We start from the raw sequence: 72,089 nt of genomic DNA, 5'->3' as shown, positions 1-72,089 counted from the left end.
CGAGGACGAGGACGCGGTCGAGTTCAGCAGGGGGACGCAGAGTCCACCAACGACGACATGTCGCCAGGAAAAGTCATCGACGTCTCATCTCACACCGGCGATGCATAGGCCGGCATGGCGGCGGATTTGATAAAATTATGTGTGCTTAGGCTTTGTTTTCAATACTGGTCTTTTGTTAGAGCAGTGTTTAGGTCAATTGGCTCTGTTTAATTACTAAAATTACTCGATTCAGTAAGTGTGGTATGTCTGCTGTACGCTCTTTTGTGTGCCCAGATTAGCAAGCTATGTTAACTTATGCAATGACATATCCGGGGAAATTTCCACTAAAATTTGAATTATCAAACTCATCCCATGCGCATAAAGCAGAAGAAGCGTTTGCGATGCACACAATCATTCAAAGTGAATGGTCCGGCGGCACTACGCGCAAAGTTTCCTTCCACATTTACAAAGTTTTGGCCTACCGCAAAAATATATACCCCCTCCCCACTTCCCCACCCCCTTTTCTCCCCGACCACAAGTCACATCTCCATTATTTCCTCCTTCCTTCCTTCCTTCCTAAGCTATAGCCGCTTCCTCGCTCTCGCCGTCCCCCATCCTACCGCCGGGGTCGCCATAGTCTTCTTCAAAGACCTCTCCAACGGTTCCTCCTCCGGCGATGACTCCTTCACCACCCGGGTATGCCTCTCTTCTCTCTCTCTCTCGGGCTATGACTTTGAATGAAGGATTTTTACCCGGTGATCAATTTGAGTCATTTCTTCCTCTTGTAGCTCCTTAGGACCATTAATTGCAATGAATGGAGCGGGGTGGCCGAAGATCTATCTGCTCTTTGTCACCATCAGTCTCCATGCGTGAAGCTAGTTGCGTTTGAATCCGTGGATAGTGGGAGTAAGTTTCTGGCATGTGCAGGGAAGGTTAGATCCTCTTTCACTGTTACAAATCATTTGTTAGATGTGATTCAGACACTATCACGGTCCCAACCCATTCATACCACACCTTCAACCAAACGCATCCTAAGACAGTGTCACAACTTGTACCTAGTATCTTAAATTGTTGCCATCTTATCAGCGGTGCCATTAGAAAATTATTTGGCACCGCTTCAGCAGTTTTTGTGCAGCCAACTTTGGTCCACACATCGGAGCAGCCAAACAGTAAAATACTAAATCTTTATGGCACGAAGGAACTGCGCATCGGAGCAACTATGTGCTCCAGAATTTGGGTCCCTGATTTTTTTTCGCTGCATCGGTGCGAGCTGTAGCAACAGTTGTCCTTACCCCAGTTTTGGCATACATAGTGGATGGCCTTAGTGCTAATAGTTCTATGTCACTAAATTTGTGCATGTACACACCTGTTAGTATCAATTTCCTGTCATCCAAACACTATCGCTATGTTGTTGGAGTTATATTTACCTTCTCATAAAATGTTCAATTTTTTATTTATTGTACGTGAGTAAGAACTTGTAGTGTTGTTGTAGTTAATTATAGCTTGTGAAGTTCCAGCATTTGGTTGTTGTCTCGACAACAATTAAATCATTTGCACATTGATCTTTTTAAGAAGATAAGTCATAATTAACATGTTTCTTCAGTTTTTCAAAATAAGCATTGGTGATTTTCTATGTTGCTATAAACCCATTTCCCCTACAATTGTTACTAATCTAGTTTTAAATATTTTAGGATGAACAGAAGTGTTCTTACTTGGCGTGGGTTGATCAAGAATGGCCACAATCTTTGAAGATGTGCCCAGCGAAGCTCTGGAGCATGTATGAGGAAGAGAACAGACTTATGTAGCGACCCGACCTCAGACGGTCAAGTCTCTGTGCTTCAGTGTCATCCCTGGCTCGGTTATGCTGACACACGCAGTACTCGAATGGATTTATAACAGAGTAGCAATCACACACTTATTACATCGATAGTCTCAAGAGAGAACTTAATACAATAAATATGGCTTAAGGCCATCTAATTAAGATAACCGCGGAATGCTTGGAAGATAAGGTGAGTCCATCAACTCCAACGGCATAGCTGAGTGCATGAAAACGACCTAGCGCACCTTACTCCTCATCTGAAAAGTCTGCAACATGATATGTTGCAGCCCAAAACGGGTCAGCACATGGAATATGCTGGCAATATAACACAGTAGAGCAATGAACAGATAAATGCTATCACTACATGCGTATATGGCTGGTGGAGGCTCTATGGTTATATTGTTTTGTGAAAAGCCAATTTTTCATTACAACAAAGGAATAGATTTTATTTAACTATCTTGGTGGTTGAAACATCATTGAGAAGGTTCCTACAACTCAATCCCAATTAAAGTAATCATTAACATCCCAACAAATGAATTTTAGAGTGATGAGATCCAATCAATAATTCAAGTACCAGATACTCAAATGTCCATAACCGGGGACACGGCTAACCATGATTAGTTTGTACATTCTGCAGAGGTTTGCGCACTTTTCCCCACAAGACTCGATCTCCTCCGTTGAATTTCTCGCACTACATGACGTTTGAGAAACGGATGATCGAGACACGGTCTTTCAGAAGCATTAAGTCATTATTCTAGGTAGACAATTACACCTACTTTCCCCTACATCTGCTAGCCTACCACTGAAAGAGGTCACACAACATAATCAACTATGCTAGAGCCCATAATAGCTTCTGGCTGCACACGGAAGTTTCTAGCATGAAGAATCTCTTGATCCCTTTGAGCCTAGGTGCCGGACCGTAGGATGATCACACTGGTACTCCGGAATATCCTAGGACAACACTGGATTCTCCAGGTACCCACAAGCAATCCAACCAGATGTGTATTGAAGTTGCCACCTTAAGTTGAACCATTAATTAACAAACTCACATCTGTCATGGATCCACTCAAACACAAACCACGTCTACGAGCATAGCACAGCAATATAAGCATAACGTAGAAGTAACTCACAAGGGTTTGATAGTAAAAGAGGTAATAGGTTCTACCTCATCATCTACTTCCCAGACCCACATGTTAAGAGATCCTACTCATGCATTGTGTGAGGGTTGAAACTAATGCATAAAAACTGGGTAATAAAGCGGTGCACTTGAAACAAGTAATGTGACTTAGATCCTTCTTGGCGGGTGTTGCTGGGTTAGAGCGGTTCTGATTGCTGCCTGCTCCATTCCCGTTTCCATTCTTGGGGCCACTGTGGTTATGCGAACTTCTTCCATTGTGAGTATGGCCTCCATGGTTATGGGTAAATCCTCCCGAGTTCGGGGTGAAACGGGGCTTCTGCTGAGCTCCAGAATTGTACTTCCCTTGTCCATACTTTCTTTTGTGCCTCTCTATCTATTGTTGCTTCCCTTCAATCATAAGAGCCTTGTCTACCAGCTCCTGGTAGTTTTTAAATGTTGCCACCATCAACTGCATGCTCATCTCATCATTCAGCCGTTACATAAACTAATCCTGCTTCGCGGCATCTGTGGCCACATCATCAGGGGAATAACGAGATAGCTTACTAAACTCATCTACATATTGAGCCATAGTATGATTTCCCTGGCGCAAGTTGCGAAACTCGTGCTTCTTCATGCTCATAGCTCCAGTTGAGACATGGGCTGTGCGGAATGCTTGCTGAAACTGATCCCAAGTGATATTGGTTATAGGGAAAGTGGCTGTATAATTCGCCCACCATGAGACTGCTGGTCCATCCAATTGATGTGCGGCGAAACGCACCTTCTCAGCATCGGTGCAACCTGCGGTGGTGAACTCCCTTCCAATCTTGTGTAGCCAGTCATTGGCAACTATTCGCTCGGTGCTACTGGAAAACACCGGTGGCTGCAACCTCAGAAAACGGGCTAAGTTATCTACTGGTGGTGGTGGCGGAGGGTGTTGTTGTTGTTGCCTTGGTTCTGAACTAATATCTGCATCAAGGCATTCTGCTGCTGGATCAACTAGGTGATCTTCGGTGGGAAGACAAATTCAGTATCATGTCTCGGAGGCATCTGATGGGTTTAGAGGGAGAGATTAGAATAAAATGAGGTCTAGTGAGAAAACACTACCCATATGCACATGAGACAAACACAATCATATCACACCAAAACAATTCAAGCAAGGGCATACAATCGGTCTAGAACTATCGTTACAAAAGTGCTCGGACTATTACTATATACATGGGGGGAACTACTATTCATATGTTGGTCATCTAGAAATTGTGATCGGTGGAAGACTCCATGATATCCGCTCCAGCTTCGTCTTCATACTCATCATCACTACCATCTGGATAAGTGTCCGTGTCATCTATGACGATGTAGTCTTCAGAACGAATTTCCTTAGGTCCGTCGTCTTCTCCTCCTGGCACGGGGTCTCCCATGAAAACTCCTAGCTTCCTCGTCAGGTCGTCAATCTTCTCCACAAGTATCGCGATTTCCTCCTCATATCCATCGCATGTAGACTTAAGTTCCTCTTCTAGCTTTGTGGTCCTGGTCATTGCCTTCTTCAGATCTATCATGCCTGCGCACATCTGGTTCTCCTGGCGACGAATGTGATGGTTTAGCTCTTGGATGAAAGCTGCAATGGACCTGTCCTTCCTGGTGCTGATCATCTCCCAATGCTCATCTCGGCACCCACATATCTGGTAGATAGTGTCCTTAAGATCCTTGCTATAGACTTCGTCGATGCGTCCCATGACGATGTGGGCTGACATGCTCTTTCCTAGACTCCAGGTTGGTGCATTAAAGGAAAACTCTATGGGCTACGTAACTGGTGTGAATGTCCTTCGTGGAACTTGAACTCGAATCATCCAATGCTCCTCTTCTGGTAAAGTGGCGGCGTAGGTCCCGGTGAAGCTGGGTATTCCGATGTTCAGGTACCTAGTGACTTCCTTCAAGTGTCGTCCAAAGGGTGTGTCTTCATCCGGTTGAGCAAACTTGTTCCTTAAGTTGGCCATCCTAAAGAGTAGAAAATGGAGAGGAGTCAGAAATGAGTAGAGAAGAGTGACCTATGGCTCATCTTAGTGATCGTGTCCTACATTCAGCATGTGCTCTGATACCATCTTGTAGCGACCCGACCTCAGATGGTCAAGTCTCTGTGCTTTAGTGTCATCCCTGGATCGGTAATGCTGACACACACAGTACTTGAATGGATTTATAATAGAGTAGCAATCACACACTTATTACATCGATAGTCTCAAGAGAGAACTTAATACAACAAATATGGCTTAAGGCCATCTAATTAAGATAACAGCGGAAGGCCTGGAAGATAAAGCGAGTCCATCAACTCCAACGGCATAGATGAGTGCATGACAACGACCTAGCGCACCTTACTCCTCGTCTGAAAAGTCTGCAACATGACATGTTGCAGCCCGAAATGGGTCGGCACATGGAATATGCTGGCAATATAACACAGTAGATCAATGAACAGATAAATTCTATCACTACATGCATATATGGCTGGTGGAGGCTCTATGGTTATATTGTTTTGCAAAAAGCCATTTTTTCCCTACAACAAAGGAATAGATTTTATTTAACTATCATGGTGGTTGAAACATCATTGAGAAGGTTCCTCCACCTCAATCCCAATTAAAGTAATCATTAACATCCCAACAAATTAATTTTAGAGTGATGAGATCCAATCAATAATTCAAGTACCAGATACTCAAGATGTCCATAACCGGGCACACGGCTAACCATGATTAGTTTGTACACTCTACAGAGGTTTGCGCACTTTTCCCCACAAGACTCGATCTCCTCCGTTGAATTTCTCGCACTACATGATGTTTGAGAAACAGATGATCGAGACACAGTCTTTCAGAAGCATTAACTCTTTACTATGGGTAGACAGTTACACCTACTTTCCCCTACATTTTCTAGCCTGCCACTTAAAGAGGTCACACAACATACTCAACTATGCCAGAGCCCGTAATGGCTTGTGGCGGACCGTAGGATGATCACACGGGTACTCCGGGCTATCCTAGGACAACACTGGATTCTCCAGGTGCTCACAAGCAATCCACCCAGATGTGTATTAAATTTGCCACCTTAAGTTGAACCATTAATTAAGAAACTCACATATGTCATGGATCCACTCAAACCCAAACCACCTCTACGAGGATAGCATAGCAATATAAGCATAACATAGAAGTAACTCCCAAGGGTTTGATAGGAAAATAGGTAATAGGTTCTACCTCGTCATCTACTTCCCAGACCTACATGTTAAGAGATCCTACTCATGCATTGTGTGAGGGTTGAAACTAATGCATAAAAACTGGGTAATAAAGGGGTATGATCAATGTGTTACTTGCCTTGCTGATGATCTGCAAATCCTAGAGACTCGTAGTAGCACGCTTCACACTCTGGGGATTCTATTGCAAACAAACAATAGCATACATAAGCAATCAAGCGAAGATGCACGAGTAAAACTCAAATAAGAAGATCGAATTTGAAAACTCAACCAAAGAGATTCGATCTGCGAAAAGAATCAAATCAAACGGAGCAACGAAGCTCAAACTACGAAAGAAACAAGATCCGTTTACTAATCTGGACTAAAGTCAAATTTTACAGTACCAAAATCTTGTTCAAGTTGGTTAAACAGAAAGAGGGCTTCGAGACAAAGATCTGGGCGCTTGTTTCACCTGATTTGGATAAAAGAGCGAAAAGATAAACTAAAATGAAGATTAGGGCAGAAATCACGATCGAAAATAATCGCGGAGAAACCCTGGATAATAAAACGAGATGAACAGGCTAACGAACGAACATTCGCTGTCTGTGGCTAACTGACGAACAACGTTTGTTAAACCGAACGTACGGACGAACGTCCGCTAAATAATAAACCGACAAAAAACCGAACTGAACCAAAATCTAAAAAAACGAATCTAGGGTTTACTAGAAAAAACTGACCGGTTTTTTCCCGAGAAAAACCGGACGGCGGCGGAGGTGGGCGGCGGCGGGGCGACGGGGTCGACAGGGGTGGGCGGCGGTGTCGCGGCAGCGGCGCGGGTTGGCGGCGGCGATGGCTAGGGTTTGGGGCGGTGGGGCTGACGGCTAGGCTGGCGGCGGGGTCGGGCCGTGGCTTATAAAGCCTGGCCGGGCAGTGTCCGGATCGGGCACGGCCCGGTTAGGTCGGTGCACTTTTAAAAAAATACCGACTCAGAAAAACAAATAAAAGAAATACTAAACAGAGTCCAAAAATCCTGAAATAAATTTTTGCGGTCCTCTAATAATATTGCGGACAAAGTGAACATTTATTTGGGCCTCTAATGCAATTCTAAAAAACACATATTTTTCCTAATTCAAATAAAATAGCAATAAAAATCCAAAAAAATATTTATTTGATTTTAATATTTTTCCTCCTATATTCCCTTTATTTTGGAGAAGTCATATTATCTCCTCTCATATATTTTAATATGAAATATTTTCGAAGAGAAAACTAATTAAAACCAAAGTGGTCCTTGTTTCGATATTTGATAAAATTCAAATATGAAAAAGGTGAAATCCCCAACTCTCTCCGTGGGTCCTTGAGTTGCTTAGAATTTCGAGGATCGCAAAGCAAAAAATGCAGTAAAATATGATATGCATGAATGACCTATGTATGACATTCCAAATTGAAAATTTGGGATGTTACAAACCTACCCCCCTTAAGATGAATCTTGTCCTCGAGATTCGGGTTGGCTAGAAAATAGGTGTGGGTGGTCTCTACGTAGATCATCCTCTCGTTCCCAGGTGGCTTCATCCTCGGTATGGTGGCTCCATTGAACTTTGCAAAACTTGATAACCTTGCTGCGTGTAACTCGGCTGGCAAACTCGAGAATCTTGACTGGTTTCTCCTCATGGGTTAAATCACTATCCAACTGAATTTCTTCCAGGGGCACTGTATCTCTCATAGGAATACCGGCCATCTCTGCATGGCACTCCTTCAACTGGGAAATGTGAAACACATCATGAACTCCTGACAGTCCCTTGGGGAACTCCAACTTGTAGGCAACCTCTCCTATGTGTTCCAAACCACGGTACGGTCCTACAAATCTCGGGGCTAACTTTCCCTTAACTCCAAAAAGTTTAACTCCTCACAGTGGTGACACATGGAGATATGCTCTTTCTCCGGTTTCATAGACTACCTCCTTGCATTGAGTCTGCATAGCTCTTCTGTCTGGACTGAGCTACCTTCAGTCTATCTCAAATCAGCTTAACCTTCTCCTGATATAACATGTCCAAGAAATCCAACTTCCTTCAACCAAAACTCACATTTGCAAAACTTGGCATATAACTGATGTTCCCTGAGCTTCTCAAGAACCAAACACAAATGCTCCTTGTGTTCCTCCACATTCTTCGAGTATACCAAGATATCATCAATGAACACCACGACAAACTTATCCCAGAACTCCATGAATACCTTGTTCATCATAGTCATGAAATAGGCAGGGGCGTTAGTCAATCCAAATGACATAACCGTATACTCATATAACCCGTACATTGTGGTGAAAGCTGTTTTTGGTATATCCTTTTCTTGTATCTTCAGCTGGTGATATCCTGATCGCAGGTTGATCTTCGAAAACACCTTAGCTCCTTGCAACTGGTCAAACAAATCATTGATCATCGGCAGCGGGTACTTGTTCTTGATCGTCACTTCATTCAACGCACGATAATCAACAACCATTCTTAATGATCCATCCTTCTTCTCAACCAAGAGCAATGGGGCTCCACATGGTGATGAACTTCGTCGAATGTAACCTTTCTCCAATAACTCCTTAATCTGCTTCTTGATCTCTTCCAGATCATTTGCGGGCATCCGGTATGGTCTCTTCGATATCGGTCTGGTACCTGGCAATAGTTCTATCAAAAACTCGATGTCTCGATTTGGCGGCATGCTTGGTAGCACCTCTGGAAATACATATGGGTAATCCTTCACTACAGGCACTTCCTCCTGAACAACTCCCGAGAGAGAATTTACTTGAGTCCTCCTAGGCACATTCCTAGATACATACTTGATCCTTTTTCCCTCCGAAGTGGTGAGTAAAATCGACTTACTGGTGCAATCGATGTTTCCCCCATACATCGATAGACAATCCATGCCTAGTATCACATCCAATCCTTGTGACTCCAAAATTATCAGGTCTGAGGGGAAAACATGGCTTCCAATGGTCAATGGTATCTGAAAACATCCTTGACATGCCATATACTCCGCTCCTGGTGAGCTTACTAACATAGGTGTTCTAAGTACTTTAGTGGGCAACTTTTATTTATCCACAAATCCCCTTGAAATGTATGAATGTGATGCACTAGTATCAAAAAGAACAATTGCAGTAAATGACTTAACCAAAAACTTACCGACAACTGCATTAGGCTGCTCTTCAACCTCGTCCACGTTCACATGCTTCACTTGTCCCCTATTGAAAGGGTTGGGCTTCTTCCCAAAGCTTCCATTGCCATTCCCATTCATTGATTCAGGGCACTCAGTGGCATAGTGTCCAGTCTTCCCGCACTTGAAACAAGTAATGTGACTTAGATCCTTCTTGGTGGGTGTTGCTGGGTTAGAGCGGTTCTGATTACTGCTTGATCCATTCCCGTTTCCATTCTTGGGGCCACTTTGGTTATGCGAACTTCCTCCATTGTGAGTATGGCCTCCATGGTTATGGGTAAATCCTCCCGAGTTCGAGGTGAAATGGGGCTTCTGCTGAGATCTAGAATTGTACTTCCCTTGTCCATACTTCCTTTTGCGGCTCTCTATCTGTTGTTGCTTCCCTTCAATCATAAGAGCCTTGTCTACCAGCTCCTGGTAGTTGTCAAATGTTGCCACCATCAACTGCATGCTCATCTCATCATTCAGCCCTTCCATAAACTTGTCCTGCTTCGCGGCATTTGTGGCCACATCATCAGGGGCATAACAAGATAGCTTACTAAACTCATCTACGTACTGAACCACAATACGATTTCCCTGGCGCAAGTTGCGAAACTCGTGCTTCTTCATGCCCATAGCTCCAGTTGAGACATGGGATGTGCGGAATACATTTGAAACTAATCCCAAGTGATATTGGCTATAGGGAAAGTGGCTGTATAATTCTCCCAGCATGAGGCTGCTGGTCCATCCAATTGATGTGTGGCAAAACGCACCTTCTCAGCATCGGTGCAACCTGCTGTGGTCAACGCCCTTCCAATCTTGTGTAGCCAGTCATCGGCAACTATTGGCTCGGTGCTACTGGAAAACACCGGCGGCTGCAACCTCAAAAAACGGGCTAAGTTATCAACTTGTGGTGGTGGCGGAGGGTTGTTGTTGTTGTTGCGTTGGTTCTGGACTAATATCTGTATCAAGGCATTCTGTTGCTGGATCAATTGGGTGATCTCCGATGGGAAGACAAATCCGGTATCACGTCTCGGAGGCATCTAATGGGTTTAGAGGGGAGAGATTAGAATAGAATGAGGTCTAGTGAGAAAACACTACCCATATGCATATGAGACAAACACAATCATATCACACCAAAACAATTCAAGCAAGGGCATACAATCGGTCTAGAACTATCATTACAAAAGTGCTAGGACTACTACTATATACATGGGGGGAACTACTATTCATATGGTGGTCATCTAGAAATTTTGATCGGTGGAAGAGTCCACGATATCCGCTCCAGCTTCGTCTTAATAGTCATCATCACTACCATCAGGATCGGAGTCGGTGTCGTCTATGATGATGTAGTCTTCAGAATGAATTTCCTTGGGTTTGTCATCTTCTCCTCCTGGCACGAGGTCTCCCATCACTACAAAAAAAGACACATCCATGACATTTTGGTCCGAACGAAAAAAATTTGGTCGTAGATGTGGTGGGCTCCTACTTCTATGACAAAAAATCATGACAGAAAATGGGCTTTTTGTCCTGGGCGGGCTGGAGACGCAGGTGCATGACATTCTTTGGGCCGTCCATGACGGAAAAAACCATGGTAGAAGCGAGGGTGAGTAAAATTTTGGGGAGTTCCCGGTTACGGTGGGAGGTCGGGGGCTGAGCGATGCGCGTTTCTCTCATACACGTACGCGCGCGTGTCCGAGGAGTTGGCTCTAACTGAACCAGAGCGAGGCGTTGGGCTCTAACTGAACCCGTGCGATTGTACTGAAGGCTACGCATTACTGAACCTGAGCGATTGATCGATGGCTGTTAACTGAATCCGATCAAGCGATTCCTTCGCTACTGCTGCTAACTGAAGCCGATTGATTGGATGAACAGTGAGCGTTGCGGGGGGGGGGGGGGGGGGGTTGGATGAACAGTGAGCGGTGGAGTTGCCTCTGGATGAACAGGACCCCGTGGTGTGGAGGGCTGGATGAACAGTATACGGTGGAGGGTTGCCCGTGGAGGGGTGGTTGAACAGGACCCCGTGGTGTGGAGGGCTGGATGAATAGTAGACGATGGAGGGGTGGTTGAACAGTAGCCGGTGGAGTACCGTGCGGTGGAGGCTAGATGAACAGGAGCCCGTGGAGGCTGGAGGAGGTCGAAGGTAGCCCGTGGAGGCTGGAGGAGGTCGACGGTGGAGATGAACAATATCCCGTGGAGTCTCATTTTGCGGTACACCACACCCCTCCCGATGAACAGGACCCCCGTTTCGACCGTAGGAGGTCCGTTTCGTCCGTTTTGCGGTACGCCACACCCCTCCCGATCAACAGGACCCCCGTTTCGACCGTAGGAGGTCCGTTTCGTCCGTTTTGCGGTACGCCACACCCCTCCCGATCAACAGGACCCCCGTTTCGACCGTCGAAGGTCCGTTTCATCCATTTTGCGGTACGCCACACCCCTCCCGATCAACAGGACCCCTGCTTCGACCGTAGGAGGTCCGTTTCCTCCGTTTTGCGGTACGCCACACTCCTCCCGATCAATAGGACCCCCTTTTGGACCGCAGGAGGTCCGTTTCCTCTGTTTTGCGGTACGCCACACCCCTCCCCATGAACACGACGCATTCCGTTGCTTCCCCATGAACACAACGACGACGATGTTTCTCCGTCCCGACCCAGCCATGTAAACTAGCCCTCACCGTACGTATGCGCGAGTAGCCGTTCGAGACCCTGCCCGTATGTACGTACGTGGCCGTATTTTCTTTCTTGCACCCTGGCTGCTGTACGTACGTGTACATGCTACGTGCGCACCTCTACTATGACACGTACGCGCCTCTACTATGACACATGCGCGCCTCTACATCAACCAGTATATATGTACGTACACATTCGCGACCAGAATGACAACGCTACGTATGCTTCGACAAGGTGGGTCCTGATTGTCAGGCACTTCCTTGCCTGCGAAGATGTAGCTGGTGGGTCCCAGCAGTCAAGGGGTGAATCGTTTTGGTTTTTTTTGCCCGGACGCACTTCCTTGCGTGCCAAGATGTAGCTGGTGGGTCCCAGCTGTCAGGGGGGCAACTCGTTTTTTTCGGACGCACTTCCTTGCATGCGAAGGTGTAGCTGATGGGTCCCAGCAGTCAGGGGGGAAACATTTTTTTCGCGAAATACGGAGGCCCATTCGGTGGGTCCCTGCTGTCAGGTGGAGGAATCATTATTTTACGCGTAATAAGGAGGCACTTCCTTGCTGCCGTCGTGGACCCAGCTGTCAGCCTCTCCACGTACAGTCCACGTCCGATGGAAGTCGTTCCATGACCAGGTTGACCACGCCACGCCGATAGCACCAGGGCGGTGGACGACGGCGAGGCCTAGGAAGGGGACGACACGGAGCCGGTGAAGACGCGGCAGTGGATGCCCTCGCGGAGAGGAGTATGAGGGTTCACTCGTTCGGCTGTGGTGTGAGGCTGCCGTCGCCGCAGGGCCTGGCCAGCGGTGGGAATAGTAGGGGCTGTGAGGCCTCCGCGGCAGCACAGCCGACCATGGGAGGTAGGAGCAGGCGGCACGACCGGCGCTGCTTTGGGCGGCTGGAGCAAGAAGACCAGAGGTTGAAGAAGCACTACGGTTGTTAGATGGACATCGTACGGTCACTGGAGCTAGAATCGTTCATATTGACTAAGTTGACAAGGCCATCCGTCCCCGTCAACTTAGTAGGCCCACAAGTCAGCCTCCCACCAAGGTGGGTCCCAGCTAGCAGGGGGAGTATTCATTTTTTTGTGCGTAATAAGGAGGCACTTCCAGTGGGTCCGAGCTGACAGCGGGGGGAACGTTTTTTTCGTGAAATACGGTGGCCCGTCCGATGGGTCCCAGCAGTCAGGGGGGAAACTTTTTTTCGCGAAATAAGGCTGCCTGTCTGGTGAGTCCCCGCTGTCAGGTGGAGGAATAATTATTTTGCGCCTAATAAGGAGACACTTCCTTGCGGCCGCCATGGACCCAGCTGTCAGCCTCTCCACGTATAGTACTCTTCCGATGGAAGTCGGTCGTTGACCACGCCGTACCGAGAGCACCAGGGCGGTGGACGACGGCGAGGCCTAGGAAGGGGACAATGCGAAGTCGGGGAAGACGCAGCAGCGGAAGCCCGCGCGGAGAGGAGTACGAGGGTTCACTAGTTCGGCTGCGGTGTGAGGTTGTCGTCGCCGCAAAATAACAGGGGGGTGTGGGTGAGTGGAGGGATGGCCTGGCCAGCGGTGGGAGTAGTATGGGGGCGGTGAGGCCTCCGCGGCAGCAAAGCGGGCCACGGGAGGCTGGAGCAGGCGGCACGACCGGCGCTGCTTTGTGTGGCTGGACCAAGAAGACCAGAGGTTGAAGAAGTACTATGGTTGTTGGATGGTGTAGCGACCAGACCTCAACCAGTCTGATCTCTGTGCATCAGTGTCATCCCTGGATCGGTAATGCTGACACACACAGTACTTGAAGGATTTATAACAGAGTAGCAATCACACACTTATTACATCGAATGTCTCAAAAGAGAACTTATTACAATAAATGTGTCTTAAGGCCATCTAATAACGATAACAGCGGAAGGCTTGGAAGATAAGTGAGTCCATCAACTCCAACGGAGTCACTGAGTATAGAACCATGACCTAAAGGCACCTTACTCGTCGTCTGAAAAGTCTGCAACATGAACGTTGCAGCCCGAAACGGGTCAGCACATGGAATATGCTGGCAAAGTAACACATAGAGAGTAATGAAATAATAAGGCTATACTACATGCATACTTGGCTGGTGGAAAGCTCTATGGTTATAGTTTTGCGTAAAGCCAATTTTTCCCTACTGCAAAGGAATACATTTTGTTTAACTATCATGGTAGTTGTTAAACATTGAGACTATAGACACCCTCTCAATCCCAATTAAGCATCATCATTAAAAACGCAACAAAATTAATTCAAGTACTAGATACTCAAATTGTCCATAACCGGGGACACGACTAACCATGATTAGTTTATACACTCTGCAGAGGTTTGCGCACTTTTCCCCACAATACTCAATCTCCTTTGTTGGGATTCTCGCACTACATGGTGTTTGAGAAACGGATGATCGAGATATAGTCTTTCAGAAGTGCTAGTACCTTACGAACGGGTAGACCGTTACACCTACTTTCCCCTACATCTACTATTCTACCACTGTAAGAGTTTGCACGACTTAATCAACTATGCTAGAGCCCATAGTAGCTTGTGGCTGCACACGGAAGTTTCTAGTATGAATAATCTCATGATCCCTTTGAGCCTGGGTGGCGCTCCATAAAGAAAAACAGGCAATCGCTGGAATACCCAGGTGCCTTAATCCACCCAGATGTGTGTTTAAGTTTCCACCTTAAATAAACCATTAATTTAATAATCTCACATCTGTCATGGATACACTCACCCAATCCACGTCTACTAGCATAGCATGGCAATATAAGCAAACGTAGAAGTAACTCCCAAGGGTTTGATAATAAAACAGGTAATAGGTACTACCTCATCTACTTCCCAAAACCCACAATTTAATTAGATCCTATTCTTGCAATGTTTGAGAGTTGATCTAATGCAATAAAACTGGGTAGTAGGAGGTATGATCAAAGTGTTACTTGCCTTGCTGATGATCCGTGAAACCTAGCGATTCAAAGTAGCAAGCGGCGCACTCCGGGTACTCTATCGAAAACAAACAAGCATACAATAAGTACTCATCTAATGCACGGGCAAAACTCAAATAAGAGAACTAACTAGAAAGTTCAACTTAAGAACTCCGGTTTGCAAAAAGAATCAAATCGAACGAAGCAACGAAAGTCAAACGGCGAAAGAAAAAGCTTCGTTTACTAATCTGGATCTAGGTCTAATTTTACAGAAGCAAAAACTTGTTTGATTTGGTTAAACGGAAAGAGGGTTTCGAGACGAAACTCCAGGCGCTTGAATCACCTGATTCCGATAAACGAGCGAAAAGTTATACTAGAACGAAAATCGGATCAGAAATCACGATCCGAATAATCGTGGAAAATCCGAAAAAAAGAAAAAATGACGAACAGATTAACGAATGAACGTTCGTTTTCTGGAACTAAACGGTGAACGTGTTCGTTAAAACGAACGAACGAGCGAACGCTCGCTAAATAAACTAAACCGGAAATAAACCGATCTAAATAAAAAACGGATTAAAAAAACCGATGAAAAACCGAACGGTTTTCCGGGGAAAACCGGTGGGAGCGGCGGGGTCCGGCGATGTCGGGCGGCGGCGGCGGGAAGGCGGTGGGGCGGCTCCGGGCGGCGGCGCGGGGCGGTGGTGCGGTGGCGCGGGGCGGCGGGGTCCGGCGGCTGCAGCGGCGCCCCGCGGCGGCGGCAGCGGTTGGCTAGGGTTAGGTGGCGCGGGCGGCTGGGGCTTAACGGGCTCGGGCGGCGCTATATAAAGGCCGGCCCGAAGAGTTCGGCCCGAAACCGGCTCTAAGTCGGTTGCGCGTTTTTTTAAATAATTACGCGCAGAAAAACAAATAAAAGAAATACTAAACGGTCTTCAAAAATCCCGAAATAAATTTTCCCCGACTTCTAAAATCAAGCCGAACAGGTTGAACATTTATTTGGGGCCTAAATGCAATTTAGAAAAACGCGCATTTTTCCTAACTTCAAATAAAATAGCAAATAACTCCAAAATAAAATCTTATTTGATTTTATTATTAAATCCTCAATATTTCTTTAGTTTGGGAAAGTCATTTTATTCCCTCTCTCATATTTTTATAATAGAAATAATTTAAGATAAAATAAATAAAATCAAATGATCCTATTTTCAAAATTTGAGAAAACTCAAATATGAAAATAACGAAATCCCCCAACTATCTCGAGGGTCCTTGAGTTGCGTAAAATTTCTAGGATCAAACCGAAAGCAAATAAAATGTGATATGCAGTGATGATCTAATGTATAATATTCCAAATTAAAAATTTGGGATGTTACAAACCTACCCCCCTTAAGATGAATCTCGCCCTCGAGATTCGGGTTGGCTAGAAAATAGGTGAGGGTGGTCCTTTAGCAGTTCGTCCTCTCGCTCCCAGGTGGCCTCATCCTCCGTGTGGTGGCTCCACTGAACTTTGCAAAACTTGATAACCTTGCTGCAGGTGACTCAGCTGGCATACTCAAGAATCTTTACTGGTTTCTCCTCATAGGTCAAATCACTGTCCAACTGAATTGCTTCCGGCGACACTGTATCTCTCAGCGGTATATCAGCCATCTCTGCGTGGCACTTCTTCAACTAGGAAACGTGGAATACATCGTGAACTCCAGACAATTCTTCGGGCAATTCCAACTTGTAGGCTACTTCTCCCATACGCTCCAAAACCTTGTATGGTCCTACAAAACGTGGCGCTAACTTTCCCTTAACTCCAAAACGCTTAACTCCTCGAAGTGGAGATACTCGAAGATAAACTCGGTCTCCGACTTCGTAAACTGTCTCCTTGCGTTTAGAATCTGCGTAGCTCTTCTGCCTAGACTGGGCTACCTTGAGCCTATCGCGAATCAATTTCACCTTCTATTCAGACTCCTTAATCAAATCCGATCCAAACAACTGGCGGTCTCCAACTTCATCCCACGACAAGGGGGTCCTGTACCTCCTTCTGTACAAGGCTTCGAAAGGGGCCATCTTCAAACTGGATTGATAACTGTTGTTGTAAGAGAATTCTGCATATGGCAAATTGTTGTCCCAACTAGATCCATAGTCTAGCGCACAAGCTCTCAGCATATCCTCCAGAATCTGGTTGACTCTCTCGGTCTGTCCATCTGTCTGCAGATGAAAAGCTGTACTGAACTCTAGCCTAGTACCCAACGTTTCGTGCAACTGATTCCAGAACTTTGAGGTAAACTGGGTTCCTCTATCTGACACAATGCTCCTCAGAACTCCATGCAGACATACTATCCTAGTCATGTATATCTTTGCCAACTTTGCACTGGTGTAGGTAGTCTTCACTGGGATGAAATGAGCTACCTTTGTCAAATGATCGACTACAACCCAAATAGAGTCATAGCCTGAACGAGTTCTGGGCAATCCCGTAATAAAATCCATGCCTAGCTTATGCCACTTCCATTCGGGTATTGGCAATGGCTGTAGCAGTCCTGCTGGCTTCTGATGCTCTGCCTTTACTCTCTGACATACATCACAAACTGCTACATACTCCGCAATATCCTTCTTCATTCTAGTCCACCAGAAAATATCCTTCAAATCCAAATACATCTTGGTATTTCCTGGGTGAACCGAATATGGTGAATCATGGGCTTCCTGCAGAATTAACTTCCTGGTCTCCGGGTCATTGGGCACATAAACACGGTCTTCAAACCATAGGGTATCATGTTCATCCTCACGAAATCCTTTAACTTTTCCTTTGCTCATCTTCTCCTTTATAGAGGCAATCTCCTTGTCAGTCTCCTGAGCTTCTTTGATCTTATCCATCAAAGTAGACCGAATCTCCAATGCTGCTACATAGCCTCTCGGAACTATCTCCAAACATAGGTCACGAAGGTCCTCGGCTAACTCCTTCGTTAAATCTCCCGTCATTAGTGTGTTGACATGGCTTTTACGGCTCAGCACATTGGCTACTACGTTAGCCTTTCCGGGATGATAATGCAATCTCATGTCATAATCCTTGATGAGCTCTAACCATCTTCTTTGCCTGAGATTTAGCTCCTTCTGTGTGAAAATGTACTTCAAACTCTTGTGATCCGTGTACACTTCACAATGGTTTCCAATGAGAAAATGTCTCCAAGTCTTTAATGCATGCACTACGGCTGCTAACTCCGAATCGTGCATGGCATAATTCAACTCATGAGGCTTAAGCTGTCGTGAGGCATATGAAACAACTCTTCCCTCCTGCATAAGCACTGCTCCAAGTCCTCGACGTGAAGCGTCGCAATACACCTCATAATCCCTATTCCGATCTGGCAAAATCAACACTGGTGATGTAACCAAACGTTTCTTCACCTCCTGGAAACTGGCCTCACATTCCTCGGTCCATTTGAACAGGGTATTCTTCTTCAACAACTCCGTCATAGGTTTTGCCATCTTCGAGAAATTTTCAAGGAATCTCCGGTAGTATCCTGCAAGTCCAAGAAAACTCCGGATTTCTCCAACTGTTGTTGGTGCTTCCCAATTTGTCACAGTGTCAACCTTGGTGGGATCTACTGCTATACCTTCTCCGGATATAACGTGTCCAAGGAATCCAACTTCCTTCAACCAAAACTCACATTTGCTAAACTTGGCATATAACTGATGTTCTCTGAGCTTCCCAAGTACCAAACGCAAATGCTCCTTATGCTCCCCTTCATTCTTCGAGTAAACCAGAATATCATCAATGAACACTACGATGAACTTATCCAAAAACTCCATAAACACTTTGTTCATCATGTTCATAAAATAGGCATGTGCGTTAGTTAGACCAAATGACATAGCGGTATACTCGTACAGCTCATACTTGGTGGTAAAAGCCGTCTTAGGTATATCCTGTTCTTGAATCTTCAACTGATGGTATCCTGATCACAGATCAATCTTGGAAAATACCTTAGCTCCTTGCAATCGATCAAACAGATCATTGATCATCGGTAGTGGGTACTTGTTCTTGATTGTTACTTCATTCAATCCTCGATAATGAACAACCATCCTTAACGATCCATCCTTCTTTTCCACTAGAAGTACTGGCGATCCCCAAGGCGAAGAACTTGGGCGAATATAACCTTTATCCAGCAACTCCTTAATCTGCTTCTTAATCTCCTCTAAATCCTTTGCGGGCATCCTATATGGTCTCTTAGATATTGGCCCTGTGCCTGGCGAAAGCTCAATCAAAAACTCAATGTCTCTATCCAGTGGCATGCATGGCAACTCCTCTGGAAATACATCAGGAAAATCCTTTACCACCGGTACTTCCTCCTGTACAACTCCTGTTAGGGAATTTACTTGAGTCCTCTTAGGCACATGTCGGGATACATACTTGATCGTTCTTCCTTCTGGGGTGGTAAGCAAAATCGACTTACTAGCGCAATCGATGTTTCCTCCATACATCGACAGCCAATCCATACCCAGAATTACATCCAAACCTTGTGATTCCAAAATGATCAAATCTGAGGGAAACACATGCCTACCTATACTCAATGGCACTTGAAAACACCCTCGGCTAGCCATATACTCCGCTCCTGGTGAGCTTACTAGCATAGGTGTTCTAAGAACCTTAGTGGGCAGGTTATACTTATCAACAAATCCTCGTGAGATGTATGAATGCGATGCACCAGTATCAAAAAGAATGATTGCAGTAAAAGACTTAACCAAAAACTTACCGATTACTGCATCCGGCTGCTCTTCAACCTCCTCCACGTTAACGTGGTTCACTTGTCCCCTATTGAAAGGGTTCGGCTTCTTCCCAGAGCTTCCATTGCCATTTCCATTCTGGGATTCAGGACATTCATTGGCATAATGTCCGGTATTCTGGCACTTAAAGCAAGTGACTTGGCTCAGATCTCTCTTGGCTGGGGTTGATGGGTTTGTACGGTTCTGGCCGTTGCTTCCTCCATTCCCATTACCATTCTTGGGGCCATTATGATTATGCGAACTTCCTCCTCCATGAGTATGCTGAAAAGGTCCTCCTGGTTTAGGGGTAAAACGTGGCTTCTGTTGTGCTCCAGAATTGTACTTCCCTTGTGCATACTTCCTCTTGCGGTTCTCAATCTGCTGCTGCTTCCCTTCAATCATAAGAGGGCGATCTACCAACTCCTGGTAGTTGTTGAAGCTTGCTACCATCAACTGCATGCTCAACTCATCATTCAGTCCTTCCAGAAACTTCTCCTGCTTAGCTGCATCCGTAGCAACATCATCTGGGGCATAACGTGCTAGCTTACTTAAGTCATCCACATACTGGCCCACTGTCCGTCCTCCTTGGCGCAAGTTGCGAAACTCACGCTTCTTCATGGCCATAGCTCCTGCTGAAACATGGGCAGTACGGAAAGCCTGCTGAAACTGGTCCCATGTGACAGTGTCGATAGGGTAAGTAGCTGTGAAATTCTCCCACCATGATGCTGCCAGTCCATCCAACTGATTTGCGGCAAATTTCACCTTTTCCGCATCTGTGCACCCTACCATGGTCAACTCCCTTGCTGTCTTGCGGAGCCAATCATCTGCTACTATAGGCTCGGTGCTACTAGAGAACACCGGCGGATTCAGCCTTAGAAAACGGGTTAAGTGATCAACAGGTGGTGGTGGTGGTGGATTATTGTTGTTGTTCCCCTGATTCTGATTCTGGACTAGCAACTACATCAACGTATTCTGCTGCTGGATCAACTGAGTGAGCTCCGGTGGGAAGGTAAATCCAGGGTCACGTCTCGGAGGCATCTGATGGGTTTAGAAAAGATGAGATTTAAGAATAGAGAGAGGTCTAGAGAGAAAACACTACCCATATGCACATGAGGCAAATGCAAACAATTCACTTCATTCAATCAAATAAGGGCATACAATCGGTCTAACTATCCCAAAAGTGCTCGGACTACTCTATTTACATGGGGGAATACTACTACTGATGGGGTGGTCTACTAGAAATATTCTTCGGTTGTAGACTCCATGATATCTGCTCCAGCTTCATCAACATAGTCATCATCACTATCGTCTGGGTCCGAGTCGGTGTCGTCGATGATGATGTAGTCTTCCAGGCGAATCTCCTTGGGTTCTTCGTATTCTTCTACTGGTGCAGGGTCTACCATGAATATTCCAATCTTCTTGATCAGGTCGTCATTCTTCTCCACTAATACTTCGATTTCCTCCATATAATCTTCACGTGTAGCCTTGAGTTCTTCTTCCAGCTCCGTGATTCTTGTCCTCGCCTTCTTCAGATCTATCATGTCTGCGCACATCTGGTTCTCCTGATGTCGAATGTGCTGGTTTAACTCCTGGATAAAAGCTGTGATTGATCTATCATTCTTGGTGCTGATCATCTCCCAGTGCTCATCTCGGCGCCCACAAATCTGGTAGATAGTATCCTTGAGATAATTGTGGTAGACTTCTCTAATACGTCCCATGGCGATGTGAGCTGCCATGCTCTTTCCTAGACTCCAGGTTGGTGCATCAAAGGAAAACTCTATGGGCTCAGTGACTGGCATGAACGTCCTTCCTGGAACTTGAACTTGAATCATCCAGCGCTCCTATTCCGGTAAAGTGGCGTTGTAGGTTCCGGTGAAGCTTGGTACTCCGATGTTCAGGTATCTAGTGACTTCCTTCAAGTGACGTCCAAAGGGTGTATCTTCCTCCGGTTGCGTAAACTTGTTCCTTGCATCCGCCATCCTAAAAGAGTAGAAAAGATGATGAGTCAGAAATGAGAAGAGTGAGTAGTGATCTAGGGCTTTAGCTTAGTGGTCGTGTCCTATAGTCAGTGTGTGCTCTGATACCATCTTGTAGCGACCAGACCTCAACTAGTCTGATCTCTGTGCATCAGTGTCATCCCTGGATCGGTAATGCTGACACACACATTACTTGAAGGATTTATAACAGAGTAGCAATCACACACTTATTACATCGAATGTCTCAAGAGAGAACTTATTACAATAAATATGGCTTAAGGCCATCTAATAACGATAACAACGGAAGGCTTGGAGGATTAGTGAGTCCATCAACTCCAACGACATCACTGAGTATAGAACCACGACCGAAAGGCACCTTACTCGTCGTCTGAAAAGTCTTCAACATGAACGTTGCAGCCCGAAATGGGTCAGCACATGGAATATGCTGGCAAAGTAACACATAGAGAGTAATGAAAGAATAAGGCTATACTATATGCATATTTGGCTGGAGGAAAGCTCTATGGTTATAGTTTTGCGTAAAGCCAATTTTTCCCTACGGCAAATGAATAAATTTTATTTAACTATCATGGTAGTTGTTACACATTGAGAGTGTAGACACCCTTGCAATCCCAATTAAGCATCATCATTAAAAACCCAACAAAATTAATTAGAGTAACATGATGAGATTCACATGATAATCCAAGTACTAGATACTCAAGTTGTCCATAACTGGGGAGACGGCTAACCATGATTAGTTTATACACTCTGCAGAGGTTTGCACACTTTTCCCCACAAGACTCGATCTCCTCCATTGGGATTCTCGCACTGCATGGTGGTTGAGAAACGGATGACCGAGACATAGTCTTTCAGAAGTGCTAGCACCTTACGAACGGGTAGACCGTTACACCTACTTTCCCCTACATCTTCTAATCTACCACTGTCAGAGTTCACATGACTTAGTCAACTATGCTAGAGCCCATAGTAGTTTGTGGCTGCACACAGAAGTTTCTAGTATGAATAATCTCATGATCCCTTTGAGTTTGGGTGGCGGTCCATAAAGAAAAACAGGCAATCGCTGGAATACCCAGGTGCCTCAATCCACCCAGATGTGTGTTTAAGTTGCCACCTTAAATAAACCATTAATTTAATAATCTCACATCTGTCATGGATACACTCACCCAATCCACGTCTACTAGCATAGCATGGCAATATAAGCAAACGTAGAAGTAACTCCCAAGGGTTTGATAATAAAACAGGTAATAGGTACCACCTCATCTACTTCCCAAAACCCATAATTTAATTAGATCCTATTCATGCAATGTTTGAGGATTGATCTAATGCAATAAAACTGGGTAGTAGGAGGTATGATCAAAGTGTTACTTGCCTTGCTGATGATCCGCGAAACCTAGCGATTCAAAGTAGCAAGCGGCGCACTCCGGGTACTCTATCGCAAACAAACAAGCATACAATAAGTACTCATCTAATGCACGGGTAAAACTCAAATAAGAGAACTAACCAGAAAGTTCAACTTAAGAACTCCGGTTTGCAAAAAGAATCAAATCGAACGAAGCAACGAAAGTCAAACGGCGAAAGAAACAAGCTTCGTTTACTATTCTGGATCTAGGTCAAATTTTACAGAAGAAAAAACTTGTTTGAGTTGGTTAAACGCAAAGAGGGTTTCGAGAAGAAACTCCAGGTGCTTGACTCGCCTGATTCCGATAAACAAGCGAAAAGTTATACTAGAACGAAAATCGGATCAGAAATCACGATCAGAAATAATCGCGGAAAATCCGAAAAAATGAAAAAACTGACGAACAGATTAAGGAACAAACGTTCGTTTTTTGGAACTAAATGGTGAACTCGTTCGTTAAAATGAACGAACGAGCGAACGGTCGCTAAATAAACTAAACCGGAAATAAACTGATCTAAATAAAAAACGGATTTAAAAAAACCGACGAAAAACCGAATGGAAAACCGAACGGTTTTCCGGGCAAAACCGGCAGGGTCAACCTCGGCGGCGGCGGCGGCGGGGTCCGGCAGCGTCGGGCGGCGGCGGCGGGGCGGCTCCGGGCGGTGTCGGCGGTGGCCTGGGGCGGTGGTGCGGCGAAGCGGGGCGGCGGGGTCCGGCGGCTGCGGCGGCGGCGGCGCGCCGCGGCGGCGGCGGCGGCTGGCTAGGGTTAGGGTTAGGTGGCACAGGCGGCTGGGGCTTAACGGGCTCGGGGCGGCGCTATATAAAGGCCGGCCCGAAGAGTCCGAGCCGAAACTGGCTCTAAGTCGGTTGCGCATTTTTTTAAATAATTACGCGCAAAAAAACAAATAAAAGAAATACTAAAAGGACTCCAAAAATCCCAAAATAAATTTTCTCCGACTTCTAAAATCAAGCCGAACAGGATGAACATTTATTTGGGGCCCAAATGCAGTTTTGAAAAATGCGCATTTTTCCTAACTTCAAATAAAATAGCAAATAACTCCAAAATAAAATATTATTTTATTTTATTATTAAATCCTCAATATTTCTTTATTTTGGGAAAGTCATTTTATTCCCTCTCTCGTATTTTTATAATAAAATAAATAAAATCAAATGATCCTATTTTCAAAATTTGAGAAAACTCAAATATGAAAATAACGAAATCCCCCAACTCTCTCAGAGGGTCCTTGAGTTGCGTAAAATTTCTAGGATCAAACCAAAAGCAAATAATATATGATATTTAGTGATGATCTAATGTATAACAATCCAAATTGAAAATTTGGGATGTTACAGATGGACATCATACGGTCACTGAAGCTAGAATCGTTTATATTGACTAAGTTGACAAAGCCCTTGGTACGCTCCAACTTAGTAGGCCCACGGGTCGGCCTCCGAAATGGTGCGCCCCAGATGTCAGGGGGAGGAATCATTTTTTTGGCGGCCGAAGCTAAGAATATCTGAGATTGAAGAAGAAGCACGACATCCATTGGATAGACATCCAACGGCCACTGCTGCTAGAACCGTGTGTTGACTATAATAAGTTGACAAAGCGTTGCATACGCATCAACTTATTTTTTTAGGGGACACGTCACTTAGTAGGCCCACAAGTGTGTGGCAGAGAACTTATAGCTCATTTGCGTTTTGTAAGAATGTACAGCCCATTTTTGAATTCTAATGGAATTTACAACAGCCCATTTACAGTTTGTTAAAAGTACAACCCATTTTCTAGCTAGGACAACAATTAATAATTTCAACCAACCATTGAAGACAAAATTCAATAAAATTTCCCACATTTTGATGGGATCCGAAATATTTTTATCCCAAAATTTCTAGACAGATTAAATATAAATTTGTATTACGTAAAAATCCAACGAAACATTGCGCGCGCAACAATGAAAATTTAAGATTTTCAAAATCCATAAATAATATTTTATAAACTAATTTCGTGTTTCGTGCATTTTTTATAGTTACTGCCCAGTTTTTATAATTACATCCCATTTATTATTTTTAAAGCTCATTTTCCTGTTAAGCCTAATGCATTGCTCCTAGGAAAGATTTGCAGCCCAGCGGGGCGGAGAATAACAAGTTGACCTTGCCTGGGTATTCCTCAAAAAGACGTATAGCTGGGCTAGCCATTTTCATCTTGAAAAAATTAGTATCTGTGCTGGATATCTTGCCTGGGCTAGACGGGCCCCAGCCCGCCCAGTTAATACCCTGCTCTCCTCTGAACAACAGCAATCATCGCCAAGAAAAACTCTGCAGTGCTCACGCCTCAAAAACACAAATACTGCTCGAGCTTATTGGTCCCAACTATCGGCCGCACCTTGTGCAATTCTCTTGTTTATATTGACTACATAGGATGACAATGGTGTGGGGCCGTGATGTCCGGAAATCAGGAGAAAGCAAAAAAAATATAGTTGTACATAATAAGGAGGCACTTGCGTACGTACGGCTATGGCGCTAGTGGGTCCCTAGTGTCATCCAGTCAAAATAAACTCATCTCCTGAATCCTCATGTTCGTTGACGATGTTAACAACGCTCGGCGCCATGGTGAGCGCAACAACTCGAAGGACAACGGAGAGGGCCTCCCGGGCCCTACGGATGGTCTGATACAGCGCCCGCTGCTTATTCAGGAAGCCGGGATCATCGGACACCTATGAGCACCTTCGAGAAACTGAGACGGCATGAAATGGTAAGGCCGCGCTTGGGAGCTCTGGTTTATTTCAAACATGTATTAACATACAAGTGTAATTTACTCATCATCGGAAACAACGCGTAAAATACAGGCGTAATGAAACCGAGGGCCCGAGGTCTGTAAGTAAAACCAGCGGGTTACACGTGTAATTTGAGAGACCAGTGTATATTTTACGAGCACTGCTATATGGACGACATTACCAGACGATACATGCACGACGTGCGTATCATGACATCCATGGGCAAGGCTGAAACAACAGCTAATGGCTGGATTCGCAATCGTCCGAGTGTCGTTCAGCGTTTTTATCGTGTGTGAAGTACTTCCGATATTTTATTAGTCGAAATCGACCAACCAAGCACCTTCGCCCAAGACCATCTGCTTTAATTTACAAGCGTCAGTTTTACAAGCGGTTTTGGTTGGAAAATGACGATCTAATCACGGCCTAATATCATGAGTTTGTCGGAAGATCATATGGTTTCACGTCTAACCTACCCGACTTGTCGTATAGGCTATGAATGAAACATCAGACGATGAACTTCTTAAGCACGGAAACAATAGAAGAGGATGATCTTCTTAACAAGCAAATCACTGGCATTAGATCGACATGCAAAACAATACGAAGCATTATTCTCAGGAGGCACGGTGAACAACTCATGATGCCGCATGCCACAACATTCCAAGCTCAACTTTGCAATCAAACACAAGGTCTGACATTACATATACCATATTCAGAACAAACACTTAACACAGGAATATCTCAGCAGAGTAACTATTTACTTCTAAACTGAACACAGGAATAGGAAAAAACACTTGACGCTGCTCACAGCAAGGGCGTCCCACTCAAAACTATCAAATGCATGTCTTCTGGCTAACATCAATGAGCAAATTTTGACAAGGTTTTCCAATTCCAATATATTAAACTAACATCTTCTTGCTAACATCAATGATTAAACTTTGACAAGCTTTTCCCATTCAAAATATGTAATGCCTATGATCGTGGAGTCCTGTCGTAGCTTCTTGTACTTGTTTGGGCACTTTTTGCCCAGGGCACTCCACGTGTTGTTAAATTGGCAATGGTCTCTATAGACTAGTCATGTCACCGGTGTCTAATAATACTCTGTAAAGTTTCTCAGTCATTCCTTCTATAATGTAGCATAAACAGTGACTGCTTCTTTCTACAAAGTGGAACGACCAACTGGACCCGGTAATGTAGCAATTTGCCTGACACATTGGATCCTTTTGTGCAGTTCAACTAAAATCGAAGTCGGAATAAAACCGAGCTTTAATTTTGATATCCCTATAAGCAACAATAGGTATAAGGGAAACAATTACTGAGAAATAATTGTTGATGACTTGTACTCCCGAAGAAAAGCATCTACTGATCTACTTTATCTTAATGGGAAACAAAGCAGGAGAGTAGCATTCTCCATCAGTGTGATTCATTCATATTGACTGAGACATTATCTTAACAATGCCTTGTTTTAACATGTATAAAGAACGACAAAGCAGAAAAGTACCTTTCCTAATACAATGCAACTGATTCATTTTAACAGAGACATTATCTTAACAATACCTTGGTTAAACCTGTAGAAAGAACTACAAAGCAGGATAGTACCATTCCTAACAAGTGTTGCAGTTTTGAACTAAGATTTAGTAGTTAATTAATTCTGAGAGTGGCATTGATTAATTTTACCAGCGACATTAGATTAACGAAAAGCATAAATAGTTCCAGGGGAGAGTGGGCGCAACAACAGTATGTGCTTCCATCTACTTATAAAGGGGGTGATGCAGAGTTTGTTGTAACAAAGCAACAAGCATCATGTCTGGGTTGGTCCCCTTTTTGTTCACTACTTAATGGGAAAAGACTGCAATACAATAGCTTCAATTCAATATTTATTTAAACCAGTACCAATACAAGTAGCACAACATCTCAAAGCACACTGCACAATCATGTGGATGAAGGCCTGTACTGACCTTTCAAGAGACGAACAAGATAAAATATGAATCTGCCAACACGAATAGGAAATCCAATCTCGTTTTGTGCAGTTGCACTGAAATCAAGCAAAGTGTTTCACGTAGCGAAGCAAAATATCGCAATAGCAACAAGTTGAATAGATATCCCTATTTAAACAGAGGCAAAAAAGGAATCAATTACTGGCTAATAAAGGAGGATGAAACATGCGGCCACAAAAATGGTAATCCCGCCAATCCCTAACAAGTATTGCAGTTTTGAAATAAGATTCTGTAGTTAATTCTGAGAGTGGCATCAATTACTGGCTTATAAAGGGGGTGATGCTGAATTTGTTGTAAAAAAGCAACAAGCATCATGTCTGGGTTGGTCCCATTTTTGTTCACTACTTAATGGGAAAAGACAGCAATACAATAACTTCAATTCAACATTTATTTAAAATAGTACCAAAACAAGTAGCACAACATCTCAAAGCACAACGCACATCATGTGGTTGAGACCACGATTTGAAACAACTCGCCATGAAGACTGGAAACAAATCTCGATCTCCTTTTGTGCAGTTCCACCAAAATTAAGCAAAGTCACGGGTGTGACATTCAAGTTGAACTGCACAAAACACTCTTAAAACATAAGTGTTTCGAGTAGCGAAGAAAAATGTCACAATAGCAACAAGTTGAATCGATACCCCTGTTTTAATAGAGGCAAAAAAGGAAAAAAATTACTTGCCGATAAAGGAGGATGAAACAAATGGTGACAGAAAGAAGCATCTAACTTATCTTGGACGGAAAACAAAGTAGGACAGTAACATTTCTAAAACGGTTGCATTGATTCATATTAACAGAGACATTCTCTTGAAACAGCATTCGTTAAAAAATGTAATTTACTTTTAACAGTGGCGTTGCTTCAATTTTCCGGCGGCATTCTTAGATTAACAACAGCAAAATAGCTGTATGGGACATGCCAGCACCATTTGCGTCCACACGTATAAATGGGTGATGCAGAGTATGTAGCCAAGCATCATATATGCGCTGGTCCCATATTTGTTCTCTTTGAACCTTCTTCCTATGTGAGGGCAGCAAATCTAGTCCTACACAAACTACCCGACCACCCAGTTTCTTTCCCTTTTCAACAAAGAGATCGGTTCCTTAAAGATGTGTGTACTGGGTTACCCCCCTTTTCCCTTTTGGACCTACAAAGCGGCTGGATAGCCAGTCTATACTACTTTCCGCCCCTCCTTTCCTCATTGAACCACGTCCTAGATTCTTGCTCCTGCCCACCGCACCCTTCTTTCCTCTTTGAACCAAGACCTAGATTCGACTACAGATCAAAAAGGATCCACATGCAGCTAGAGCAACGACGGTTTCAAAGAAACTTATACCTTAGGGTCATTGGGATGTGGCAAGGCGTGTGGCGGGAGGCCGGATCTGCCCACACTATGTACGGCAGCAAGGAAGAAGGGGTCGGTGGCCCTCCCACACAGGCACTGGGTGAAAGAGAACAACGCAGCTGGCAGTGGATTGCCTCCCTCGCGGAAGGCGATAGAGTGAACGCTGCACCTCCTCCCCTTCCCGGTGCGACGGGATACGGATGCCTCCTTCACCAGCTGTGAGCGGGGAGAGAGAGACAAGAGCCCAACGCAGTCTTGTTTAGATCTGGTGAAGAGAGGGTGAGAGACTGTGAATATAGCAAACCCTAGCAAATGAACACTGAGCCTCCAGCGTGTAACATATATGTAGTGCGGCGAGCGTGTGGAGAGTGCAAACCCTAGCGAACAAGCGCTGAGGCTCCCGCTTATATATATACTACTGTAGTACAGACTGAGCTCCAGCGCCTTCACTACACCTGCTTTTGGCTATATGACAGGTGAGCCAGCCACATTTTGGGCCCACCTGTCATAAATCCAAAGGCAGGTGCACTAAGTCAATGAAGCTGCGTCCATATAGTACTCTCGTGTATACGATTAATATATAGTGGAGTGGTTTTCTTATTCTCTACATAACAATCGTTTTAAATTGTGTAAGTACGAAACTGAACTCTTTATTTAATGTAAAGTGAAGAAAACTAGTACTACTTTCAATGAACTAACGATCCACGCCCACGCGTCCTGGTCGCACTTCCTGTCCTTCACGTGTGGTACACTACCCTCTCTTAAGTGAACAACCACACATGCCCCAAATTATTGGAAACGTGTGAGAGTGTGTACAAATAAAGAATTTTAATTTCAATTATCGGAAAGGTTTGAGAGTATTACAAAGTTTGACTGCAGGCAAATCTAATATGCGGAGTAAATAAAAATGGAGGGCTACTACGTCCATCCGGGTTTTTTGTCCACACCATTTTTAAATCGAAGTTAAAAGCTGGACAAATAAAATTACAGGGGAGCTGGAGACAAAGTTGTGAGAAGGCTTAGAAATCAATACAGAACTTATGCTCTTAGTACCAACGTCGATCCTTCTTCAAGGAAACATTTGGTTCATAGCCAATTGTGTGATAAAATTGCACCAACGTGAAAGACGACTGCGTCTCCAACGCAACCAAGGTGAACTGACGAAGGATATCATCTTTGTGCGTAACAAGCAAAGAGCACTGATGGAAGACATCTTGTTTTTCATTGAAAATCAATCAGCTTCACCAGCCGACGCAACCATGAGACGCAACCATGAGCATCGATAGGTCATCGTGGTGAGGCATCATCCATTTGGCATCAAGTTTGGGTGAGGCACCTATGAAGTTTGACAAATCCTCACTGTGGTCTGTTTCTTCTCAGTAATCAAGCTCGAGGAAGGAAGAACCACGTGGCAGAGGACAGCGAGGCGGAACAACAATGGCCATCCAATTTTGTGCAGTTCCACTAAATTTGAGGAAGACATGCCCGGGTATGGAGACATGCATCGCTGTTTCCAAAAATATAAAAAAGGGTTAGCAACGACATCTCAATTGTCAATAAGAATTAATGAAAAGTACACCAACAAAAAAAAGCATCATAATTATCTTGATGGGAACTAAACTAGGATACCCGAGAAAAAAAGCATTTCTTCATTTAACTAGTGATAGTACTACCACCATATGGACAATGACCGCACAACCACCATGTACTTTTTGTCGAAACAACATGTATACCTCCACCGAGGCATAAATCAGGACAAGTTTTTGAGTGGCATTTCCTCTATAATAGTACTAGTAGGTGATGTTGGACCAGCCGACGAACCCTAGCTACTATGCATGGGGAGCTGGGAGTAGTCGCATAGAAGAAAACCTGCACGCAGCGACCTGGGGAGCTGGACTAGTACAAGAAGTTATACCTTAGGTGGGCGAGATGTCGTTTAGGCGGGCGGGCGGGATCTGCCCACACGACGGCAGCTAACAAGGGCACGGAGGATCTTCGTCCGCGCCAGCGCCGGCTCCAAGAGGACGGTGCGCATCGGCTTCCTCCGTCACTGACGGCGACAACGTCAACGCTGCACCTCCTCACCTCCCGCAGCGGACGGGATTCAGCCAGATCTATGACCACCAGCGAGGAGAGAGATAGAGTGGACACTGTCATCTTGTTTTGATATGGAGAGGGTGAGAGAGCGAGACGCGAGAAACTCTATCAAACAAGAGGCTATAATGGAGTAAAAAAATCTCTCCATAGCAGTGGTTTTAAATAGAATACGTGTGTTCCTGGAAAAAAGAAACGAAAACTGGCGGATAATTTTTTAAGGGTCTGTCTAGGACACATTTAGATGTGACATAGATGTGTTTCATCTAAGTTGAAGTCCACTCTGTTTGTGGTCTATTTTTTCCCTAGTATTTTTTTGTTTCTTGTTGCTACATTATGTACTTGTGGGAGCTTAGATGTGATATCCTTAAATAACATCTAGATGTGAATTAGAAAAACTAATTTTCTAACGTACCAAGAAAGAAAACTCGATCAAAAACACGCCCCCGCTTCCAGGTCGCGAGTCATCGCGCACACACACATAGACATAGGCATGCATACCATGTTTATGTAAAATTCCATTTCCATCTCCATCTCCATCTCCAATCATATTTGTCCAACTGGCACATTATTTACATTGTTAATTATATATGCAGCAATATTAACGTACAGCTTCTCTTGTTTGCGCACATCCGGACCGCTGCCACGGCCGGTCCTGACCAACCCGAACCCTCTTCATCACCCGCGCATGCTTCCCGCCCAAAACGGTCAGTGCCGCATTCATGCTCGGCCAGAGCAGACACGACCTCTCACTGGCGCCGGCATTGAAGCGGCACGCCAGCCGAGAGAGCATTGCCCGCGCCGCTTCCGGGTGCACATGGCTGCTCCGCGTTCAAAGGTTGCAATAGCCGGCTACAACATGCATGTAAAAAGTTCTTGGGAGTCCGTGCTACAGTTAGCTGTCCTCCCCCAACTCGTCAATCTCTTCCAGTAGTGCTAGTACTCCATGGCGCGATCCATTGACAAGCAGGCGGGAAAGTTATCGTATACTCGGTTTGCGGTGAGTGGCATGCCGAGTGACCATGTGGGGTCGAGCCATGGAGGAGGGTGAGAGACGAACACGACAGACATGATTTAAACGTTGGTTTTGCTCGATGGCGCAATCCAACGAAACGAAATGTTGGTTTTCTCCGTTTCCATTTTTTATCCGGAAAAACGGAAACTTTCCACTCCATTTTCATTCCTATTCCAAGGTTGCCCCGTTACAACATTCCATCAAATACAAAGGAAAACTAACATGCATGCTGATGCATATGAATGATTCACAGATCATAGCCAATATTTACTTCAGAACTAAAGAAAAAAGTTGTGAGAGCGTGTACGAAAGAAAAACTACTAATGGGGTCACTACGACTTAAACTCTAAACCCTAAACATGATTTAATTTCCTAGCCAGGTAGAACCTGTCGAAGGAAAGACGGCTAGCATCCTCGGATCATACGATGCTTTTGTGCAGTTCCACTAAAATCGACCTGAGCATTCCTGATGGCAAAGATATTGAAGAAGTGTGATTAGAATAGTAGTACTGGCAGTAGTTCATGAGACATAAACTCAGCACAAGTAGAAGCCGGTAGAAGTAGAGAAAGATCGACATGGAGATGGAGCTACGGCAGTGGAGCAAGCGGGTCCAAAAGGAAGATGGACTACCTGGGACGTCGGGCTGTAGCTAGAAGGGCGGTTGGGACGCAGCATCGGCACATACCGCGGTGACCCCCGATTGGGACGCACCGACTGTGGGTTTTCTCCCTCGCCGATGTCGACCGCGTCTACGCAGAACATTGTTCCCTTCCCCCAGCTGCGGGATCAGGCCCGTCGTTCTATGCTTGTGAAGAGACCAACCAAAGCAAGAAGGCTTGTAGCTTAGGCTCCCGCTAGTGTATATATAGTGGTTTTCTTTTTCTCTCCATATCAACCATTTTATATTGCGTACGTGTCATTCAAGAGTGAAATGATGGTTTCTTCTTTCGACTAACTTACTGTGTGATTTGACTGCTCCATAGTGGCCCCTACACGTACTCCCCTACGTGTATGCAACAGTCACACATACACATGGCTACAAAAAACACGCGCGACGCCCTAATGCATGCATGTCCGAGCACACGACGGAACACACACGGTCACGCTCAAGTGCTCAACCTACACGTGCATGTACACACATACTCAGTCAGGGTGAGCTAGTGACCGTATAAACACCGGAAAATATATATATTGAGCGCAATGAGCGTATTATGAAGTCCACTGACCGTATTTTTACAAATATACAGTGACAGACAGTGTATTTATGTTGTTTGAAATTAAGCCATATTAACCGGAGAGGAGGCATTATGGACTAGCATTACTTTGTTGTGTCGCGTTAACTTGCCGAACAAGGAGAAGGTTACAGGATGGGAGAAGCTTGCATGCGGTGGCTCGTAGGACAAGGAGAAACTTTTGACTAATGCAAGCTCTCCCTCGCTCAGGCGGTGGACGTGCAATAGTTAATTCGGTGTTAGTTTGCCAGAAGCATACACTATACTACTAGTGCTATTATTGTTCGACTTCCCGAATAGGCGAACAGCCAAGCGCAAAGTTTACTAGTACTAGTACTATAGTCTATAAAGGTACGTACTATACTAGTACTAGGAACCGGATGGAGGAGAGTCTGCACTCTTATTATAATTTTAAAATGTGATAAAGCAATCTTCAACACATTTGGTTCTCTTCGAGGGTTCTCGCATGTGATAATGGAAGTTGATTGCATGGAACACTCGCCACAATTCTCGCTTAATTCTGGCTCATATCCTGTTACAAATAGTAGCGCTCGGTAATATTTCCTCTTTTTTTTTGTTATTCAGCATGTAAGCAAGTCAGCAAACCTTGCGGCGCATCTTCGTGCGAACCGTGCTTGCTACACTTTGAATGTGGCCGAGAGCTAGCTTGATGAAACACCTCGCTTCCTACTTCTTTTTTTGGGGGGCGGGTACCTCGCTTCCTAGTGACCAGTGTCTTGGCTGATCGTCCTAAGAATGCTTATATATGAATAAAGCTCTCTCATTTACCCGCAAAACATATTAAGCCATATTAACCGGAAAGGAGGGAGTATGGACTAGCACTATTTGGTGTGTCCCGTCAACTCACAGAACAAGAAGAAGCTTGTAGGACAAGGTCAAGCTCGCTTATGCCTTTTGACTAATGCAACCTACCCTCGGTGGACATGCATCAGTCCATTCGGTGTCAGATTGTCAGAGGCATACACTGTAGTACCCAACATGCAGAGTACCATCATTGTTCGACTTCACGAAGAGGCGAAGAGCCAAGCGTAGTAGTATGAGTAGTACTACTACTAGAACCGCATGGTGGAGCGAATGTACTCTTATTTTTTATCTCTGATAAAGTACACGTTTATTCCGGAGAAGGGCGGAAAACGGCAGCCCAACATGTAATGAATGATATCGATCAACCAACCATGCTCGAATATATCTTGGCCTCTGTGCGAGCCCGTCTGTGTGTTCTCGCTCCTCGTCTCTCTCAAGGAACGGCGGGTTGGCTCTTTGCCGTCAATTGAGATCGGTTTGCTCACACTCCTATCCCACATGTCAGTGATATGCCAAGACGAGGTGCGTTGACCGACTGGCCATACACGTACTTGGTTTTGCACCTTCATACTACTCCTCCCTCTGTCACAGTTTACAGGGCGCGCTTCATTATGATGCATTTCTCTCAATGCATTTCCACCACCAGAGAGACTTTAGACACGTTTGGTTTAATTCTCAATTAATTAGGGCGTGGTAACCGCAATCAAGTCCACAATTTTCTCTCCATGTACTATACTACTACGAAGTGGAGTAAGTGCATGCATGTGTGTACCTGGGGTGGAAGCACTGCATGCATGTGTGTATGCATTATTCCCTCTAGTAATAGACGTCGTGCTATAACTATCAATGCTATTTTTCAGGCCGATCGCTAGTCGCCTTGGTCCCATAGATTTTTTTTCTTTTTTCTGAAGCGCGCTGTATAAACAGTGACGGATGGAGTAGTATGAGCGGATTCAAAGAAGAGCGTATTTATGGTTGCTTCTTCAGAGCAACTTACAGTGGGAAAGGTGGGGCTTATGATTTGACTGCTCAATACTCACTATTAATGAGGCCCAACGACTGGGCTGAGTCTCCCATGCGGTTGTGCACTACCCCCGGTTCTTAAATAAACTCCGGAGTATTTGTCTTTCTAGAGATTTCAATGAGTGACTACTCAAATATTTGTCTTTTTAGAGATTTCAAATGGACTGGCACATACGAATGTATATAGACATATTTTAGAGTGTAGATTCACTCATTTTGCTCCATATGTAGTCACTTGTTGAAATCTCTAGAAAGACGAATAGAATATTTAGGAACGGAGGGAGTACACATACGAAGCAAAATGAGTGAATCTACACTCTAAAATATGCCCATTTGAAATTTGTAAAAAGACAAATATTTAGGAACGAAGGAGTATAATTTTGTGCATGGCACATGGACCCGGATGATGAAGAGGCTTCTGGCAATGCTATCAAGCTTCCATCATTTGTATACATAATTGACGTACTATACAAATAATTTTCCAGCGACATGAAATTGTACAATGGTGTGAGCTTTCAGCTTTTGTTTCGTGTGTCTTGCCATCGATGCTCTTTCGGAAACAATAAAAAACTAACTTCCTTGCTAATGCATGTCAATTATTAGCATATCAGAGCTAATAATTACATCACAACTGAAGACAAAGTTGTGAGAAGGTGTTAAATTAAAATTGATCCATGCTTTCATTGGCAGCAACGTCCCCCCAGCTCTGTCTAAATCAACAAGGCATGTTGGCAAAAAAAGTAGCTGTCTGGAGCATGCAACATTCCAATCATTTTGTGTAGTTCCACTAAAATAGAGCTTAGCATCCCTGTTCCAAAGATATTAAGTGTGATTATGATAATAGAGGATTGCTGATGAAACAATAAACACACAAATAGAAGCTGGTCACCTTTGCAGTCTCCCTTAATACTAACTAGTTGCGGAAGATTAGGCTCGGAGTTGGATGAGGAGGATAGAGCAAAACCAATCTCCCTTTGTGCAGTCGCACTGAAATGTAGAGACGTTGCCCGTGTGACATTTTAGTACAACTGCACAAAACACTCTTAAGAAAAAAGTGATTTGTGTAGTTCACCAAAAGGTCGCAATAGCAACAAGGTGAAATGGATAGCCCTGTTTGCAAAAAAGAGGTAGAAAGGAAACAATTACTGGCCAATAACAGTTGATGACACATGCGATGACAAAAAAGAATCATATTCCTTGTCCTAAGGGAAGATAACAACACGGTTGTGTTAGTCTAAAATGGTGTGAGGACGAGAATGCAATATGGAAAGTACGCTGAACGAGCTACGTTTTGGGTAAAGAACTATGGAAGATCCACATGCAGCGACATGGGAAGACGGGCAGTGGAATATGGCCGGAGGGGATACCTGGAGGTCGTCGGGATGTAACTAGGTGAGCGGCGGCGGGCGGAATCTGCGAGTAGGTGGCGTAGGCCCTGCCGCGCGGAGCTTGGTCAGAGAGAACGGCGTGTACCGCAGATCGGGACGTGCTTCCTCGACACCGTCGAACGGAGAAAAGATGCACTTCCTCCCTTTCCCCCAGCGGACGGGATGCAGCCGAATCAGTGACCAACAGTGAGAGAGAGAGAGGCCACCGCACTCCCTTTCCCCCGGTGGACGGGATGCGGCCGGATCAGTGACCAACGGTGAGAGAGAGAGGCCACCGCAGCCTTGTGTGAGATACTCTAAAGAGCGACAAACCAGGCAGGCAGGCTCCATTGTATATAGTGAGCGGACTACCTTTTTCTCCATAAAAATCGTTTTATATTGTGTGTACGTGCCATTGAGCGCTATAACTTTATTTAAAAATAACGCGGCAATGCGTCAAGTCGAACTTTGTTTCGTGCACGCATGGTACACGACCTCCCTAGGTAAACTACCGCTACATGCGTTTAAATTAGCACGTGGGCTGCCATTTCGTAAAGAAATGAGCTCCACCGTGTACCCGCGCGGGTGTGGCTGGGCACGAAGCGTGAGTACGTGCACGGTGCACCTATTCTCTTCTTGTATACGTACACCACCTACGTGGGGTTGTGTGAGAGAGATACAAACCTAGAGAGATATAGTGTGTGGGTTCTTGAGCGTTTTTTTTGGCGGGGGGGTCAATCAAAAAATGTAACATATGCAATGTGTATGAAATAGAGTCCTGGATATAACATACATATAGAGGGGGCGAACCACGAGAAGAGAGTGGAGGTATCATCTTCTTGAGGTATCCATAGAATCAAAGAGAGGGATGATGTGTGCGTGTGTGCGCGCAATCGATAAAGAGTGCCATCGAATTTGTGTGTGCCCACGTCAAAGATATACAGTGGCTGGCCTACTTGAACGTGAGATGGGACATGTGCAGTTTGTCTCTGTGGCATGGATACCTACCTGCAGCGCTCGACTATCGGTGTGTGGTGGGGGAAGAGGGAGGCCCAATTAACTATAGAGGTACAATGGCTGGTATATGTGTGGAGGAGGAGAGAGGCCTACCTCATGTATTAAGGGAGATCGATCGGCATCCATGCATATGTGCGGGAGAGGAATAAGGTTGGCAGAGAGATAGAGCTAGAGTGTTGGAGGGGTTGGTAGTGGAGTTGCTTCTAACAAATGGTGGGATAGGCTTGCTGTCTGTGCACGTGCGTGTGAGAGACGGGTCTGGAGGCATGCACGAATGATGAGGGGGGGCGATGTGGCTGTGGTAAGAAAACGTAACTACATAGGAAGATCAATCGCTCTTTGTTAGAGAAAGGAGAGACTTAACTTGTGAGGTACGTCGATCGATGGGGGGTAGTTAAAGTCAATCTAGGTATATGTTGGGAGATCGATCGGTATACATGCATGTGTGTGTTAGAAGCAAATGAGGCACGAGGAGAAGGATAGAGAGAGAGGGATGCATGTAGGAGGTGGTATGCGATGCATACTATATCGAGGGGGGAGGAGTGTGCGAGTACGAGAACGATGAAAAGAGTGGTGGGAGTGAGGCATGGACGGTGACAAGAGAAGAGGGGAAGCTTGTGTTTGTGCTAGGCACACCTGGCTAGAGAGGCATATCGATCGAGGTGTGCCGTAAAGAAGGAGCTGGGGGCCTACACACACTGTGGGTGAACGACCTAAAGTGAAAAGACGAATTTGCGCGATGGAGCTATAGAATGCTGAGGGAGGGTGAGAAGGATGCGGGCATGTGCCTGCACAAGAGAAAGTTAGTGCTAGCTACAAAGATAAGAGGGTTGTGTGGGTGTAAAAGACGAATAGAGATCATATATACTTCATTATAAAAAGCTAATTCGGATATTTGAAGAATTTATCATAGTGTTTCAAACCGACGCATATGTGAATATATATAACGATGATACACATGGTGTGGTTATGAGCATGTTATACTACATTTAATATATTTTATCTCTACTCTTATAAAAACGGAGTTGTTGATGATGGTGTGCCTGCCGTCCTGCATTATAGGCTGTCCGATTTATATCTGGCGGATAGCAAGGAAACTATGATGGTTGAAGTTGGCAACAATCATGTTTGTAGATTCTTATTGAAATAGAGAAACTAAGCGGTAGTATAGACATTTGGAATGCAGTAAAATGTTGGTGTGAGTAGGTTACATGCATTATACAGCAAGCGAAAAAATTTAGTCGGACATAACATGGATTCATACTCCCTTCTTCCATCTATATAGGGCGTAATGAGATTTTTAAGACCGCCTTTGACTATTGACAAGATTAATAGTACATGACATGCATAATGTGAAAATTATATCATTGAAAGAACCTTTCACAGATGAATTTAACGGTGTGCTTTGTGTAAGTTGCATGTCATATATCATTGCTCTAATACTTGGTCAAAGTTAGCATCGAAAAACGCATTAGGCACTATATAGATGGAAGGAGGGGGTAGCTTTGAATAGCATTTGTATAGTAAAACGGGGCAAGACTCTCTCTTTGTGTGGTGTGAATAGTTTTATTTTTTTCGTTTTCTTTTTGGTTGAGGGAAGTGCGAATTGATTTGGTACGTACAAGTACAATATTACTACATGTTAGGCTTGTCCCTAAAATTCAATCCGCGTCTTGTTATATCACGAAAATTCAGATATCGTGCTCCTAAAACTGGCACCTTCACAACCCGCGCCTTGCTATCCCGAAATTACAACGCGCGCGAAAACTCCCTCCAGCTGCCAAATCCCGACACGCAAAATCCCCCTTCTAACCTTGAGCCAAAAGGGCCGCTAGTTCAAATCGGTGGGGGGTACTTTTGTAACACACCCTACATTTTGGACAAGCGCGTCCCTAAGTCATGCTTCACCCCCTCCCATCGCCCCCTTTTCTCCATTCGAAATCCCAGGCCGCTATAACCTCTCCGCTCCAGCCGCGAAACCCCACCCTCCTCCGTCCGCCACGTCACCGCTGCCCAACTGGAGCCTCTTCCCTGACGACGTCGTCCACCGCAACAGCTCGACGTACCTCGTCCACCTCCCTGGATGAGGATCCGTCATCCATCTCATCGTCTCGCCGGTTCAGCCGCCCCGTCCTCCACCTCCAAGGAGCTGCTCCAATGATCGCCTCGTCTATCACAGCTGCTCCATCCCCACAACGCCGCCTTAACCTGCTCCACCGGAACCGCAACCTCCTCACCGACTCCTCGGATGAAGCCGAGGCCTACTCGGCGCCACCAAAGAGGTTGTACACTCATCGCATCACACCATCTCCTTAACTCGACCTCCCGACGCCGACGGTGCTCCATCCCGCACCCCCATGGAGCGGCTACCTTGAAGCCGGCGCCGCAGGCGACATCTCCACGGCGGCTCTCCCCCAGTGCGAGGCCCCTTCGGTGACGGCGTCCATACCAGCTGGATCTGCTGCTGCTGCTCCGGCTCTTGCTCGCTCGCTCGCACTGCTTCTGCTGCTCCGGCTCTCGCTCGATCACTCGCTCGCCCAGCTGCTGCTACTGTTCTCCCCCTCGCTCGTGCTGCTGCTCTGCTCCGATTAAGCCACACTTCAGTCAACTGAATCGACTTTTGGGTCAGTCGATTTTCAGGGGTTGGGGGGATCGCCGGAGTTACGGAAGAACCACCCACGGCGGGGACGGGGGCTCGCCGGAGTGGTACCCCACTATCTATCTTAGGGTTCAGGGTGGGGGCGGGGGGCCTAGAGGGCTGGCCAGGGCGGAGGTGGCGAGTTGTGTCGGGGCGGCGAGGCAGCGCTGGGGCCGGCAGTTCGGCCGGTGGTGGCTGGCGGCTCAGGGGGGTGCACGTTGGAGATGAACTGCAGGCCCTCCCTAAACTACATGTCAAGTGCCTCTCTTCTACCATTGCATTCAGTTTCGACAGCAGCATTCATATTCCATAGTAAATTTCAGTTTCGACAGTTAAGTTCAGAGTCAACAGTTTTTACCTCATCTGTTGTAGTCAGGTGGTTTTTGGTGATGTTAATTTTACATCCATTTTACATCATCTATTGGAGATGCTATTAGAATCCCACTTGAGATTGACGATGTCTGTCTTGTGCTGCTTCAGCCTTGACGTCTTACGGCTCACCGGAGCTGCTTCAACGATAGAACGATCCAACACAATAGAGCACTGCTCTAGATGCTGTCTACAGATTCTTCAGATCTTCCTCCACACCTCCAACAGCCACCTCTTCCTCAACTACTTCAGCGACCAACCCAATGATGCTAAGGTCGACACGGCTACGGCAAAGAGGTTGTACACTTGTTGCATCACTTATTACTATACATTCACGTCGATCCATTAGGGCTATTTTGGTTCAACGGAAAAACGTCGATCCACTGGTTGTTACCATCACTCTAAATTTCTGCATGCTCTCCTTACATAATCTCACCATATTTTTTTCGTACGCATGTCAGATATTGTACACAGTCATGCTGAACATGTAGAGAAAAATAGAAGAGTTTTGTGCGGCAATACAATGTCATGCAGACATCGCTCCATGGTGGGTTCAATGGCAAACCCTCCCCACCCCTCTCCAGATTGTAATCCAGAGGAAGATATCTGTTCTGAGGCGGATTCAGACGCCGCTGACCACTCCTATTTACCCCCCCAAGGTGTTTGCTCTACCTTGGCATGATGATGTTAGTCATATCATGCATATGTTGCCTTGCAGTGCCTACTTTTGACATCATATATGTCATCTACTTAGTTTAGACATGTTCTGTAATGCCACCTGTTTAGTTTCTATATCATATATGGGAATTATGCAGTCTCTTGTCTTTTAGCCAGCCATAATATATGTGAAATGTGCAATGCCATCCTGTTTAACCAGGCATCATATATTTGAATGATATCTTGCCCATCCTTTTCTTCATTACATTTCCATTTGTCAGCAATGTTTGTACATTAAACTACTCTTCCTGTGAATCAGCCATTTGGGTGGGAGATGGAAAAATCTGGAGTGAAAACAAGGCCTTCAGAGTAGACAGTGCTACCTATCGAAGCAGATCTCTTGTTGGGTCCCGTTAGCTCCTCAGAGATGGATTCAGACACAGATGACCAGTCCTATTCCCCGACTGATGTGTATGCTCTAACTTGGCACAGTTATACTGCTCATATCATGCATATGGTGTCTTGCATTGCATAGTTTAGACATCATATACACAATATTCAACACCATGTTCTTAGTTCAGACATCATATTGAATGCCCTCTGTTTAGCATATAAATCAATATGTGAATTAAATGATGCGATCTTGATTACTTAGATAACATGTAGGTGAATTATGTCATGCGATTCTGTTTAGTTATTCATCATGTCTTTGAATTATGTTATGCTATGCTATCCAGTTTAGATAGACATCATATATGTGAAATTATGTCATGCTATCCGTTTTAGTTAAACAATATACATGCCAACTATTTCATGCCCTCTTTTTTCCACACTATCTATTGCATCTGTCTCTCATACAATGTATGTACATTCAACTATGTTTCCTGTTTATCAACCATTTGAATTGGAGCGGGTGATGCCAGTATCTAGCAGACTAAAAACACGGTCTTCAAATAAAACAGTGCTACCTCTTGTGGAGATATGTAACACCCTCGATGCGACCATATCTCCCACGTGTCGGGGCACGACTTAGAGACATAATCGCATTGAAGGCATATGTCGCAAGTTAGGCAATCTTCACAACATCCCATGTAATATAGATAATAAAAGGGGAGATAACATAGTTGGCTAACACTCGCCACGTCAATCAAGTACATAAATAACATTACATCATCCAAACACTCATGGCCCGACTACGGCGCCAAAATAAAAGAGAACCCAACAAGCAACACGGTCCCGATCACCCCCAACTGGGCACCACTACTGATCATCAGGAAAGGAAACATAGTAACGTTGAGAGTCCTCGTCGAACTCCCACTTGAGCTCAAACGCGTCTCCTGGAGCGGAATCATCAGGCCCTGCATCTGGTGTAATAGTAATCTGTGAGCCACAGGGACTCAGCAATCTCGCACCCTCGCGATCAAGACTATTTAAGCTTATAGGTATGGTAAGGTAAAATATGTGGAGCTGCAGCAAGTGACTAGCAAGTATGGTGGCTAACTTATTCGCAAAAGAGAGCAAGAAGAGGAGGCAAAGCGCGAGTGAGAAACTAGAGAGCAACCTGCGCAAACATTACTCCAACACCGTGTCCACTTCCCGGACACCGCCGAGAAGAGGCCATCACGGTAACACACTCAGTTGATTCATTTTAATTAAGTTAAGGTTCAAGTTATCTACAACCGGACATTAACAAATTCCCATCTGCCCATAACCGCGGGCATGGCTTTTGAAAGTTCAAATCCCTCCAGGGGAGTCCCAACTTAGCCCATGACAAACTCTCACGGTCAACGAAGGAATAGACCTCCTCCCAAGACATTCCGATCAGACTCGGTATCTCGGTTATTCAAGACACTTCGACAGGTTAAAACAAGACCAGCAACACCGCCCGAATGTGCCGACAAATCCTGATAGGAGCTGCACATATCTCTTTCTCAGGGCACACTCAGATGAGACTAGCTACGAGTAAAACCAACCCTCAAGTTTCCCCGAGGTGGCCCCGCAGGCAGCTCAGTTCGGACCAACACTCAGAGGAGCACTGGCCCGGGGGGGTTAAGTAAGATGACCCTCGGGCTCCAGAAACCCAAGGGAAAAATAGGCTAGGTGGCAAATGGTAAAACCAAGGTTGGGCATTGCTGGAAAAGCTTTAATCAAGGCGAACTATCAAGGGGTTCCCATTATAACCCAACCGCGTAAGGAACGCAAAATCCGGGAACATAACACCGATATGACAGAAAACTAGGGCGGCATGAGTGGAACAAAACACTAGGCAAGAGGCCGAGCCTTCCACCCTTTACCAAGTATATAGATGCATTAAGATAACATAGCAATATAATGATATCCCAACAAGTAAATAAATGTTCCAACAAGGAACGGCCTTTAATCTTCACCTGCAACTAGCAACGCTATAAGAGGGGCTGAGCAAAGCGGTAACATAGCCAATCAACGGTTTGCTAGGACATGGTGGGTTAGAGGTTTTACATGGCAATTTGGGAGGCTTGAAAGCAAGTGGTAGGCATCGTAGCATTGGCATAGCAAAAGAGCGAGCAAACTAGCATAGCAAAGATAGTAGTGATTTCGAGGGTATGATCATCTTGCCTGCACAGTTGTTAGAGTTGGCTGGATCCTCGAAAGCAAACTCAACGGGCTCCTCGTTAGCAAACTCGTCTCCCAGCTCTACCCAAACAAAACAAACAAGCAACAAGGACACAATCAACCACGTGCAAGGACCAAACAAGACGATGCAAAGATGATATGCTATGCGGGATGCGATGCGGGATGCATATGCAAGATATGACAGGAAATGCAAGAACCTGGCCTCAACTTGGGAATCCAAGTGTTCCAATGGAAAGATGAGATGAAATCGCTTGAAAACGATATAAAGAATGCCGGAATCGGAGTTGCGGTTTGGAAATGGCAAGCGATTCAAATATGGCACCGGTCTGCGATTTACAGCAAGTAGCCATCTAAATGCAATGAGATAAACATGCTACAGCACCCAAACATGACAACAAAATACATGGCAGGGATGCATTCAAGATTCTTAACAAACGTCTAGCACTGAGCTACGGCCAAATCATCCACTAACAGGTTCAAACAAGCATGGCAAAAATACAAGCATGGCAAAAATACAGGGGAGACGGCCGGGCGGCGGTGGTGATGGCGGTGGCGGCGGGGCGGCGGTGGTGATGGCGGTGGCGGCGGGGCGGCGAAGCGCGACCGGGGCGGCGGAGCGCGGCGGTGGCCGCGGCGACCCGGTGCGACGGCGGGGCACGCCAGCGGGGAGGCGGCGGAGCGGCGGAGGAGCGACGGCGGGCGGCTCGGCGGCGCTCGGCGGAGCTCGCGACGGGGGGCGCGTTGGAGGCGTGGCCTAGGAGGCGGTGGAGGCGGGCCGGCCGCAGGCTCCCACGGGCCGCAGTGGCGGCGGGCGCCGGGGTGCCACGTGGCCCCGCGCGGTTGGTCGGTGGCGGCGAGCGGACACGTCCGTCGGCGGAAATTTTGTCCGGCTGCGCGCGGTGGATTTTTTTTAGGGTTAGAAGAGGAGGGGATCCGGGATTTTCGGGGAGAAGCCTTTATATAGGCATAGAGGGAGCTAGGAGAGTCAAAATGAGGTGCGGTTTGTGGCCACGCGATCGTGATCGAACGATCTATATGATGGAGAAGGCTTAGGTGGGTTTTGGGCCAAATTGGAGGGGCGTTGGGCTGCAACACACACGAGGCCTTTTCGGTTCCTCGGTTAACCGTTGGAGTATCAAACGAAGTCCAAATGATACGAAACTTGATAGGCGGTCTACCGGTAGTAAACCAAGGCCGCTTGGCAAGTCTCAGTCCTATCCGGAAATGTTTAATCCCCACACACGAGAGAAAGCTAGAAATGACCACCGGAGGAGAATGAATCACCAGAATGCAAAACGGACAACAGGGAAAATGCTCGAATGCATGAGATGAACACGTATGCAAATGCAATGCACATGATGACATGATATGAGATGCATGGCAAAAACCACAACACATGGAGACAAAGACCCGAACCCGAGAAAACAAAATAACTTAACGCCGGAAACGGCAAGAGTTGGAGTACAAATTGGGAAAGTTACATCCAGGGTGTTACAAGATAGCACCCCGGTTGTACATGCACAAGAACCAACCCTACCACACATAACCCAAATTCTTGCAGATTGTACCCCTACTGTGATGGATAGAGAACCAGCTTCACCCAATCTAACCCCAACCCCAGCCGATAGTAACCCAGTTCCTGTTGACACAACACCATCTCCAGCATAGAGCTCCCAAACAAGAGCAGTTAGTAAGGCAGCTCCAGTGCCCAAAGGGCTAGTACTATCACGGCGAACCCCAACTCCACCAGTTAGTACGCCTATTACTATGGAGGAAGCACAACCAACTAGTCATAGTTTAGCATCTATCACATTTGATATTGTTAAATCATATGTGCGCATCTTCCCATCTTGGAAATATTATACTGACGATGAAGGAAAATGCAAGTTGCAGGTGTTTGTCCAGGAGTTATGTGTAAGTAATGTTATTCATGGCAATTACTTTGGTTCGTCCCATACATCCTACCTCCATGATGGTTATAATACAACAAATTTTCCCATTTTTCTCTATAGAGAAGGACCGATTTGGAAAATCAGGATTCGGTAACCTGTGCTAATACGTCTGCTATCTTCAAGAATGCTTGGTGGCAGTATCGGAATTACCTGAAGAAAACATACTTCACCGGCAAAGAAACTCATCAAATTCCCTTACGTTCTCCTGAGACACATTGTTGGATGATGACTGGGAACGCCTTGTTCTGTACTGGTCCCGAACCAAGAATGTGGTAAGGTCTATGATCTCATTTTCTATTTTTAAGTATTATATTCTTGCGTCTTACTGTACTCTATTCATGTAGAACAAGTGCCTAAACCTGAAGAACAACTGTTCTAATTTAAGATTCCATTGCTATCATAGTTCAAAAAAGCGCTAGGCGTTAATTGTGCATTTTTCCACCGCCTTGTGCTTTACTGACCAAAGCGCATGCTTATGCGCAGTTATGCACAGATTATGCATAGTTATGCGCAATGCGTTTTGCCAACGCCTACAGCCTAGGCGTGCTTAAGCGCTCCCTTAGGCGCGCCTTTTTTAACTATGATTTATTTTCTCTTGTATCACTATATTTACTCATACAAACTTATTTTTAAATTGAAGGATCCAATCGAAACTCCAATGGCACAGCAGGTATGTTCACGCATGTTTCTTTAACAGGTTTGCTCTTATCAATAGCTCCGTTGATTTCAATTTCAACTGTGTATATAGTTGACTTTCATATCATGCACATTACTAGCATCACAACAGAGCCAATAGTGTTGTTGTACGTGTAGACCTGTGGTACCCATCTGAAATCTTGTTGTGCCATGTAGTTTCCCACGCTTTGTATTCTTTCACTGCTGCTTTGTCTTGAACTGATATGATTTGAACCGTGCCTCTATTTTGATTTGGCAAGATAATGCAGTGACCATAGGACATAGATATATGTTTGTTTGATGCTTTTATTATGTTCTAGTACTTGGCAATAGAAGACTTGGTAGTTTAATCCTACCCACCTTACTAATGAACTGGTTCATCGAAATGAGTTTCATATACTAGTACATGCTAAACTTGTTATGTGTCTGCTTGTTTCTTCTTTTAGAATGCTGACAGAATATTGGGGAAGAGTGCCTTATTAAGCAATGGTAAAGGAAGTAATGCAGATAAGGTTCAGGATAGTGACACATCCTTGTTGGTCTCCAACAAAGCTGATAAAACAGCTAAGGAAGACTATCTTGAAGACATCGAGACAACCCCAATGTCATGTCTTGGTTTAGTGTTCGAGTTACTGGCCACTACCGCTTGCACAAGCTATTCAAACTCACTGTCTGAATCAGTTCGGTTTCTTGAGTCTCAACTACAAGATGAAAGACATCGATCAGTTGTGCTGCGACAAGAAGCGGAAGGACTGCGGAAGTCCCTAGAGCATTTAGATGCATACTTTCTGGTGCAACAGCAAGCGTTGGAGGATTTTAGCGCCAAACAGGACAAAGCAAATCAGCTTGCTAAGCTTATTGCCAGCATGGTGGATACCCAGGATAACGTTTCTTGAGCTCTTATGAAGTTGTTTCAGTTATGCTCTTGTTTTGCTGCCGCGTTTATTTGCACCGGTGGCCAATTTTGACGGCCAGTGTATGTAATGTGCTGCTTTGTTCCCTATATTTGCACTGCTGGCGAACTTTGATGCCCAGTGGATGTGATATGTGTAATAGTGGTAATAGGCTAGCGTTAATTGCTTGCTTATTTATTTACTTATTGTCTTGTTTAGTTGTTTGCTTGTAGTCACTGCAGTTCTTTTTCTAGTTATTTCTAGTGGCCACAATAGCCTATTTTTGGTAACTAGGTCAAAATAATCATGGCAACACACGGACTGTTGTAACCATGGGCCTCATGCAGGCCGTATGATCCATGGGCCTTCGTCCGGACGTAGGATCCAACGGCCTTCTATACGGGCCTTAGGGTCCATGGGCCTTCTACGGGCCGTAGGGTCCATGGGCCTTCTACGGGTTAAACGATCCATGGGCCTTCTACGGGCCATACTTCCATGGGCCACATACGGGCCGTAGGATCCATGGGCCATCTACGGGGCGTATCATCATTTCACCAATCATGAGTCATACTATTCGTGGACCATAACGGGCTGTTAATAGGCCATATTTGATAACTCTATTAAAACAGCCCAACGGGTTTTTTTGACATGAAAACGGCCCAACATATTAACGGTCCGCAAACGGGCTGACTGTAACGACGGGCTGAATTTGGCCCACAAGCAGAAAATGATAGTAACGGGTCATATGTAACCGAATACTGCAAATGAGCCCAAGAATCAATGGGCCCTAAGAAGGCCGAAAGATAACTTGGGCTGGAAACGGCCAATGGAGTAACGGGCCGTTAATGGGTATAACGTGATACACTGTTCATTAAGGGCCAGTTTCACCACAGGTCATTAATGGGCCAAGAGTTACAAAGGTCCCCATATGGGCCGAAAGATGTCATGGGCCAAACATGGGATGGAAGTTAAAACGGGCTGAATCATATTGGACGGCCCAGATGATGCTACTGGGCCTAATTCGGATAGGGCGTAACGGGCCCTGGGTTAGCGGGCTGTAAATGGGCTATATGCGAACAGGCCGTTAACAGGCTTTCCGTGGGCCGGCCCGCCACCTTTTGACCAAGTCAAACGGGCCGGCCTTTTCACAGGAATGGGCCTCTGTTGGGCTGTGCCACATGTCGCCGTATCATAGGCGCCTTCGGTCCAATGAGCGGATGACATCTGTCCCAACGGTGAGCCGACACGTGTTTCCTCCAGCCAATGATGATTTTACACGTGGAAAATCCCCATTGGTCGGGGCTGTTAACGGGTTATCGGACCCAAAACCCGACCCAATAGCTTAACAGTGTTCCGTTACGGTGGATGCCACGTGTCGGTCACCCTTGACAAAAGCATTTCTGTGACGCACGATTTATCGTCATGGAAGTGGACACTTCCGTGATGATAATTTTGGTAATGTCATGGAACACTTCTACGACAGCACATGTATGACTATCTTGATTCTGTCATAAAATCGTCATGGATGTACATGCATGACAAAAAACGCGACCTACTGTGACAAACATGTATCATCACAGAAGTGTATTTTTTCTAGTGCATGAAAACTCCTAGCTTCCTCGTCAGGTCGTCAATCTTCTCCACAAGTATCACGATTTCCTCCTCATATCCATCGTGTGTAGACTTGAGTTCCTCTTCTAGCTCTGTGATCCTAGTCATTGCCTTTTTCAGATCTACCATGCCTACGCACATCTGGTTCTCCTGGCGACGAATGTGATGGTTTAGCTCCTGGATGAAAGCTGCAATGGACCTGTCCTTCCTGGTGCTGATCATCTCCCATTGCTCATCTCGGTGCCCACATATCTGGTAGATAGTGTCCTTAAGATCCTTGCTATAGACTTCGCCGATGCGTCCCGTGGCGATGTGGGCTGCCATGCTCTTTCCTATACTCCAGGTTGCTGCATCAAAGGAAAACTCTATGGGCTCCGTAACTGGCGTGAATGTCCTTCTTGGAACTTGAACTCGAATCATCCAATGCTCCTCTTCTGGTAAAGTGGCGGTGTAGGTCCCGGTGAAGCTGGGTATTCCGATGTTCAGGAACCTAGTGACTTCCTTCAAGTGTCGTCCAAAGGGTGTGTCTTCATCCGGTTGAGCAAACTTGTTCCTTGAGTCCGCCATCCTAAAGAGTAGAAAATGGAGAGGAGTCAGAAAGGATTAGAGAAGAGTGACCTATGGCTCATCTTAGTGGTCGTGTCCTACATTCAGCATGTGCTCTGATACCATCCTGTAGCGACCCGACCTCAGATGGTCAAGTCTCTGTGGTTCAATGTCATTCCTGGATCGGTAATGCTGACACACACAGTACTCGAATGGATTTATAACAAAAGTAGCAATCACAAACTTATTACATCGATAGTCTCAAGAGAGAACTTAATACAATAAAATGGCTTAAGGCCATCTAATTAAGATAACAGCAGAAGGCTTGGAAGATAAAATGAGTCCATCAAGTCTAATGGCATAGCTGAATGCATGACAACGACCTAGCGCACCTTACTCCTCGTCTGAAAAGTCTGCAACATGATATGTTGCAGCCTGAAAGGGGTTAGCACATGGAATATGCTGGCAATATAACACAGTAGAGCAATGAACAGATAAATGCTATCACTACATGCATATATGACTAGTGGAGGCTCTATGGTTATATTGTTTTGCGAAAAGCCAATTTTTTCCTACAACAAGAAATAGATTTTATTTAACTATCATGGTGGTTGAAACATCATTGAGAAGGTTCCTCCAACTCAATCCCAATTAAAGTAATCATTAACATCCCAACAAATTAATTTTAGAGTGATGAGATCCAATCAATAATTCAAGTACCAGATACTCAAGATGTCCATAACCGGGGACACGGCTAACCATGATTAGTTTGTACACTCTACAGAGGTTTGCGCACTTTTCCCCACAAGACTCAATCTCCTCCATTGAATTTCTCGCACTACATGATGTTTGAGAAATGGATGATCGAGACACGGTCTTTCAGAAGCATTAACTCTTTGCTCTGGGTAGACAGTGACACCTACTTTCCCCTACATCTGCTAGCCTACCACTGAATGAGGTCACACAACATACTCAATTATGCCAGAGCCCCTAATGGCTTCTGGCTGCACACCGAAGTTTCTAGCATGAATAATCTCATGATCCCTTTGAGCCTGGGTGGCGGACCGTAGGATGATCACACGGGTACTCCAGGATATCCTAGGACAACACTGGATTCTCCAGGTGCCCACAAGCAATCCACCAAGATGTGTATTAAAGTTGCCACCTTAAGTTGAACCATTAATTAACAAACTCACATATGTCATGGATCCACTCAAACCCAAACCACCTCTACGAGCATAACATAGCAATATAAGCATAACGTAGAAGTAACTCCCAAGGGTTTGATAGTAAAACAGGTAATAGGTTCTACCTCATCATCTACTTCCCAGACCCACATGTTAAGAGATCCTACTCATGCATTGTGTGAGGGTTGAAACTAATGCATAAAAATTGGGTAATAAAGGGGTATGATCAATTTGTTATTTGCCTTGCTGAAGATCTGCAAATCCTAGAGACTCGTAGTAGCACGCTTCGCACTCAGGGGATCCTATCGCAAACAAACAATAGCATAAAAAGGCAATCAAGCAAAGATGCACGGGTAAAACTCAAATAAGAAGATCAAATCTGAAAACTCAACTGAAGAGATTCGATCTATGAAAAGAATCAAATCACGAAGCTCAAACTTCGAAAGAAACAAGATCTGTTTACTAATCTAAACTAAAGTCAAATTTTACAGTACCAAAATCTTGTTCAAGTTGGTTAAACATAAAGAGGGCTTCGAGACGAAGATCTAGGCGGTTGTTTCACCTAATTTGGATAAACGAGTGAAAAGATAAACTAAAAGGAATATTATGGCAGAAATCGTGATCGAAAATAAACGCGGAGAAACCCTGGAAAATAAAACGAGACGAATAGGCTAACAAACGAACGTTCCCTGTCTGTGGCTAACTGACGAACAGCGTTCGTTAAAACGAACGTATGGACGAACGTCTACTAAATAATAAACCGACGAGAAACCGAACCGAAATCTAAAAAACGAATCTAGGGTTTACAAAAAAATATATCGGTTTTTTCCCCAAGATAAACCGAACAGCGGCGGCGGCTACCTCGGCGGTGGGTGTCGGCGATGGCGGGGCGACGGGGTCGGTGGCGGTGGGGTCGGGCCACGGCTTATAAAGCCTGGCCGGGCTGTGTCCGGATCGGGCACGACCCGGTTAGGTCGGTGCACTTTTAAACAAAAATCCTGATGCGGAAAAACAAATAAAAAAAATACTAAACGGAGTCCAAAAATCCTGAAATAAATTTTCACGGTCCTCTAATAATACTGCGGACAAAGTGAACATTTATTTGGGCCTCTAATGCAATTTTGAAAATCGAATATTTTTCCTAATCCAAATAAAATGGCAATAAAAATCCAAAAAAAATTATTTATTTCATTTTAATATTTTTCCTCCTAAGTTCCCTTTATTTTGGATAAGTCATATTATCTCCTCTCATATATTTTAATATGAAATATTTTCGGAGAGAAAAATAATTAAAACCAAAGTGATCCTTGTTTTGATATTTGATAAAATTCAAATATGAAAAACGTGAAATCCCCAACTCTCTCCGTGGGTCCTTGAGTTGCTTAGAATTTCGAGGATCACAAAGCAAAAATGCAGTAAAATATGTTATGCATGAATGACCTATGTATAACATTCCAAATTGAAAATTCAGGATGTTACAACTTTGGCTTAGAGAAACTGTTGTCAACGCTAAAGAATATTGAAGATTCGGGATAAAAAGTGGAAGGTGGAGAATGAGCTCAGATTTTTTAAATCATACTTTGTTAAGATGGTGTTGGTGAAGGAGGATGCACTTTCCCAGTTGGCCCATGCAAAATAGGTTCTTACTGAACTGAAAGAAAACGTGGATAAGACGAGCCTGGATGATCTTGATGAGGGAAATGAATATATTATTCTAATATTGTTCTTATGAAGTTGAAGTAGCTATATGTTGTACTGTGCTGTTTTCATATAGCTATCGTACTGTGATGTTATAATATATTTATGTGCCTGATATGAAAATGGCAAACAGCTATTCTATATGAAATGTGAATTTGCATAATTATGGAATTATTAATCGTAAACTAATAAACCTGCTAAATGTGTCATGGAACTTTGCAAACGGTTCTAGCACTGAAAGCACTTGTGATGGATAGCCCAATGCCACACAATTTTCTTCATCAAATCGTGTGTGATGTAGTTGATAAAAGCAAACAGTTAACCAAGGAAGAGTGTGTGTGATAGTTACACCTTTCACACATGAGCCTACACATAAAATTGTGTGGGATATACATATGAACAGAAATGTTTTCCATGGATTGACTATGTGGGATGTACATAAGAACGAAAACGTATTCCTTGGATTGACTTGTGTGATACACATACCTACGGAAATGTTTTTCTGGGTTTCACCGTGTGGGATGGACATACCTACAGAAATGTTTTTCTGGGATTCACCATGTGGGATGTACATACCAACAGAATGTTTTTTTGGGATTCACCGTGTGGGATGTACATACCTACGGAATTTTTTTCTAGGATTCACCATATGGGATGTACATACCTACGGAAATGATTGGGTTTTGATGCCTCACCCGATTGCACACGAGATCATTTGGTGTCCCAGGAGGGCCTATCCCCAACGATTTCTGGGTCGTGTGGGAAGGACCCCCCTATCACCCACACTCACGTGGCGACGGTTCCAAATGCCATCGCGGAAAGGGGTTAAAAACCGTTTGTATAGCACCGACGCGTACTAGTGATGAGACATCCAAGGATCAAAGTTAATACAGATGCCTTTGTCATTCTCACCTTCTTTTGGCTGCAGGTTGTATCATTGACAATCAGGGGATTTTGCTCACAAAGTCCTAGGGCTCACCGTGTAGACATAGTTTTCCATAACAAACAAAGCCTCTCTACCATCAAGGTCCTTGCCAACGGGGATCTCCTAGTTAATCGGATAATTGAGTCCGAGAAACAGAGAGTGTGAACCAAGGCTATTTACCTGCCTCCAACTCAAAAATCTTGAAGGCCCCAACAAGCTGGTATCCTCCTCATAGACGTAATAGCCACTATCCGGATACTCACGTATTTCATGGTGCTTGTACACAGTGGTGTTTTTGCAATATAACGTTTTCGGCTCATGTGTCTGAATGATCATCAGTCTTTTGCCGTAATTTGATCGAGCGAGGAACCAGTTGTGCTTCCCTGTTTATGGCAAAGGTGCTCTGATTACAAAGGGCAGTAACTATATGGACACTTCCGTCATATCGAAAAGGACATGCATTGTTAATGTAAGATCAACATTGTTTAGAGTATGAGTAGGATAATGCAAGAAACAACATTGATATGTCCCTGTTGGAACTAGGAGGAAACTACAGGTAAATGTATACTGGGTTCAAAAATATAGAAGTGCCATGCATGGTTATACTCATGTTATCTCGCAATCGATTCTTCACAGGAAACTACCATGTCATGCATGTTATGTAATCATGTTCTGTTCTCACAAATAAATTCTTCAAGGAAACTAAAAGACCATGCATTGTTATATACTCATGTTCTGTCGGCAAAAAATTTGTGAGGATGTTATTCTAGCCATTGATTACTGAAGGGCGAATATAGGTATGTACACATGGTAAGAACTATAGGATTTCACTACTTCCCAATATAGAGTTCTCCCTATGCACATTTACTTCCCTAATGTATGGTTAGATGAAACCAACAGTGTGATGCATGTTTCTACATCATGAAAATGAGGAAACTAACATGGCAATTGATACACACTCATATCTAGTAGTATATAGATTACTATAAAATAAGGAGAATATCCATATCTTCCTAACCGTTTGATTATTCAGGGGTACAAATTGGTTGTAATGACATGGTCAGAATCGCATGAATTAACTCATTCCAAATATAGCTGATTTATGGCATCTCTAATACATTGTCATGGTTCTACTCAAATTCTGCTCAAACAGGGATATGCCAATCATCACAAAAAGTTCAGACAATGTCATGGCGTCATCATTAACATCAGATGGAAACAACTTACACGCGTCGTACTAGCAATACGTGGTGCCATCTGCTTTGTCGAATGTGTAGATGATGCCATTGTGTTCAATAGCATCACAGAAGTGTGTATCAGCTTTGACAATCCACTGCGAGGCGAGCTGTCTCCAGCTAAAGAAGGCACCAACGGAAAGATAGGCGAGTATGCGGTCGAACAAGGCAATTAGCTTGAAGTCTGCGTAATTCGCATCTCCTGTGGGCACTTGGTAGATTACAATCTTCTGCAAAACAAGGTGCGTCCAACTGACTTCGTAATATAGATGACTTGGACCATGACGACAAAAACCAGATATAATCGAACGTAGGAAGGACAATCTCATGGGAGGTGTGGAAGTTCATGAGCACCAACTTTTTCTGATCTTGTCTGACGGCAGCCATCCAGTGGGAGCTCATGACAAACCATTACATACCTGCCAAGAAGTTTTGGGAGATGGTGATTGGATCAAAGTCGAGGGAAATGATGTATGGTGACCCACTACATACCTGCAAAGAAGTTTCGGCTAATGGAGGTCGGATTGAAGTTGAGGGGCATCAGGTACGCCTCTATATCATGGTGAGAAAATCTCGCAAGACCAGAGAGCAGCAAGCAGGGTGTCTTGAAAAGCTTAGGCCTCGCTTCGACGATGGCCCTGTGCATGTCCCTCAAGCATGCAGCCAGCCGCAGGATGCTCAACATATCCATACACGAACAACATAGGTCGAGGATGTCACTAGGGAGAATGCTCCAATCGCGGCTCATATGGATGTTGCGTGGTTCGCGTTTGGCCATGGTGGAGTTTGGAAGGTGGGGTTTTGGGGGGGCTTGATTTATGGGGGAGAAGGCTCTCGGTGCTGGAGCGGCTAGCGAGGGAATAGTGGTACTGAGGGAGGCGAGCGAGGCGAGGGTACACGGGGGCACAGTAAGATGATGAAGAGTGACCTCAGGATCTCCAGCGAGACGGAGATGGAGATGGAGTTGTGCTAGGGGAGAGGGAGACTAGGCGAGGCTTGCTATACAGTGGCGGTGACAATGACTGCACAGTGCACAAGGTGAGGCTCACTTTGGTAACCTGAATACGCCGCATGGACTAGTGTCACCTCGGGCGCAGTGTCTTGTCACTTCACTATGAGGACCAGATGAATAATATTTTGACCATCAAGTGTACCACAGTTGTACTACTACTTGTAGGAGTAGTAGGAACATGAGTAGTATTGTATAGTGAAAATAGGTCTCCCATGCTAGCATGCCTCTGGGTTCACTTCATCCTCTAGGTATCGTCCATATTGCGAGCAGAACATCTCGTGCATGTGGAAGCGCGAAGAAGGTTTTGTTTTCTTTTTTGAGGATAACCGCATATTCCTTAACTAGAGAATGTTGTGTCTCCCAGGCACGCGCCAATATCCATCCGAACCAGCTACGACACTTTTTTATATCCGTTTGCATAGGTCCCACCTGTTAGGAGGGGTGCAGAAATAAAAAGGAATCATCAAATGTCTCGCCACGGTGATTCGAAAGAGTGACCTCAACTAGCCAGTGGCATATGTAGCGCTAGAAGGATAGGCACATACATGGATAGGTACCACTCCTCGTTCTACCCGCATATCCTTTCTGTTTAGTCTACCTAGCCATCTAATCAACTGCCTGCAGGCCACTTCTTCCATTTACTTCTCCATCAGGAACCGATTTTCCTCAGGTTCTTCACCTCTCCTTCATCTTAATTTGCATCCAAACCACACTGCATTCACATTGTTTTAACCTCTTCACATACTCCTGGAGTAGTTCTAAAGCCCCTTGAAATAATCATGTTCTTCAGTTAGACTATCCATCTAATCCTAATTATCCAAACCATAGCCCTCCGGTCCAGCGGTTCCAAATGGCGAAAGAGATCGAGATGCAGGTTTTTTGCCTCCAACATGTCCTCGTCGAAGGCTCGTTGAGCATAGTTTCCACCGTCACCGACCACCCAAGGGTTGTTCGAAAGTGGATCAACAATGTATCCAACTCCCTCCAAAGGGTGGAGATGAAGGCCCTTGGTCTCGACGCAGAGTTCACGGAGTGTGCCACTGGGAAGATCCAACACGCCGCCGTCCTTCAGTTGTGCCTTGAAGATGATGTTTTGGTGTACCACATCATACACACGCCCTCCATACCAGGTGTGCTCCACAATTTCTTGTCTCAGGAGGACATATACTTTTGTGGGGCAGCCATCGCAGGGGACAAACAGAAGTTGGAGCCGTACAACCTTCATTTGAAAAGCATCCCTGACGTACAAACCAAATTAAAAATTCATGTAGAAGATTGTGATAAACGGACACCATCCCTATTTAATGTAGCACATTTTGTGCTCAGAACAAATCTTCAGAAGGGTGACGATACGCTGGCATTAAAGTTGTCTAGATGGGAGAAGTATCCCTTGACGTACGAGCGGATAAAATATGCTTCCACTACTAGGGAAAACCCTAGCAGTAGCGCGGGTATTATCCCTATCAGTAGCGTGGGAGGACGCGCTACTGATGAGGCGCTAAAGCTAGCGTGTAGCAGTAGCGCCTGTCGTCCCACGCTACTGCTATACATGGCTAGAAGTAGCGCGCTTTAGTGCAGAGCGCTGCTGCTAATATCTGCAGCGCTTTTTAGCAGGAAGCACTACTGGTAAGGGAGTGCTACTACTAACTTTATTCCCCTCGCTACTGCTAGTTTTATTAGTTTCTGTTTTTTTCTGCATATTTGTTTTGTATTTGAATAGGCTTTATCGAATAATCTTTAGCATATCATACACATACAAATGTAATCATAGCATATACACACAAATAGTCTCATCAAATCATGTCATCATCATAATCATCATCCAACACAAAGTGGTCGCTCGTCATCATCTCGAAAATGGCGATACAAGTCTCGATTACTTGCAACTACATCGTCATCCATCTAAACAATGATATACGCGAGAAGAGCTATCACTTTGCGTGAACCTAAACTAACTACTGGCTGTCACTCGGAAACCGAAAACCGGTACACCTGGGCCTGACATTCCGGCCACTCGTCATATACTCCTGGCGTAGAACTTCTTTGCCATGGATGATCTATACACCTGTATCATCACATGAGTCGATGATGTGTAACATATATAGTTGAGCAACAAAAAGAGACAGACTTGGAAAAAATAGAAGCAACATATCATAAGCATAAATAACAAAGTTCATCGTACCCAAAATGCCCTAACTAGAGCGATCTTCGCTAGTCGAGGAGGACGGTTTAATTACATCACAAATAAAGTTTTGTCATGCATAATTCAAAGTTTCGTCATACAGATAGTATGGACTAAACGGACACATTGTCATATATCGACAATCACTCCATGTCGTGCCATCCATCCAAGTCAGGGAGATAGTCCCCGAGCTTAGTGAAAGGCTTCAGGTCGAGACGCTGAGCGGCTATGCGTGTTCGGACGTCTTTCGCGACATTTGTCCTTGTTCATAGAACATCCCTATTTTTTCGACGACCTCCTTCATCATGATTTGGGCAAGTTCGCGCTGGATGTGATAGAACTCAGCTCGAAGTCGATGATCCTCAATATCTCCTAAGTTCTTTGCCCATTGCAAAATATGGGCATCGCCGGCTGTAGGTGACATGTGAAGGTTCTGGTGATCCCGTCTGTACTCCAGCATGTGGTGTAGGACATAGGATCCATCATTAAGAGAATCACTCGGTTGCTGGATGCAGCAGAAGTCGGTCTTATGGCCGAAGGCGGGCCTGCCGTCCCTTTTCTTCTTGTCCTTGACCTCTACACCCCGTGCGCCGTAGTAAAACATAGCACTGTCGAGAACAGACTTGATGTGGGTGTAATCCTTCGACGATACCAAGTAAAGAGCGTGGGAGTATCGGGGGTAGAGGATGATGAGGACGGCGTGCCCGCCGCTGCGCAAAATAAGTACACCTCAAATTAATTAGCCTCCACTGTGCAAATGAATGATTGAAATCAAAGGAAGGATATCCGCGTAGATGACTTACATGGGATGATAAGGCACGAGAATCGCCTCCTTGTCCTTATTGGCGAGCATGAAATTGACAATGTATTCCCTCGCGTATTCACGGTTGAGGGAGTCCTGGATTAGGGGGTCTCCGAACAGCCGGACTATATCCTTTGGCCGGACTGTTGGACTATGAAGATACAAGATTGAAGACTTCGTCCAGTGTCCGGATGGGACTCTCCTTGGCATGGAAGGCAAGCTAGGCAATACGGATGTGTATATCTCCTCCCTTGTAACCAACCTTGTGTAACCCTAGCCCCCTCCGGTGTCTATATAAACCGGAGGGTTTAGTCCGTAGGACAATACACAATCATACCATAGGCTAGCTTCTAGGGTTTAGCCTCTACGATCTCGCGGTAGATCAACTCTTGTAATACTCATATCATCAAGAACAATCAAGTAGGACGTAGGGCATTACCTCCATCAAGAGGTCCCGAACCTGGGTCAACATCGTGTCCCCTACTTCCTGTTACCATCCGCCTTAGACGCAGAGTTCGGGACCCCCTACCCGAGATCCACCGGTTTTGACACCGACATTGGTGCTTTCATTGGGAGTTCCACTGTGTCGTCACTGTAAGGCTTGATGGCTCCTTCAATCATCGCTAGCGAAGCGGTCCAGGGTGAGGTTTTCCTCCTCGGACAGATCTTCGTATTCAGCAGCTTCGCACTGCGGGCCAATTCGCTTGGCCATCTGGAGCCGATCGAGAGCTACGCCCCTGTCCATCAGGTCAGATTCGGAAACTTGAACTACACGGTCGACATCCGTGGAGACTTGATCTTCGATGGATTCGAGCCTGTGTCAGGTGTGCCACACAGTCGCGATGAGCATGACGTAACTCTACCCTCAGACAATGTTCGGGCGATCGCATCTGCAACTACTCCGGCCATCACTCGGGAGCAAATCACGCCATCCGAGAGCGGAGGGATAGAACCTGCCATGGAGGCCGCACTCTCAGTGGCGGTAGAGCCGGATAAAATGATTTACATTTGTGATAGTACTGCACATTTTTAGGTGTGCCATGTGTAGATAGTAGCCCCTGAGACTCTGGTTGTTGCCGAGAGCGGCGACAAACAGAGGATCATAGTCCAATGTAATAACCAGACTGCTTATATGTGCAGGTGGTGGAAGCTTCGGTGGCTAGCCGGACTGATGAGTTTGCCGAACTAAAGCGGCAACTGGATGCGGCGGATGCCGACATCGAGCTTGTTAACAAGCGGCTTGACGAGGCACAGGGTAAGTGATGTTTTCTGGTAAATGTCACATAGTAAGAGCAGCGTGATGCCAGTATCTTTAATATGTGTTGACTGCAGATGGATCTGCCACCGTGGAGACCCTTCGAGCGGAACTTGCCCGAGCCAATGAACAAGCAAGGAGTAGTAATGCGGCTGCTTTGAAGGCGGCCGAAGAGTTAAGAGCCGAGAAGGCCGCGCATTGCTAGAGCAAAGAGAAGATGGCCAAGATGGCTGTAAAGTTAAAAGACACTGCCAACCGTTGCCAGTTCCTTGAAGAGAACCGAGCGAAGGCGACGGACCTCTGAAAGGCCACGATGGCGGCCAAAGACACCCGCTCTGCCATGAGTGTAAAGAAGGAAGAGCTGCGTGAAGCTGGTTATATTGTGTCTGGGAAGCTCTTTTTGCTACGGAGGAAGTTCGAAGATCCGCGGTATGCCCCATTGGATCGGCTGTGGAGTTCGGCAGACGCATATCTGGATTTGACGGCGAGTGCTGCTGATGCGGCCGAATACTTCCAAGATCAAACAGATCGTGAAGTGGACAAGCTATTCTGGTCGCAGTTTAACGTTCCAGAGTGTCCTCTTCCACTGACTGATCATCTTGCCGAATGGGCCGAATTCAATAGATTGTCTGGACTCGCCATGAGGTCCGTCGTAGATCATCTGTGGCCGGAAAAGCCGAAGCCGAACAGCTATTTCAGCTTAGTGCAGCAGTTCCTTGGTGCGGTGCTGCACATCAATGCGATGAAGAGGTCGGCATGCATAGAAGGCTCGTGGATGGCCCTTACCCGTGTCAAAGCATACTGGGCGAAGATGGATGCTACCACTGTTGCGGCGCAGGGTTCGGCCATAGGCCGAGTGGCTGCCGAGCACTATTTTGAAGAAGTTCTTGAGGGTGCTCGTTTGATAGAGGCCCGGTGCTCGAAGAATATTATGTTTGAGTGACATGTATTCCCATTGTAAAAACAATGTTTTATTGAATTTATCAAGGCTGTATTTATACTTGTGCCCGAAAGTATTGTGATGCCTCCTGTGCGGCCATTTATGTATACATGTATATAACCTGAAAGATTGCAGTCGTCGGCTTCAACCACCACGCATATAATGCAGAGGTGTTCGTAGAAGACGCATGTTCACACTTAATCCAACATCTTGGTCCTATTAAGGAGGTGATAGCGCAGCGAACGAGGCAACTGGACTATAATGTTTTAACACTTTCACTTAGCCATAGGAGTTTGACGGTGGGGCTACTATATAGCCCTGGTGGCTCCGCAATCTCCCGAATTCGGGGTGCGTACATGCCTGGCCGGGAAACGGCCCTTCATTAAGGCGGAGGAATTCTAACATTCCAATAGGTCATCGAGTGGTTGACCAGTCTCACGCTATATCATGACAGTCAGTTTTCGGCTTTCTCTACTGAGGTGCTCATCCCGATGAACCGGGGCACAATCGCAGTAGTTCTCCTGGTGCCGCCTTAGCCGATAGAGCGGAACGTAAGGCAGCAAAACACAGGAGCCGGGCAAACCCAACATTTGACCAAATACATGCTTCGGAGCTGATGCATATAAGGCCAAACTCGCGATGCCGAACACTCCCTAAGGTATTCGGTCTTTATGGTATAAACCGGGCCTAAACAGTGCCCTTTGTAATAAGCCCCTAGTGTCCAGGTACGTGCATTATTCTGACATGGCCACATGCCAAGACGTTAGCCTCCTTCTCAATAGTATTGAGAATCCGAGGGATGTGTATCAACAAGAGACAGTAAGAAAGGTTTACGCAGGGTCTTAATCTAAAAAGAATCCTTGGAACGGGTCCCTGCTGCACGTCTGCGCCTGTGTCTCCATTGTGCCGTATCCTAGATGGGTGTAGCATGATGGTCATCTCTAAAAGAGAGGAACTTAGGTGAAAAGTTGTCATGCAAAAAGGTAGGTTATACTGAAGAAACCATGTACAATTCAAGATGAGCGAAAATTGCCACTTGTTTACGCGCGTGGAGCCCCTTGTTTTTATAACAAGGGTGTGGTCATCGAACCTGTATGGATTACATATAGCTGCGCCGGACTCGTCTGACCGTGTCCGTGGTCTTGACGACCTATCAAATGCTTTAGTTGGTGAGGTCGTTTTAGTGTGTGGCTGCCGAGGCAGTCGCACTCTCTTCGGCGCGCAAGGATCGCTCAATATTTCCACTTACTGTAATGATGCCACGTGGACCGGGCACCTTAAGTGTGAGGGAAGCGTAATGCGGTATTGCGTTGAAGCGAGCGAAAGCTTCGTGTCCGAGTAGTGCTTGATAGCCACTTTGGAACGGAGCAATGTGGAAGGTTAAATTTTCGCTACGGAAGTTATCGGGGAAGCCGAATATAACCTCTAGTAGCAGGGAGCTCGTGCAATGAGCCCCTAAGCCTGGCATTACTCCTCTAAAGGTAGTATTGCTGTGGCAAATTTTTGTTGGGTCTATCCCCATTTTGTGGACTGTGTCCTGATATATCAGTTTTAGACTGCTGCCACCGTCCATCAGGACTCGTGTGAAGAGGTATCCGTTAATTATTGGGTCTAATACCAAGGCAGCCCATCCTACACGCCGGATACTTGCTGAGTAATCCCAATGGTCGAAAGTGATCGGTTGAGACGACCAGTGGCAGGACTCCGCGGTGATAGGCCCTTGGGCATATTTCTCTGGGAGTGCCGCTTTGTTTCTCCCCTTGATCATGTGTAACATGTTTACTGTTTTGACTTCTGGTGGAAATTTCTTTTGTTCCCCAGTGTCTTGCTTGAGAGGCTCATCCTCGTCTTCGCTTGGTGTATCCTCCCCCTTGTGTATGGCGTTGAGCTTGCCGGACTGCTTGAAGACCCAACATTCTCTGTGGGTATGATTAGCGGGTTTACCAGGGGTGCTATGGATCTGACATATTTGGTCCAGAATTTTGTTTAGGCTAGATAGTTCGTCTCTGCTGCCTTTAGAGGGCGGCTTTTGCTGACCTGGCCGAGAGCTTCTGAATCCGGCGTTTACCACCGTGCTCTTTGGGTTGTCTTCTTTATTCCGGCGCTTATTTTGCTGCGTCGGGATTTCCCATTTCCATCCCTGTCTTCGGATGTATTTGGGTTGCTGGTGCTGCATCGGGCTAACCAGCTGTCCTCGCCTGCGCAAAAGCGGGTCATGAGGCTTGTTAATGCTGCCATTGTTCGCGGCTTTTCTTGGCCGAGGTGTCTGGCAAGCCATTCGTCACGAACACTGTGTTTGCCGCTAAGGCTTCGGCGTCCGAATAGTCGACTATTTGGTTCTTTTTAGTAAGAAACCTGTTCCAAAGCTTTCGGGCTGACTCTCCGGGCTGTTGAGTTATATGACTCAAACCGTCTGCATCCGGTGGTCGGACATAAGTCCCTTGAAAATTTGCCCGAAAAGCTTCTTCGAGCTCTCCCCAACTTCCGATGGAGTTTTCGGGGAGGCTTTTAAGCCAGTGTCGAGCTGGCCCTTTGAGCTTGAGGGGTAAGTATTTAATGGCGTGGAGATCATCTCCTTGAGCCATATGGATATGGAGGATGTAATCCTCGATCCAGACCCCCGGGTCTATTGTTTTGTCGTATGCCTCTATGTGTATGGGTTTGAATCCCTTTGGAAAATCATGGTCCAGCAGCTCGTCAGTGAAACATAGGGGGTGTGCGGCACCCCTGTATTTGGGTGTACCATTGTGTTCGGATGTTTGTGGAGTTGCATTGCATGCTGGAGCGCGTTTTCGTGGTCCGTAGATGGATCTTGTTGCGCCGTCCTTTTGATGAGAGCCCTTACGTGGGTCGCATACTAGTTCATGTGCAGCGTCGTTTGCCGCTCTATGTTGGCCGTGAGGTCGTCTTTCCGGCTGGATTGCCATTTTAATTTTTGTTTGTGGGGGATCTAAGGCCTCCTCATTGAATTCGGGTAGCAACTTCCGCTTCGGGTAGCTCATGGTGTGGCGATTACCACCGTACTTCGCTGTTGTGTTGAGTACTTTACTCCATCTGATTCGGAGTGTGTCTTGTGCAGCTTTGAGCCTATGCTTCTGCTTTTTTAGACTCCTTGCGGTGGCAACAAGCCTTTGGTGGGCATTTTGTTGCTTCGGGTGTCTGTCCGGTGTGATGTCGTCTGGACTATTATTTTTGACAGAGTCGGGTTGTTCGGTTTGATTATCCGAGTTGCCATGGACAGGCGATGGTTCGCCCCGCTCTAACGCTGGGTCTATATGATCGTTGTTTCTGCCGAGGCGGGATTTGGGGCGGTGCTTATGACGCCGCTTTGACTGCTTCTCGGGGGGACAGCCCTCCGTTGCGTCCTTTCGTTCCTCGTTGTCGTTTTCTTTTGGTGTGTCCACCATGTATACGTCATGTGATGAAGTGGGCGTCCAATGCCCTGTGGGCAGCGGTTCCTGTTCGTCTCCTGCATCGTCGTCCATACCGTTGATGTCTTCGGAGTCGTAATCGAGCATGTCGGTTAAATCATCGACAGTGGCTACTAAGTGGGTGGTGGGCGGGCGACGAATTTCTTCGTCATCCGTACCCCGGTCCTGCCGGACATGGTTCGGCCAGGATTCTCCTGACAAGGAGAGATACCTTCGTGAATTCAGTATGTCACCGGAGGGTGAGTGTTGAAACACGTCCGTGGAGGTAAACTCCATGATCGGTGCCCAATCGGATTCAATAGGCACGGGCGCAAGCGGTTTGGAGTCCATGGCCGGAGAAGGATCAGGCAATTTGACAACACGGCTCTCGTGAAGGGTAAGGTCGATATTCGACTCGATCGCCGCTGAGGGTACGGCCTCCGTGGCGGGGTCTATCCACCCATCCATGGATGGCGCGATCGGCTCCGGATTGAGGGTCGGAGTGGTTGCCAGCGTGATTTCCTTGATACCGTCCGATGGCAGAGCCAAATCGTGCTCATCGTGACCGTGCGGCGCACTCAGCAGGGGCTCGAATCCGTCGAAGATCAAGTCTCCGCGGACATCGGCCATGTAGTTTAAGCTTCCAAATCTGACCTGATGGCCAGGGGCGTAACTTTCGATCTGCTCCAGATGGCCAAGCGAGTTGGCCCGCAGTGCGAAGCCGCCGAACACAAAGATATGTCCGAGGAGAAAAGTCTCACCCTGGACTGCATCGCTATCGATGATCGTAGGACCCATCAAGCCTAACGGCGACGACACAAAGGAACTCTCAATGAAAGCACCAATGTCGGTGTCAAAACCGGCGGATCTCGGGTAGGGGGTCCCGAACTGTGCGTCTAAGGCGGATGGTAACAGGAGGCAGGGAACACGATGTTTTACCCAGGTTCGGGCCCTCTTGATGGAGGTAAAACCCTACGTCCTGCTTGATTTATTCTTGATGATATGAGTATTTTAAGAGTTGATCTACCATGAGACCGGAGAGGCTAAACCCTAGAAGCTAGCCTATGGTATGATTGTATGTTGTCCTACGGACTAAAACCCTCCAGTTTATATAGACACTGGAGGGGGCTAGGGTTACACAAGGTCGGTTACAAAGGAGGAGATATACATATATGTATTGCCTAGCTTGCCTTCCACGCCAAGTAGAGTCCCATCCGGACACGAGACGAAGTCTTCAATATTGTATCTTCATAGTCCAACAGTCCGGCCAAAGGATATAGTCCGGCTGTCCGGAGACCCCTAATCCCAGACTCCCTCATTCATCGAGTTGTTTCTTCAATTCCTTTGGTCCAAGCTTGTAAGGACGCTTGCAAAAAGGTTCCGTGTCAGGCTCAAGATCGATAACGAATTCAACTGGCCGGTGAGGGGGCATTCCGGAAGCTCTTCTGGAAAGACATCTTGATATTCACAAATGACTGGAATCTGAGAGATGGCATCCAACTCGCCCTTCTCAATGAGAGAAAACAGTTGAATGGTATCATCACGAGCGGCATAGATGATCACATCCTCAGATGAGTGTGTCAATTGTATCTGCCTGGCAGCACAATCAAGCTGAGCCTTGTGCTTAGAAAGCCAGTCCATCCCGAGAATTAGATCAATATCCGAGTCACCAAGAACAATTGGAGAAGATAGAAATTTATAGTATGCCAACTGGACAGAGACATCGGGAGCAACCAAACTAGAACTCATAAGCTTTCCCGGAGAAACAACTTGCATAACTTTGGACAAAACATCTGTGTCAACATTGTGCTCTGATGCAAATGGGTATGACATGAAAGAATGTGATGCACCAGTATCAAATAAGACTTTAGCAGGAATGGACTTAACTGGAAGGTTAATTACCCATGATCACATCTGAAGAATCCTCTGCCTGAGCTGCGTTCATCATGTTCACCTTAGCATGCTTGGGATTATGCTTGACCACTGCATTGCTGGCAGATCTCACAGGAGGAGGAGGCGGAAGACGCCTTTGGTTGAAGCACTTGTTTGCATAGTGCCCCTTCTGCTCACACTTGTTGCAAGTAACCACAAAGCGCGGACGGTGATAAGGAGCACTTGACCTTGAAGTTTGAGACTGAGCTTTGTTCTGGTAGCCTGGGTTGGGTGGGTGGGAAGATCCATTGCCACCTTTGCTCTTCTGCTGGTAGGACTGACGAAACGGAGGAGGAGGAGGAGGCAACCAGAACTTCTGTTGCTTAGCTGCCACTTGTGATGAAGAAGAAGATTGAACTGCGTCCCTGACTCTCTTCTTAGATGCCTTACACTTGGAGCTGAGCAGCTTCTTGCTTTAGTGCCATGTTGTAGAATTGATCAAACTTAGTCGGCTCAAGAAGCACGAGAGCTAATTGCAGATCTTCTCTTAGGCCACCACTAAATTGATAGATCATACTCTTTTCATCAAGAACGTCTTGTTTAGCAAAGCGAGCAAGTTTCTGAAACTGGATATTGTATTGATACACGGACATGCTGCCTTGCTTGAGATTGCGGAACTCCTCATGCTTGCTCTCAGCTACACTTGGAGGAATGTGATGAGCTTTGAAGTCTCGGTAGAAATCATCCCAGGTAATCACACGACCTCCTCTGGAATCTCTGTATTGTTGATACCACTTAGCAGCTTGGTCCTTGAGTTGAAACGAAGCAAACTTGACAAAGTCCTCAGGCCTGACATTGCTACATTCAAAATGTTTGCATATGTCCACGAGCCAGTCGTTGGCGTCTATGGCCTCGACACAGTTGCTGAAGGACTTCGGCTGGTTTGCGACGAACTGGTTGAGGGTAGCAAACTAAGGCTGATTGTTGCCTTGACCTTGATTTCCTTGGTTGCCTTGCCCTTGGTTGCGCTCTTGCAAGAGTTGCAACAGCATCTAAGTGTTGGCGTTGGTGGCTGCCATGACAGCTTGCCATGCCTCCGAAGGTGGAGGTGGTGGAGGGTTCGACTAATCCCCATCATTGCAGTCCGGATTCTGACGCGTTGGAGGAGCCATCCTGAAGAGGGTGACATCATTAGAATTTTTGAAAGACAGATATTCAAGATGAATCAATGGATCTAAATTGCAACATAAGTCTCACAATAAACATTCAAACAAGGATGAACGAATAAATTCCAAACTAAGTTATCACACGTCCATAAGGTTGAGAAGCCACTTAGATAAAGGTAGATGAATAAAGCAACAAGGTACTAATATGAACAAATAAGTGGTGAGGATCGCCCAATCACAAACCAAATATCTACGGGAACAAATACTACAGCTACTTGAATTATCACCTATAAAACTCCCGAAACTTTCTGGTTATGCAATCAGGTGTTGGGGATACAGGGGTAGCATAATATCTCATCCAAAACTAGCAATTCCTACATCCAGCTGTATCCATCCTTCAACACATAACCGAGAAACCATCGGAAATCATGTACCTCAGCCTTCGAAAAGAATCCATTATACGAGTTATGGCAATACTCCTGGGTGGCGTCGAGGTTATCTCACCAACAACTGCATAAAAGAGATTTTTGATGTCGGCGAAACTCGGGTATTCCAGAACTGCAATGATAAAATTGTGACGACAACACCTCAGAGCTCAACTCCCCGGGACACTGCCACAACCCCTAAATGTCAGGAGGCACCAAGAACAATGTTCTTGTCACAAAACTATCGGAATGATTCCAAGATACCCACGTGATCCTAAAAAAATTCATGAAATTTGAGGAGAGAAGAGTCAAAACTTCTATGTCAGGAAGCCTCACCAGAGCGATGAAGGGACTGAGGAGTAAAAAGAATCCTACTCTCCGATATATATATATATATAATCCTAAGACTCAAAACAATTTGTTCTAGACTCAACAACGTCCGTGATTCGATCAAGCAGGGGGCTCCTAAGTCAGGGATGGCTCTGATTACTAACTTGTAACATCCACAATGCGGCTATATTTCCCATGTGTCGGGACACGATTTAGAGGCATAGCCGCATGGTAAGCTTGTCGCAAGAGGGGTAATCTTTACACAACCCATGTACTGAATAAGAAAGTGATTAAGAGTCGGCTTACAATCGCCACTTCACACAATACATGAATAATCCATACATCAGCCGAAGTACAAACAAAGAGCAGACTATGAAACCAAAATAAAGACAGACAACCCCAAATGCTAGATCCCCGAACGTCCCAACTGGGCTCCACTACTGATCATCCGGAAAAGAAACATCATAACGGCCCGAATGCTCATCGAACTCCCACTTGAGTTCGGTAGCATCACTTGCACTGGTATCCTCGGCACCTGCAACTGTTTGGAAGTATCTGTGAGTCGCGAGGACTCATCAATCTCACACCCGCGAGATCAGGACTATTTAAGCTATGGGTAGGAAAGGGTAGTGAGGTGGAGCTGCGGCAAGCACTAAGCATATATGGTGGCTAACATACGCAAATCAGAGCGAGAAGAGAAGCAATGCACGGTCGAGAAACTAGAAGTGATCAAGAAGTGATCCTGAACTACTTACGTTCAGGCATAACACAAGACCGTGTTCTCTTCCCGGACTCCGCCGAAAAGAGACCATCACGGCTACACATGCGGTTGATTCATTTTAATTAAGTTAAGTGTCAAGTTCTCTACAACCGGATACTAACAAATTTCCATGTGCCATATAACCGCGGGCACGACTCTCGAAAGTTTATACCCTGCAGGGTTGTCCCAACTTAGCCCATCACAAGCTCTCATGGTCAAGGAAGGATAATCCTTCTCCCAGGAAGACCCGATCAGTCTCGGAATCCGGGTTACAAGCCAGTTCGACAATGGTAAAACAAGACCAGCAAAGCCGCCCGATGTGCCGACAAATCCTGATAGGACTCGCATGTATCTCGTTCTCAAGGCAACACCGAATGAGACATCCTATGAGTAAAACCAACCCTCAAGTTTCCCCGAGGTGGCCCCGCAGTCTACTCGGTTCGGACCAACACTCTGAGGAGCACTGGCCCGGGGGGGTTTAAAATAAAGATGACCCTTGAGTCTGCAGAACCCAAGGAAAGGTATATGGTGGTAGTTAGGCAAATGGTAAAACCAAGGTTGGGCCTTGCTGGAGGAGTTTTATTCAAGGCGAACTGTTAAGGGGTTCCCATAAGGCCCAACCGCGTAAGGAACGCAAAATCATGGAACATAACACCGGTATGACAGAAACTAGGGCGGCAAGAGTGGAACAAAACACCCGACATAAGGCTGAGCCATCCACCCTTTACCAAGTATATAGATGAATTAAAGTAAATAAGATATAATAATGATATCCCAACAATATCCATATTCCAACATGGAACAAACTTCATCTTCACCTGCAACTAGCAACACTATAAGAGGGGCTGAGCAAAAGCGGTAACATAGCCAAACAACGGTTTGCTAGGATAGGTGGGTTAGAGGCTTGACATGGCAATACAGGAGGCTTGATAAGCAAGTGGTAGGTAGCGCGACATAGCAATAGAGTGAACAACTAGCAAGCAATGATAGAAGTGATTTCGAGGGTATGGTCATCTTGCCTGCAAAGTTCTCAGAGTTGTTGAAAGCTTGATCCTCGTAAGCGTACTCAACAGGTTCCTCGGTCACGTACTCGTCTCCCGGCTCTACCCAAAGTAAGAACACAAGCAAAGGACCAACAATCAATCACGGTGTAATGCACAAGGAACATGATGCAATACATGGCATGATATGCGAGATGTGATATGCAATGCATATGCATGCTCCGGAAGGGAAAGAATGATCACGGCATCAACTTGGCAAACCATGTGGGCCGCTGGGAAGATGAGATGATTTCGGTTGAAATCGACATAAAGATCATCGGAAATGGATGCACGGTTTGCAAATGACAAGCAAAACAAGAATGACGCAAATATGTGATTAACAGCATGGTACCACTTAGAGTGCAACAAGAAACTAAGCTAATGCACTCCAACATAGCAACAAAGCATATGGCAGTGATGTACAAGATATGCTTGACAAAACATGCACACTGAGCTAAAGCTAAAACACACTAGAACAGGTTCAAACAAGCATGGAAAAAGTGCAAAAGATATCAGCTACACAGACTTGGCGAAAATACTAACATGGCATAAACAGCATCAGGAAGCAATGTTTAGAGCTAGCAAACAACATGCTACATGAATATATCATAGCAAATAAAGGCATGGCATGATTCTACTAAATGCATAGATCAAAAGTCCCTTACTGAACATGAGCCTAAAAAGCACAGAAGATATGATGGCACCCATGTAAACATAGAAAGTTTATTAACAGTTTCAGACTTGGCAGAAAAAACAGAGCATGGCAAAATAGATTATGATAGCAACTTGGCATGCTTGTTCCACTCATCACAGGGCACTAAAAGACATGGAATAATTACTAGCATGTAGTAGGCATGAAAATGAAGCTAGCCATGTGCCAAAGAACCTCATAGCATGCTTGAAATAAATCACACAAAAATGACAAAACAACATCATGATGTAAAATGGCATGTACATGAACTTGCTCAAATGCAGAAGCTAATGCCACCCCTCGATTAGTGGGATTTTTTACCCCAAAACATATATAATATGTGGGGGTTACTGTAGAAAAATCACCACAAATTCCTTAAGTCCAAAACTGCCTAAAATGGAAATAGACAGAGAGGGGAAAATAACCAGCTTTGGAATGCCCATATTTGGACTTGCCCGAAGTAGTAACTGGGCCCTGTCCAGAAATGGAAAGCGTGGGGTAAAATGAACAAAACAAAAAAAGGAGGGAGCTGTGTGCGTGTTTGTATGACAGTGGGCCTATGATGGTGTGTGTATGACAGTGGGGCCGAGACGTCAGTGTCCCAAGAAAAATTAAAAGGCCCAAGTTAAACATGTGGAGGCTGGGATTCGAACCCTACACTCATGTGTGGAACAGGAAGGCTACAACCACTACCTCGTTGTTGTTGTTGTTGTTGTTGTTACAAGAAGCGGTCGCTGGGCCTCTTGACCTAACGCTAGGCGGGGGCTGGCTAGTCCTGCCGGTGGCAGAGAAACGATGCCGCTGCCAGCGAGCACGATGGCGACCACCGGAGCAAAGGGTCACCGGCGGGGGTGCGGAATTTGGAGGCAGGGTCAGGGTGTGCGCGCCGAGCGGCTGTGGAAGGCGCATGCTTGCAGTACCCGAGCACGAGCTTGAGCTCGTCTCGGGTGTGGCACGGCGAGCGAGCGGCGCGAGCAGGCATGGTGTGCGCGGGTGCAGATGCATGCGGGGCTATGGGCACGGCGAACGAGCGTGCGCGAGCATGTGGGAACAGGGGAGGGCGTGAATGCGCGTTTGCACGTGCAGCAGCAAAACATGTGCAACTAAAACTTCAGAGATCGCCGGAGCACTGCGAGCGCATCGAAGACAAGGATCAGGCATGCTGCTACTGGGTTCTTAATGCCATGGAAAGACATGGAGAGGGAGGTGCGTTACCCATCTCACCCTAGGACACGACGGGTCGACGGAGACGAGCCTGCGGCGACGCGGACGAGCTATGAACCTGGTGGGGCTGCTGTCCTGGAAGAAGAGGAAGAAGATATGTCGGAGAAGTCGATCCAGTGGCCGTAGAGGTTGCATTCGTCGTGGAAGGAGACGTAGGGGAACTTGGCGGACTACCTCACGGCGGCAGGAGAGATCGCACGTGGTCGGAGAGGCTACCCCGAGCTTGAGCTCGATCTCAGCGGGGGCATGGCGGGCAGGACGAGGGCGAGGCGTGTGGCGCTAACCTAGGCGGCGGTGAGGCAGG

This window comes from Triticum urartu, chromosome 2A (assembly GCF_056163025.1).
Source record: "Triticum urartu cultivar PI428250 chromosome 2A, HENAU_Tu73, whole genome shotgun sequence".
Classification (NCBI taxonomy): Eukaryota; Viridiplantae; Streptophyta; class Magnoliopsida; order Poales; family Poaceae; genus Triticum; species Triticum urartu.
Note: the sequence above shows the minus strand (reverse complement) of the source record.